Source organism: Ascaphus truei, chromosome 1 (assembly GCF_040206685.1).
Source record: "Ascaphus truei isolate aAscTru1 chromosome 1, aAscTru1.hap1, whole genome shotgun sequence".
Lineage (NCBI taxonomy): Eukaryota > Metazoa > Chordata > Amphibia > Anura > Ascaphidae > Ascaphus > Ascaphus truei.
This window is the reverse complement of record NC_134483.1, coordinates 423,111,530-423,183,618: the sequence shown is the minus strand read 5'-3', so window position 1 is coordinate 423,183,618 and position 72,089 is coordinate 423,111,530.

Below are 72,089 nucleotides of genomic sequence, written 5' to 3'. Positions count from 1 at the left end.
CTTTTGGTGCTTTGCTTGCGGCTGCAGGTTTAACTGTTCACCAAGGGGTCGTTTTAGCTCCCTGGTGCTTCTCGGTCCCCTGCTCTGGGAACTGCTGGCTCGTCCAGTGCAATCCTGCTGGCCACATACTCGTCGGAAATCCGGGCAGCGTCCTCCCAGGTTTTGGGCTTATGGTCAAAGATCCAAGCCTGTATGTTGGCGGGAAAGCATTGCATCAGCTGCTCTTGGAATATTAAGTCCAAGTATGGTACTTGGTAGCCTCATACTCTGCGACCCACTGGGTCCCGTGCCTGACCATTCTGTTGGCATAGTCCGCAAATGATTCCCTGGGGTTCACATTCCCCGTCCAGAACTTGCTCCTATACCCCTCAGGAGTCAAGGCATACTGGACCATCAGCTTATGCTTCACATGCCCGTAATCATCAGCATCCACATCGGGAAGCTCCTACAAGGTTCTTTTGGCTTTACTGGATAATAGTGGTCATAGTTTGACCACCCAGTCCCTCTTTGGTATTCGAAACCGGCCACACTGATTCTCAAAATCGTTCAGAAATGAGTCCAGATCATCCGTGCCATCAATGAACTTGCTAAAACTGTGGTGATACGACTGGGAAAGCTCTTGTTCCCCATTTACAAGGTGGGATTGGGAACCCTTTCCAACTGCGATCGAGAGGAGCATTAACCTCTGTTCGTAGCTGATCCCCTCTCCCCAGGTGGTGAGCAGTGCGCCAAGTGCAGTGGCTGGCAGTCCGGCGGCCGCAGTTGCGAACCCCTCCGCACCCCCTGGCACCAAGCCACCCACGACCGGGCGGTCAGCAACATCCTCCCCCTGTTATTGCAGCCCCGGAGTTGGAGGGACCTCACATACTTCTATATCCTCCTCCATTTGACTCTTGGAATGACCGTCTGCCGGTAAGCCATATCCCATACATTTCTCCACAGCGTAGACTCATGGTGTCAAGAAACCAGTGAATTGTCTCGTGCTTCTTTAGAAGTGTGTGTAAGTTGCCACTTGTCTGTGGAACTCGCAATCTACTAGGTCATCACTATATTACAGAGAACCACAGCAAACTGCAATATAGGCTCAATCAGTATCCCACACGCTGCCCCCAGTAATTTCAAAGCCTGTCATGGGGACTGACCTGTAGAACAATTTTATATTTTGGAAAAGTAGATTGAGCATACAAGTTGAGCAAAATAAATTGTCATTTATTTCCTTACTGGATAGACACACGGCAACCTCAGAATATACTTAACAAAAACACTTACTGAAGAGAGAAATGGGATAGAATGTCAAGAAAGGTGAAAAGCACCAGAATATTGTCCTTTAAATTGCTGTCCTTTTGCAAGGGCACAAATTGCCAGCCCAATCCTTCGGTGAATAGTGCAAACTTCTTTCTGGTCCATTGGGGTCAGACAGATACCCCCAGCAATAATGGAGTCCTGGAGAAGAGTTATGTCCTTGGTTCCGATGTGATAATCTTTGTGATCCAGGGTCATTGCTGCTCTTATCCGCTGTTAGAAGCATGATGGAAGTCCGCTCACACTGTAGAATGAAAAACGAAAGACAACGGGGATAGCTTGGGCAGCATGTATAAAGGGTTTGAGAGCCTATCTCCAAAATACCCACTCAATCCCCCTCGTGGGAATTTTCTCATTCCCCAATCCCCAACTTGCCCACAGTTTGGAGAGTGGGCACTCTAGGGATTTCTTGCTAACACAGCGCCTGTGTGACATTGCTACCTGGCTTGCTTAGCATATGTGTACTCCCCTTTCTACCTGGCATCTCTCAGGCTGGGAGGGAAACTCAGGGTGTGAGGTAGCCCAGATAGCTAACAGGATCTCCTATTTAGCAACCATCTTGGCTAATTCACACATCCTGACTCTGGGGCTTTCATATGCAACACTTCCCTAGGCTCACAGGCATTGCCCCAGCATGTGGTCTATGAAGCTTGCATAGGAAAGTGTCCCAGCTCATAGGTGTCAAAACATTTGGTCCCTGTGTGCATTTCAATGACAGTAGAAAAAAGTCTCATCCTGCCTGCTCTTTTAAAACTGCAGCGTACACACACTTTATTAAAAATACCTGTTTCCCTTATCCTTCAAATATATATTTAATATGTGGGTGCTTAATGTGTTACACTGTGGCTGCAGACCAAATTTCAGTTTGCTGGCCCTTTTCCTTCCCGAGTTATGGCTTCTTCTTGAACTGGCAATGCTGGGCGATGGGATTCTCACATCAATTGACTTGCGGTTACGGGGTTCTCACATCAATTGACCGAGTTCCCACGCCAATTGCGAGTTGCCTTTCAAGACGCGCCATTAACCGGAACGTATATACATTGTATCCGAGTACCACTTCAGAAAGAAAACCGCAGCCCTTTGATTCAATTGACTCTGCGGTTACGGCTTCCAGTCTCAGTAATGGATACCTATACTTGGCAATGGAACAGAGACCGCACCACGCTTATCCACTTAACTTGTGTTTTAGTGTTCACAGCGGAATCTTGTGTCCAAAGCTATTAACATCAGTGTAATAGGTTATACACTATTGCAGGCATATACACTCCTGCAAAATGGGGACAATAAAGGTCAGAGGGAAAAGTAACACATGTACAGTCCTCATAAAATTAACCCCTTCATTCCCAAAATGAAATAGGGGTAACCAGCCGAGCATACTGCCTTTATTAATGCGCTGATTACCCACAATATCGTTACACCCGCCCAATCCCCTTCGTGGGAACTTCCAACCCACTAATCTCCAACTGGCCCACAGTTTGCAGAGTGGGCACTACAGGGATTTCCGCTTGGTACAGCGCCTGTGTCAACCTGACACTTTGGCTACTTACCATATGGATACTCCCCTTTTTCATGGCGTCTCCCAGGCTAGGAGTTGGACTCAAGGTGTGAACTAGTCCAGATCACTAACAGGATCTCCCATTCAGCGAGCATCCCTGCTAATTCACACTTGCGGCTCTGGGGCTTTCATCCGCACCACTTCTCTAGACCCATAGGCACTGCCACAACAGGGGGTCTCTGAAGTTTGCAGAAGAAAGTGCCCCCAGATCATGTGTGTAAAACATTTTGTCACTGGATGCATTACAAAGGCAAGTAGAAAAAATGTATCCTGCCTGTACATTTAAAACTGCAGCCAGAAAGGCACTTTATTAAAAATATGTGTTCTACTTATCCCAAACTTATATTTTTAATATGTGTGTGCTTGGGGTCTCCCTCTTGGGCTGCATGTCAAAAATCAAGGTGCTAGCCCATTCCGTTCCTGAGTTAGGGGCTTCTCTTGGAACCGGCAATGCTGGGCTATGGGCTTCACACGTCAATTGACCTGCGGTGAGCCGATTTCGCACGGCAATTGCCTGCCGCCTTTCAAGTTACGCTCCTAACCGGGACTGGATAAATTGTATCCGGTAACCACTTGAGTCTGAAACTGCAACCCTTTGATTCAATTGACCTAGCGGTTGCGAGTTCAAGCCTCAGTAATGGATACCTATGTTACTCAATGGAACAAAGAGACCGCGCCTCGCTTCTCCAATTAACTTGCGGCTCGGCTCTTGCAGTGCCATCTTGTGCCTAAAAACCAGTACGGCAGATATACAATGGAATACAGTACTGCAGACACAGGCAATCCTGCAAAACGGGGACAATAAGTGTGAAAACTGTGAATAAAAGAGACACAATCTGAGTATTATTACAGAATAACAAATAAGTTTATTTCAGTGTACGTGTGCACACATAGAAGGACGTTTCAAACTAAAACTCCCCCAACGACATACTGGCATACAGGCCCTATTTATACCCAAAATACTAAGCCCACGCCCCCTAAACGGAGTGGCGTGTGCGTCATTACGTAAGCATATAAGATAAACAAAATATGAATATGAACACATTGAGTAAATAGCATAACTATGAGATTCATATTAAAAATGAAATGACTCAGCTATAACTCCTTATACAGGCTGGTGACCTTTTCTCTATATACGAGATTTCTGAGAAAGGGTGAACATAACCATGGGAACCTCCCTCGGAATGCGAGATGTGCTTGTTATCTATATTTTATTTTCATAACATTGGCGCATTTCTCCCATCTCCAAGGTCTTGTGGTTAGCTGAAAGTCTTATTATCACTTAAATCTTTAGGAGCAGAAAAAAGAAAAAAATGTGTCTTTTAAACCTAACTTTTCATACCAACATTCATGCAGACAATAGAGAAAATGGATTAAAATATCAGGCACCTAAGATGGATGCTGACTTAAAATGGCTGCTCAGATCCCAGTGCTGTTTATGTCAGACCTCCCCCATAATGTACATTTTTCTCAACTTTGTCATAAGGTACAGAGGGAAAAATTATACATGTGTAGTGCATATAAAATAAACCCCTTCATCCTCAATGCGAAGTAGGTTTAACCAGCCGAGCATACTGCCTTTATTAATGTGCTGATTAACCCTATTTTTGCTACAGTCACCCAGTCAGTTAGTCACCCAACCATTCACCCAGTCAGTCACCAACCCAGTCACCCAGTAAGTAAAGTCAGTCAGTCAACCGAGTCAGTCACCCATTCAGTCAGTCACCCACCCAGTCAGTAACCCACACAGTCAGCCACCCACCCAGTCAGTCACACACCCAGTCAGTCACCCACCCAGTCAGTCACCCACCCAGTCAGTCACCCACCCAGTCAATCAGTCACACACCCAGTCAGTCACCCACACAGTCAGTCAGTCACTGTCAGGACTCGCGGACCCACGCATGTCCCCACGCAGGTCCCGCACGTCCGCACTTACCTGCGGCCCGTTCCGACACCTGCTGCAAACCCTCCGTGCTGTCGCCCTCCCTCACGCCCCCACGGGAGCGCCGGTCCCCGCTGACACGCTGCACAGGCACAGACCCTGCATCGCGGGATTGGAGGGCAGAAGCAAGGCACGTCATCAGTGTGTGACGCACGTGCACGCGACGCTCCCGAGCGATGGGTCAAGAAGAGCTCATTAGCTCCATCACTGCCATCTGTCTTTCCTCTTCCAGCCTATCCCTTGTCTCTGCGAGGGTTGCGCCTCCGCTCCACCCCCTGGGGGGATTGGTCAGTGCCTGCTACTTATGCTCAGCTGTGCCACTGGCCCTTCGGCTGAGCATAGTCTCATGTTACTCTGTGTTTGCCTCTGCTTAACCTGCCTCGTTACCTTGTTTAAGTTCTGCTTTCCCGTGTACCGACTCTGCCTGTTTTTGGAACCCTCGCTCTCTGGAACCCCGACCTTGGCTTGAACTTTGACGATCCGCATCTCTCCTGCCCTGACCCTTGCTCTGAACTCCGACGATCCACCGTTCTACTGTTCCGACTTTGGCAATAGTACCTCACACACTCTGGACCTCCCCTGCATCGGACCCGGCAAGTATACGTTTATTCTGAATCCTCCTGTCCTAGACTCGGCCAGCAAGACCATTCTACATTACGGACGGGTCCCCGTGTCTGTGGCTAGTGGCTGCCTATTCCCATCTCAGCACAGGGGTCTCGTCTAGTTTGTGGTGAGCACAGCGTAACAGACTCCTCATCGATCAGCGGTGTTGATATAGTTTTGAACTACAAACTTCAGGAAACTGGCTTCACCAAGGAGTCTTACAAACAGTCACCCACAAAGTCTGTCAGTCACCAACCCACCAGTCAGTCACCCACCGAGTCAGTCAGTCACCCACCTAGTCAGTAAGTCAACCCAGTCAGTTAGTCACCACGTCAGTCAGTCACCCAGTCAGTCAGTAAAATTACAGTGGCGGCTAAACTAATTCTCAGGCGGCCTGCACCGCGGGTAATTTAAAACCCCGTGCAGACGTGGCCGTTTTTTTTTCCTGGCGCCGCAGGCGCTTCCCATTGTTCAGCGCATTAGCGCTGAATGGGGAAACGGGCCGCGCGCAGCCGCAAGATGTGGCTGGCGCGTGGCCAAGTTCGGCGCCAGCCGAAAAAAGCCCTGAAAAATTACGGGTAACTGTAAGAATGAAGCTGGCCGCAGCAGTAGTCATTCACCCACTCACCCAGTTAGTCAGACAGTGAAACCAGTCAGTTAGTCACCAAGTCAGTCAATCACCCAGTCAGTTAATCACCAAAACATTCACCCAATCAGCCAGTCACCAACCCAGTCAGTCAGTCACCCAGTCAGTCACCCAGGCAGGCATTCACCCAGCAAGTCAGTCACCCAGTCAGTAAGTCACCCAGTCAGTAAGTCACCCAGTCAGTAAGTCACCCAGCCAGTCTCACACCCAGACAGTCACCAACACAGACAGTCACCCACCCAGTCAGTCTTCCACCCACCCAGTCAGTCAGTCAACTAGTCAGTCAGTCACCCAGTCACCCAGTCAGTCAGTCGCCCACTCAGTCAGTCACCCACTCAGTCAGTCGCCCACTCAGTCAGTCACCCACCCAGTTAGTCAGTGAGTCGCCTAGTAAGTCACTCACATAGTCAGTCAGTCACCCACTCAGTCAGTCACCCAGTCAGTCACCCATCCAGTCAGTTATTCAGTCACCCAGTCAGTCAGTCAGTAAAGTCAGTCATTCACCCACCCACCCAGTTAGTCAGACAGTGAAACCAGTCAGTTAGTCACCAAGTCAGTCAATCACCCAGTCAGTTAATCACCAAAACATTCACCCAATCAGCCAGTCACCAACCCAGTCAGTCAGTCACCCAGTCAGTCACCCAGGCAGGCATTCACCCAGCAAGTCAGTCACCCAGTCAGTAAGTCACCCAGTCAGTAAGTCACCCAGCCAGTCTCACACCCAGACAGTCACCAACACAGACAGTCACCCACCCAGTCAGTCTTCCACCCACCCAGTCAGTCAGTCAACTAGTCAGTCAGTCACCCAGTCACCCAGTCAGTCAGTCGCCCACTCAGTCAGTCACCCACTCAGTCAGTCGCCCACTCAGTCAGTCACCCACCCAGTTAGTCAGTGAGTCGCCTAGTAAGTCACTCACATAGTCAGTCAGTCACCCACTCAGTCAGTCACCCAGTCAGTCACCCATCCAGTCAGTTATTCAGTCACCCAGTCAGTCAGTCAGTAAAGTCAGTCATTCACCCACCCACCCAGTTAGTCAGACAGTGAAACCAGTCAGTTAGTCACCAAGTCAGTCAATCACCCAGTCAGTTAGTCACCCAACCATTCATCCAATCAGCCAGTCACAAACCCAGTCAGTCAGTCACCCAGTCAGTCAGTCACCCAGTGAGGTATTCACCCAGCAAGTCAGTCACCCAGCCAGTAAGTCACCCAGCCAGTCAGTCACCCAGCCAATCAGTCACCCAGACAGACACAAACACAGACAGTCACCCACCCAGTCAGTCTTCCACCCAGTCAGTCAGTCACCGACCCACCCAGTCAGTCAGACACCCAGTCAGTCAGTCACCCAGTGAGGTATTCACCCAGCAAGTCAGTCACACAGCCAGTAAGTCACCCAGCCAGTCAGTCACCCAGCCAATCAGTCACCCAGACAGACACAAACACAGACAGTCACCCACCCAGTCAGTCTTCCACCCAGTCAGTCAGTCACCGACCCACCCAGTCAGTCAGTCAACCAGTCAGTCAGTTACCCAGTCAGTCAGTCACCCAGTCAATAAGTCACCCAGTCAATCAGTCACCCAGTCAGTCGCCCACTCAGTCAGTCAGTGAGTCGCCTAGTCAGTCAGTCGCCTAGTCAGTCAGTCGCCTAGTCAGTCAGTCACCCAGTCAGTCAGTCACCCAGTCAGTCATTCACCCAGTCAGGCATTCACCCAGCCAGTCAATCACCCACCCAGTCAATCACCCACCCAGTCAGTCAGTGAGTCGTCTAGTCAGTCAGTCACCTAGTAAGTCAGTCAACAAGTCAGTCAGTCACACAGTCAGGCATTCACCCAGCAAGTCAGTAACCCGGTCAGAAAGTCACCCAGCCAGTCAGTCACCCAGCCAGTCACACACACAGACAGTCACGCACACAGACAATCACCCACCCAGTCAGTCTCCCACCCAGTCAGTCACCCACACACCCAGTCAGTAACCCACACACCAAGTCAGTCACCCACCCAGTCAGTCACCACCCAGTCAGTCACCACCCAGTCAGCCACCTACCAACCCAGTAAGTCACCCACACAGTCAGTCTGTCATCCACGCAGACAGTCACCCACCAAGTCAGTCAGTCAACCAGTCAGTCACCCACCCAGTCACCCACCCACCCAGTCAGCCAGTCACCCACCCAAGCAGTAAGTCAGTCACCCATCCAGTCTGTTAGTTAGTCACCCAGTCAGTCAGTCACCCAGTAAATCAGTCAGTAAAGTCAGTCATTCACCCACCCACCCATTTAGTCAGACAGTGAAACCAGTCAGTTAGTCACCAAGTCAGTCAATCACCCAGTCAGTTAGTCACCCAACCATCCACCCAATCAGCCAGTCACCAACCCAGTCAGTCAGTCACCCAGTCAGTCAGTCACCCAGTGAGGCATTCACCCAGCAAGTCAGTCACCCAGTCAGTAACTCACCCAGCCAGTAAGTCATCCAGCCAGTCAGTCACCCAGACAGTCACCAACACAGACAGTCACCCACCCAGTCAGTCTTCCACCCAGTCAGTCAGTCACTGACCCACCCAGTTAGTCAGTCAACCAGTCAGTCAGTTACCCAGTCAGTCAGTCACCCAGTCAATCAGTCACCCAGTCAATCAGTCAACCAGTCAGTTACCCACTCAGTCAGTCAGTGAGTCGCCTAGTCAGTCAGTCACCTAGTCAGTCAGTCACCCAGTCAGTCACCCAGTCAGTCATTCACCCAGTCAGGCATTCACCCAGCCAGTCAATCACCCACCCAGTCAATCACCCACCCAGTCAGTCAGTGAGTCGTCTAGTCAGTCAGTCACCTAGTCAGTCAGTCACCCAGTCAGTCAGTCACCCAGTCAGGCATTGACCCAGCAAGTCAGTAACCCGGTCAGAAAGTCACCCAGCCAGTCAGTCACCCAGCCAGTCACACACACAGACAGTCACGCACACAGACAATCACCCACCCAGTCAGTCTCCCACCCAGTCAGTCACCAACACACCCAGTCAGTCAACCACCCAGTCAGTCACCACCCAGTCAGTCACCACCCAGTCAGCCACCTACCAACCCAGTAAGTCACCCACACAGTCAGTCTGTCATCCACGCAGACATTCACCCACCAAGTCAGTCAGTCAACCAGTCAGTCACCCAACCAGTCTCACACCCAGACAGTCTCCCACACAGACAGTCACCCACCCCGTGAGTCAGTCACCCACACACCCAGTCAATCAGTCAGTCACCCACAAACTCAGTCAGTCACCCACCCAGTCAGCCAGTCACCCACCCAGTCTGTCACCCAACCCAGTCAGTCACCCACCAACCCAGTATGTCACCCAAACAGTCAGTCAGTCATCCACCCAGACAGTCAACCACCAAGTCAGTCAGTCAGTCAATCAACTAGTCAGTCAAGGGTCAGTCACCCACCCAGTCAGTAAGTCAGTCACCCATCCAGTCAGTTATTCAGTCACCCAGTCAGTCAGTCAGTAAAGTCATTCATTCCCCCACCCAGTTAGTCAGACAGTGAAACCAGTCAGTTAGTCACCAAGTCAGTCAATCACCCAGTCAGTTAGTCACCCAACCATTCACCCAATCAGCCAGTCACAAACCCAGTCAGTCAGTCACCCAGTCAGTCAGTCACCCAGTGAGGTATTCAACCAGCAAGTCAGTCACCCAGCCAGTAAGTCACCCAGCCAGTCATTCACCCAGCCAATCAGTCACCCAGACAGACACAAACACAGACAGTCACCCACCCAGTCAGTCTTCCACCCAGTCAGTCAGTCACCGACCCACCCAGTCAGTCAGTCAACCAGTCAGTCAGTTACCCAGTCAGTCAGTCACCCAGTCAATAATTCACCCAGTCAATCAGTCACCCAGTCAGTCGCCCACTCAGTCAGTCAGTGAGTCGCCTAGTCAGTCAGTCACCTAGTCAGTCAGTCACCCAGTCAGTCAGTCACCCAGTCAGTCATTCACCCAGTCAGGCATTCACCCAGCCAGTCAATCACCCACTCAGTCAGTCACCCACCCAGTTAGTCAGTGAGTCGCCTAGTAAGTCACTCACATAGTCAGTCAGTCACCCACTCAGTCAGTCACCCAGTCAGTCACCCATCCAGTCAGTTATTCAGTCACAAAGTCAGTCAGTCAGTAAAGTCAGTCATTCACCCACCCACCCAGTTAGTCAGACAGTGAAACCAGTCAGTTAGTCACCAAGTCAGTCAATCACCCAGTCTGTTAGTCACCCAACCATTCACCCAATCAGCCAGTCACAAACCCAGTCAGTCAGTCACCCAGTCAGTCAGTCACCCAGTGAGGTATTCACCCAGCAAGTCAGTCACCCAGCCAGTAAGTCACCCAGCCAGTCAGTCACCCAGCCAATCAGTCACCCAGACAGACACAAACACAGACAGTCACCCACCCAGTCAGTCTTCCACCCAGTCAGTCAGTCACCGACCCACCCAGTCAGTCAGTCACCCAGTCAGTCAGTCACCCAGTGAGGTATTCACCCAGCAAGTCAGTCACCCAGCCAGTAAGTCACCCAGCCAGTCAGTCACCCAGCCAATCAGTCACCCAGACAGACACAAACACAGACAGTCACCCACCCAGTCAGTCTTCCACCCAGTCAGTCAGTCACCGACCCACCCAGTCAGTCAGTCAACCAGTCAGTCAGTTACCCAGTCAGTCAGTCACCCAGTCAATAAGTCACCCAGTCAATCAGTCACCCAGTCAGTCGCCCACTCAGTCAGTCAGTGAGTCGCCTAGTCAGTCAGTCGCCTAGTCAGTCAGTCACCCAGTCAGTCAGTCACCCAGTCAGTCATTCACCCAGTCAGGCATTCACCCAGCCAGTCAATCACCCACCCAGTCAATCACCCACCCAGTCAGTCAGTGAGTCGTCTAGTCAGTCAGTCACCTAGTCAGTCAGTCACCAAGTCAGTCAGTCACCCAGTCAGGCATTCACCCAGCCAGTCAATCACCCACTCAGTCAGTCACCCACCCAGTTAGTCAGTGAGTCGCCTAGTAAGTCACTCACATAGTCAGTCAGTCACCCACTCAGTCAGTCACCCAGTCAGTCACCCATCCAGTCAGTTATTCAGTCACAAAGTCAGTCAGTCAGTAAAGTCAGTCATTCACCCACCCACCCAGTTAGTCAGACAGTGAAACCAGTCAGTTAGTCACCAAGTCAGTCAATCACCCAGTCTGTTAGTCACCCAACCATTCACCCAATCAGCCAGTCACAAACCCAGTCAGTCAGTCACCCAGTCAGTCAGTCACCCAGTGAGGTATTCACCCAGCAAGTCAGTCACCCAGCCAGTAAGTCACCCAGCCAGTCAGTCACCCAGCCAATCAGTCACCCAGACAGACACAAACACAGACAGTCACCCACCCAGTCAGTCTTCCACCCAGTCAGTCAGTCACCGACCCACCCAGTCAGTCAGTCACCCAGTCAGTCAGTCACCCAGTGAGGTATTCACCCAGCAAGTCAGTCACCCAGCCAGTAAGTCACCCAGCCAGTCAGTCACCCAGCCAATCAGTCACCCAGACAGACACAAACACAGACAGTCACCCACCCAGTCAGTCTTCCACCCAGTCAGTCAGTCACCGACCCACCCAGTCAGTCAGTCAACCAGTCAGTCAGTTACCCAGTCAGTCAGTCACCCAGTCAATAAGTCACCCAGTCAATCAGTCACCCAGTCAGTCGCCCACTCAGTCAGTCAGTGAGTCGCCTAGTCAGTCAGTCGCCTAGTCAGTCAGTCACCCAGTCATTCAGTCACCCAGTCAGTCATTCACCCAGTCAGGCATTCACCCAGCCAGTCAATCACCCACCCAGTCAATCACCCACCCAGTCAGTCAGTGAGTCGTCTAGTCAGTCAGTCACCTAGTCAGTCAGTCACCAAGTCAGTCAGTCACCCAGTCAGGCATTCACCCAGCAAGTCAGTAACCCGGTCAGAAAGTCACCCAGCCAGTCAGTCACCCAGCCAGTCACACACACAGACAGTCACGCACACAGACAATCACCCACCCAGTCAGTCACCCACCCAGTCAGTCACCCACACACCCAGTCAGTAACCCACACACCAAGTCAGTCACCCACCCAGTCAGTCACCACCCAGTCAGTCACCACCCAGTCAGCCACCTACCAACCCAGTAAGTCACCCACACAGTCAGTCAGTCATCCACGCAGACAGTCACCCACCAAGTCAGTCAGTCAACCAGTCAGTCAACCAGTCAGTCACCCACCCACCCAGTCAGCCAGTCACCCACCCAAGCAGTAAGTCAGTCACCCATCCAGTCTGTTAGTTAGTCACCCAGTCAGTCACCCAGTAAATCAGTCAGTAAAGTCAGTCATTCACCCACCCACCCAGTTAGTCAGACAGTGAAACCAGTCAGTTAGTCTCCCAGTCAGTCAATCACCCAGTCAGTTAGTCACCCAACCATCCACCCAATCAGCCAGTCACCAACCCAGTCAGTCAGTCACCCAGTCAGTCAGTCACCCAGTGAGGCATTCACCCAGCAAGTCAGTCACCCAGTCAGTAACTCACCCAGCCAGTAAGTCATCCAGCCAGTCAGTCACCCAGACAGTCACCAACACAGACAGTCACCCACCCAGTCAGTCTTCCACCCAGTCAGTCAGTCACTGACCCACCCAGTTAGTCAGTCAACCAGTCAGTCAGTTACCCAGTCAGTCAGTCACCCAGTCAATCAGTCACCCAGTCAATCAGTCAACCAGTCAGTTACCCACTCAGTCAGTCAGTGAGTCGCCTAGTCAGTCAGTCACCTAGTCAGTCAGTCACCCAGGCAGTCAGTCACCCAGTCTGTCATTCACCCAGTCAGGCATACACCCAGCCAGTCAATCACCCACCCAGTCAATCACCCACCCAGTCAGTCAGTGAGTCGTCTAGTCAGTCAGTCACCTAGTCAGTCAGTCACCCAGTCAGTCAGTCACCCAGTCAGGCATTCACCCAGCAAGTCAGTAACCCGGTCAGAAAGTCACCCAGCCAGTCAGTCACCCAGCCAGTCACACACACAGACAGTCACGCACACAGACAATCACCCACCCAGTCAGTCTCCCACCCAGTCAGTCACCCACACACCCAGTCAGTAACCCACACACCCAGTCAGTCACCCACCCAGTCAGTCACCACCCAGTCAGTCACCACCCAGTCAGCCACCTACCAACCCAGTAAGTCACCCACACAGTCAGTCTGTCATCCACGCAGACAGTCACCCACCAAGTCAGTCAGTCAACCAGTCAGTCACCCAACCAGTCTCACACCCAGACAGTCACCCACACAGACAGTCACCCACCCCGTGAGTCAGTCACCCACACACCCAGTCAATCAGTCAGTCACCCACAAACCCAGTCAGTCACCCACCCAGTCAGCCAGTCACCCACCCAGTCTGTCACCCAACCCAGTCAGTCACCCACCAACCCAGTGTGTCACCCAAACAGTCAGTCAGTCATCCACCCAGACAGTCATCCACCAAGTCAGTCAGTCAGTCAATCAACTAGTCAGTCAAGGGTCAGTCACCCACCCAGTCAGTAAGTCAGTCACCCATCCAGTCAGTTATTCAGTCACCCAGTCAGTCAGTCAGTAAAGTCAGTCATTCACCCACCCACCCAGTTAGTCAGACAGTGAAACCAGTCAGTTAGTCACCAAGTCAGTCAATCACCCAGTCAGTTAGTCACCCAACCATTCACCCAATCAGCCAGTCACAAACCCAGTCAGTCAGTCACCCAGTCAGTCAGTCACCCAGTGAGGTATTCAACCAGCAAGTCAGTCACCCAGCCAGTAAGTCACCCAGCCAGTCATTCACCCAGCCAATCAGTCACCCAGACAGACACAAACACAGACAGTCACCCACCCAGTCAGTCTTCCACCCAGTCAGTCAGTCACCGACCCACCCAGTCAGTCAGTCAGTCAACCAGTCAGTCAGTTACCCAGTCAGTCAGTCACCCAGTCAATAAGTCACCCAGTCAATCAGTCACCCAGTCAGTCGCCCACTCAGTCAGTCAGTGAGTCGCCTAGTCAGTCAGTCACCTAGTCAGTCAGTCACCCAGTCAGTCAGTCACCCAGTCAGTCATTCACCCAGTCAGGCATTCACCCAGCCAGTCAATCACCCACTCAGTCAGTCACCCACCCAGTTAGTCAGTGAGTCGCCTAGTAAGTCACTCACATAGTCAGTCAGTCACCCACTCAGTCAGTCACCCAGTCAGTCACCCATCCAGTCAGTTATTCAGTCACCCAGTCAGTCAGTCAGTAAAGTCAGTCATTAACCCACCCACCCAGTTAGTCAGACAGTGAAACCAGTCAGTTAGTCACCAAGTCAGTCAATCACCCAGTCAGTTAGTCACCCAACCATTCACCCAATCAGCCAGTCACAAACCCAGTCAGTCAGTCACCCAGTCAGTCAGTCACCCAGCCAGTCATTCACCCAGCCAATCAGTCACCCAGACAGACACAAACACAGACAGTCACCCACCCAGTCAGTCTTCCACCCAGTCAGTCAGTCACCGACCCACCCAGTCAGTCAGTCAACCAGTCAGTCAGTTACCCAGTCAGTCAGTCACCCAGTCAATAAGTCACCCAGTCAATCAGTCACCCAGTCAGTCGCCCACTCAGTCAGTCAGTGAGTCGCCTAGTCAGTCAGTCACCTAGTCAGTCAGTCACCCAGTCAGTCAGTCACCCAGTCAGTCATTCACCCAGTCAGGCATTCACCCAGCCAGTCAATCACCCACCCAGTCAGTCAGTGAGTCGTCTAGTCAGTCAGTCACCTAGTCAGTCAGTCACCCACTCAGTCAGTCACCCAGTCAGTCACCCATCCAGTCAGTTATTCAGTCACCCAGTCAGTCAGTAAAGTCAGTCATTCACCCACCCACCCAGTTAGTCAGACAGTGAAACCAGTCAGTTAGTCACCAAGTCAGTCAATCACCCAGTCAGTTAGTCACCCAACCATTCACCCAATCAGCCAGTCACAAACCCAGTCAGTCAGTCACCCAGTCAGTCAGTCACCCAGTGAGGTATTCACCCAGCAAGTCAGTCACCCAGCCAGTAAGTCACCCAGCCAGTCAGTCACCCAGTCAATCAGTCACCCTGTCAATAAGTCACCCAGTCAGTCACCCAGTCAGTCAGTAGACAAGTCATACATTCACCCAGCAAGTCAGTCACCTGGTCAGAAAGTAACCCAGCAAGTCAGTCACCCAGCCAGTCACACACACAGACAGTCACGCACACAGACAATCACCCACCCAGTCAGTCTCCCACCCAGTCAGTCACCCACACACCCAGTCAGTCACCCACCCAGTCAGTCACCACCCAGTCAGCCACCTACTAACCCAGTAAGTCACCCACACAGTCAGTCAGTCATCCACGCAGACAGTCACCCACCAAGTCAGTCAGTCAACCAGTCAGTCACCCACCCATTCACCCACCCACCCAGTCAGCTAGTCACCCACCCAAGCAGTAAGTCAGTCACCCATCCAGTCAGTTAGTTAGTCACCCAGTCAGTCAGTCACCCAGTAAATCAGTCAGTAAAGTCAGTCATTCACCCACCCAGTTAGTCAGACAGTGAAACCAGTCAGTTAGTCACCAAGTCAGTCAATCACCCAGTCAGTTAGTCACCCAACCATTCACCCAATCAGCCAGTCACCAACCCAGTCAATCAGCCACCCAGTCAGTCAGTCACCCAGTGAGGCATTAACCCAGCAAGTCAGTCACCCAGTCAGTAACTCACCCAGGCAGTAAGTCTTCCAGCCAGTCAGTCACCCAGACTGTCACCAACACAGACAGTCACCCACCCAGTCAGTCTTCCACCCAGTCAGTCAGTCACTGACCCACCCAGTCATTCAGTCACCCAGTTAATCAGTCACCCAGTCAATAAGTCATCCAGTCAGTCGCCCACTCAGTCAGTCAGTGAGTCGCCTAGTCAGTCAGTCACCTAGTCAGTCACCCAGTCAGTCAGTCACCCAGTCAGTCAATCACCCAGTCAGGCATTCACTCAGCCAGTCAATCGCCCACCCAGTCAGTCAGTCAGTGAGTCGCCTAGTCATTCAGTCGCCTAGTCAGTCAGTCACCCAGTCAGTCAGTCACCCAGTCAGTCATTCACCCAGTCAGGCATTCACCCAGCCAGTCAATCACCCACCCAGTCAGTCAGTGAGTCGTCTAGTCAGTCAGTCACCTAGTCAGTCAGTCACCAAGTCAGTCAGTCACCCAGTCAGGCATTCACCCAGCGAGTCAATCACCAAGTCAGAATGTCACCCAGCCAGTCAGTCACCCAGCCAGTCACACACACAGACAGTCACCCACACAGACAGTCACCCACCCAGTCAGTCTCCCACCCAGTCAGTCACCCACACACCCATTCAGTCACCCACACACCCATTCAGTCACCCACCCAGTCAGTCACCACCCAGTCAGCCACCTACCAACCCAGTAAGTCACCCACACAGTCAGTCAGTCAGTCATCCACGCAGACAGTCACCCACCAAATCAGTCAGTCACCCACCCACCCAAGCAGTAAGTCAGTCACCCATCCAGTCAGTTAGTTAGTTAGTCACCCAGTCAGTCAGTCACCCAGTAAATCAGTCAGTAAAGTTAGTCATTCACCCACCCACCCACCCAGTTAGTCAGACAGTGAAACCAGTCAGTTAGTCATCAAGTCAGTCAATCACCCAGTCAGTTAGTCACCCAACCATTCACCCAATCAGCCAGTCACCAACCCAATCAGTCAGTCAACCAGTCAGTCAGTCACCCAGTGAGGCATTCACCCAGCAAGTCAGTCACCCAGTCAGTAAGTCACCCAGCCAGTCAGTCACCCAGCCAGTCAATCACCCAGCCAGTCAGTCACCCAGACAGTCACCAACACAGACAGTCACCCACCCAGTCAGTCTTCCACCCAGTCAGTTAGTTACCCAGTCAGTCAGTCACCCAGTCAATCAGTCACCCAGTCAGTCGCCCACTCAGTCAGTCAGTGAGTTGCCTAGTCAGTCAGTCACCTAGTCAGTCACCCAGTGAGTCAGTCACCCAATAAGTCAATTACCCAGTCAGGCATTCACCCAGCCAGTCAGTGACCCACCCAGTCAGTCAGTCAGTCAGTGAGTCGCCTAGTCATTCAGTCGCCTAGTCAGTCAGTCACCAAGTCAGTCAGTCACCCAGTCAGTCAGTCAGCCAGTCAGTCTTTCACCCAGTCAGGCATTCACCCAGCCAGTCAATCACTTACCCAGTCAATCACCCACCCAGTCAGTCAGTCAGTGAGTCACCTAGTCAGTCAGTCACCTAGTCAGTCAGTCACCCAGTCAGTAAGTCACCCAGTCAGGCATTCACCCAGCCAGTCAGTCACCCAGTCAGAAAGTCACCCAGCCAGTCAGTCACCCAGCCAGTCACACACACAGACAGTCACCCACACAGACAGTCACAAACCCAGTCAGTCTCCCACCCAGTCAGTCACCCACACACCGAGTCAGTAACCCACACACCCAGTCAGTCACCCACCCAGTCAGTCACCACCCAGTCAGCCACCTACCAACCCAGTAAGTCACCCACACAGTCAGTCAGTCATCCACGCAGACATTCACCCAACAAATCATTCAGTCAGTCAACCAGTCAGTAACCCACCCAGTCAGTCAGTGACCCACCCACCGTCCCAAGAAGTAAGTCAGTCACCCATCCAGTCAGTTAGTTAGTCACCCAGTCAGTCAGTCACCCAATAAATCAGTCAGTAAAGTCAGTCATTCACCCTTCCACCCAGTTAGTCAGACAGTGAAACCAGTCAGTTAGTCACCAAGTCATTCAATCACCCAGTCAGTTAGTCACCCAACCATTCACCCAATCAGCCAGTCACCCACCCAGTCAGTTTTCCACCCAGTAAGTCAGTTACCGACCCACCCAGTCAGTCAGTCACCCAGTCAGTCAGTCACCCAGTGAGGTATTCACCCAGCAAGTCAGTCACCCAGCCAGTAAGTCACCCAGCCAGTCAGTCACCCAGCCAATCAGTCACCCAGACAGACACAAACACAGACAGTCACCCACCCAGTCAGTCTTCCACCCAGTCAGTCAGTCACCGACCCACCCAGTCAGTCAGTCAACCAGTCAGTCAGTTACCCAGTCAGTCAGTCACCCAGTCAATAAGTCACCCAGTCAATCAGTCACCCAGTCAGTCGCCCACTCAGTCAGTCAGTGAGTCGCCTAATCAGTCAGTCACCTAGTCAGTCAGTCACCCAGTCAGTTAGTCACCAAGTCAGTCAATCACCCAGTCAGTTAGTCACCCAACCATTCACCCAATCAGCCAGTCACAAACCCAGTCAGTCAGTCACCCAGTCAGTCAGTCACCCAGCCAGTCATTCACCCAGCCAATCAGTCACCCAGACAGACACAAACACAGACAGTCACCCACCCAGTCAGTCTTCCACCCAGTCAGTCAGTCACCGACCCACCCAGTCAGTCAGTCAACCAGTCAGTCAGTTACCCAGTCAGTCAGTCACCCAGTCAATAAGTCACCCAGTCAATCAGTCACCCAGTCAGTCGCCCACTCAGTCAGTCAGTGAGTCGCCTAGTCAGTCAGTCACCTAGTCAGTCAGTCACCCAGTCAGTCAGTCACCCAGTCAGTCATTCACCCAGTCAGGCATTCACCCAGCCAGTCAATCACCCACCCAGTCAATCACCCACCCAGTCAGTCAGTGAGTCGTCTAGTCAGTCAGTCACCTAGTCAGTCAGTCACCCACTCAGTCAGTCACCCAGTCAGTCACCCATCCAGTCAGTTATTCAGTCACCCAGTCAGTCAGTAAAGTCAGTCATTCACCCACCCACGCACCCAGTTAGTCAGACAGTGAAACCAGTCAGTTAGTCACCAAGTCAGTCAATCACCCAGTCAGTTAGTCACCCAACCATTCACCCAATCAGCCAGTCACAAACCCAGTCAGTCAGTCACCCAGTCAGTCAGTCACCCAGTGAGGTATTCACCCAGCAAGTCAGTCACCCAGCCAGTAAGTCACCCAGCCAGTCAGTCACCCAGTCAATCAGTCACCCTGTCAATAAGTCACCCAGTCAGTCACCCAGTCAGTCAGTCAACAAGTCATACATTCACCCAGCAAGTCAGTCACCTGGTCAGAAAGTAACCCAGCAAGTCAGTCACCCAGCCAGTCACACACACAGACAGTCACGCACACAGACAATCACCCACCCAGTCAGTCTCCCACCCAGTCAGTCACCCACACACCCAGTCAGTCACCCACCCAGTCAGTCACCACCCAGTCAGCCACCTACTAACCCAGTAAGTCACCCACACAGTCAGTCAGTCATCCACGCAGACAGTCACCCACCAAGTCAGTCAGTCAACCAGTCAGTCACCCACCCATTCACCCACCCACCCAGTCAGCTAGTCACCCACCCAAGCAGTAAGTCAGTCACCCATCCAGTCAGTTAGTTAGTCACCCAGTCAGTCAGTCACCCAGTAAATCAGTCAGTAAAGTCAGTCATTCACCCACCCAGTTAGTCAGACAGTGAAACCAGTCAGTTAGTCACCAAGTCAGTCAATCACCCAGTCAGTTAGTCACCCAACCATTCACCCAATCAGCCAGTCACCAACCCAGTCAATCAGCCACCCAGTCAGTCAGTCACCCAGTGAGGCATTAACCCAGCAAGTCAGTCACCCAGTCAGTAACTCACCCAGGCAGTAAGTCATCCAGCCAGTCAGTCACCCAGACTGTCACCAACACAGACAGTCACCCACCCAGTCAGTCTTCCACCCAGTCAGTCAGTCACTGACCCACCCAGTCATTCAGTCACCCAGTCAATCAGTCACCCAGTCAATAAGTCATCCAGTCAGTCGCCCACTCAGTCAGTCAGTGAGTCGCCTAGTCAGTCAGTCACCTAGTCAGTCACCCAGTCAGTCAGTCACCCAGTCAGTCAATCACCCAGTCAGGCATTCACTCAGCCAGTCAATCGCCCACCCAGTCAGTCAGTCAGTGAGTCGCCTAGTCATTCAGTCGCCTAGTCAGTCAGTCACCCAGTCAGTCAGTCACCCAGTCAGTCATTCACCCAGTCAGGCATTCACCCAGCCAGTCAATCACCCACCCAGTCAATCACCCACCCAGTCAGTCAGTGAGTCGTCTAGTCAGTCAGTCACCTAGTCAGTCAGTCACCAAGTCAGTCAGTCACCCAGTCAGGCATTCACCCAGCGAGTCAGACACACAGACAGTCACACACACAGACAGTCACCCACCCAGTCAGTCTCCCACCCAGTCAGTCACCCACACACCCATTCAGTCACCCACACACCCATTCAGTCACCCACCCAGTCAGTCACCACCCAGTCAGCCACCTACCAACCCAGTAAGTCACCCACACAGTCAGTCAGTCAGTCATCCACGCAGACAGTCACCCACCAAATCAGTCAGTCACCCACCCACCCAAGCAGTAAGTCAGTCACCCATCCAGTCAGTTAGTTAGTTAGTCACCCAGTCAGTCAGTCACCCAGTAAATCAGTCAGTAAAGTTAGTCATTCACCCACCCACCCACCCAGTTAGTCAGACAGTGAAACCAGTCAGTTAGTCATCAAGTCAGTCAATCACCCAGTCAGTTAGTCACCCAACCATTCACCCAATCAGCCAGTCACCAACCCAATCAGTCAGTCAACCAGTCAGTCAGTCACCCAGTGAGGCATTCACCCAGCAAGTCAGTCACCCAGTCAGTAAGTCACCCAGCCAGTAAGTCACCCAGCCAGTCAATCACCCAGCCAGTCAGTCACCCAGACAGTCACCAACACAGACAGTCACCCACCCAGTCAGTCTTCCACCCAGTCAGTTAGTTACCCAGTCAGTCAGTCACCCAGTCAATCAGTCACCCAGTCAGTCGCCCACTCAGTCAGTCAGTGAGTTGCCTAGTCAGTCAGTCACCTAGTCAGTCACCCAGTGAGTCAGTCACCCAGTAAGTCAATTACCCAGTCAGGCATTCACCCAGCCAGTCAGTGACCCACCCAGTCAGTCAGTCAGTCAGTGAGTCGCCTAGTCATTCAGTCGCCTAGTCAGTCAGTCACCAAGTCAGTCAGTCACCCAGTCAGTCAGTCAGCCAGTCAGTCTTTCACCCAGTCAGGCATTCACCCAGCCAGTCAATCACTTACCCAGTCAATCACCCACCCAGTCAGTCAGTCAGTGAGTCACCTAGTCAGTCAGTCACCTAGTCAGTCAGTCACCCAGTCAGTAAGTCACCCAGTCAGGCATTCACCCAGCCAGTCAGTCACCCAGTCAGAAAGTCACCCAGCCAGTCAGTCACCCAGCCAGTCACACACACAGACAGTCACCCACACAGACAGTCACAAACCCAGTCAGTCTCCCACCCAGTCAGTCACCCACACACCCAGTCAGTAACCCACACACCCAGTCAGTCACCCACCCAGTCAGTCACCACCCAGTCAGCCACCTACCAACCCAGTAAGTCACCCACACAGTCAGTCAGTCATCCACGCAGACATTCACCCAACAAATCATTCAGTCAGTCAACCAGTCAGTAACCCACCCAGTCAGTCAGTGACCCACCCACCGTCCCAAGAAGTAAGTCAGTCACCCATCCAGTCAGTTAGTTAGTCACCCAGTCAGTCAGTCACCCAATAAATCAGTCAGTAAAGTCAGTCATTCACCCTTCCACCCAGTTAGTCAGACAGTGAAACCAGTCAGTTAGTCACCAAGTCATTCAATCACCCAGTCAGTTAGTCACCCAACCATTCACCCAATCAGCCAGTCACCCACCCAGTCAGTTTTCCACCCAGTAAGTCAGTTACCGACCCACCCAGTCAGTCAGTCACCCAGTCAGTCAGTCACCCAGTGAGGTATTCACCCAGCAAGTCAGTCACCCAGCCAGTAAGTCACCCAGCCAGTCAGTCACCCAGCCAAGCAGTCACCCAGACAGACACAAACACAGACAGTCACCCACCCAGTCAGTCTTCCACCCAGTCAGTCAGTCACCGACCCACCCAGTCAGTCAGTCAACCAGTCAGTCAGTTACCCAGTCAGTCAGTCACCCAGTCAATAAGTCACCCAGTCAATCAGTCACCCAGTCAGTCGTCCACTCAGTCAGTCAGTGAGTCGCCTAGTCAGTCAGTCGCCTAGTCAGTCAGTCACCCAGTCAGTCAGTCAGTCACCCAGTCAGTCATTCACCCAGTCAGGCATTCACCCAGCCAGTCAATCACCCACCCAGTCAATCACCCACCCAGTCAGTCAGTGAGTCGTCTAGTCAGTCAGTCACCTAGTCAGTCAGTCACCAAGTCAGTCAGTCACCCAGTCAGGCATTCACCCAGCAAGTCAGTAACCCGGTCAGAAAGTCACCCAGCCAGTCAGTCACCCAGCCAGTCACACACACAGACAGTCACGCACACAGACAATCACCCACCCAGTCAGTCTCCCACCCAGTCAGTCACCCACACACTCAGTCAGTAACCCACACACCAAGTCAGTCACCCACCCAGTCAGTCACCACCCAGTCAGTCACCACCCAGTCAGCCACCTACCAACCCAGTAAGTCACCCACACAGTCAGTCAGTCATCCACGCAGACAGTCACCCACCAAGTCAGTCAGTCAACCAGTCAGTCACCCACCCACCCAGTCACCCACCCACCCAGTCAGCCAGTCACCCACCCAAGCAGTAAGTCAGTCACCCATCCAGTCTGTTAGTTAGTCACCCAGTCAGTCAGTCACCCAGTAAATCAGTCAGTAAAGTCAGTCATTCACCCACCCACCCAGTTAGTCAGACAGTGAAACCAGTCAGTTAGTCACCAAGTCAGTCAATCACCCAGTCAGTTAGTCACCCAACCATCCACCCAATCAGCCAGTCACCAACCCAGTTATTCAGTCACCCAGTCAGTCAGTCACCCAGTGAGGCATTCACCCAGCAAGTCAGTCACCCAGTCAGTAACTCACCCAGCCAGTAAGTCATCCAGCCAGTCAGTCACCCAGACAGTCACCAACACAGACAGTCACCCACCCAGTCAGTCTTCCACCCAGTCAGTCAGTCACTGACCCACCCAGTTAGTCAGTCAACCAGTCAGTCAGTTACCCAGTCAGTCAGTCACCCAGTCAATCAGTCACCCAGTCAATCAGTCAACCAGTCAGTTACCCACTCAGTCAGTCAGTGAGTCGCCTAGTTAGTCAGTCACCTAGTCAGTCAGTCACCCAGTCAGTCAGTCACCCAGTCAGTCATTCACCCAGTCAGGCATTCACCCAGCCAGTCAATCACCCACCCAGTCAATCACCCACCCAGTCAGTCAGTGAGTCGTCTAGTCAGTCAGTCACCTAGTCAGTCAGTCACCCAGTCAGTCAGTCACCCAGTCAGGCATTCACCCAGCAAGTCAGTAACCCGGTCAGAAAGTCACCCAGCCAGTCAGTCACCCAGCCAGTCACACACACAGACAGTCACGCACACAGACAATCACCCACCCAGTCAGTCTCCCACCCAGTCAGTCACACACACACCCAGTCAGTAACACACACACCCAGTCAGTCACCCACCCAGTCAGTCACCACCCAGTCAGTCACCACCCAGTCAGCCACCTACCAACCCAGTAAGTCACCCACACAGTCAGTCTGTCATCCACGCAAACAGTCACCCACCAAGTCAGTCAGTCAACCAGTCAGTCACCCAACTAGTCTCACACCCAGACAGTCACCCACACAGACAGTCACCCACCCCGTGAGTCAGTCACCCACACACCCAGTCAATCAGTCAGTCACCCACAAACCCAGTCAGTCACCCACCCAGTCAGCCAGTCACCCACCCAGTCTGTCACCCAACCCAGTCAGTCACCCACCAACCCAGTATGTCACCCAAACAGTCAGTCAGTCATCCACCCAGACAGTCATCCACCAAGTCAGTCAGTCAGTCAATCAACTAGTCAGTCAAGGGTCAGTCACCCACCCAGTCAGTAAGTCAGTCACCCATCCAGTCAGTTATTCAGTCACCCAGTCAGTCAGTCAGTAAAGTCAGTCATTCACCCACCCACCCAGTTAGTCAGACAGTGAAACCAGTCAGTTAGTCACCAAGTCAGTCAATCACCCAGTCAGTTAGTCAACCAACTATTCACCCAATCAGCCAGTCACAAACCCAGTCAGTCAGTCACCCAGTCAGTCAGTCACCCAGCCAGTCATTCACCCAGCCAATCAGTCACCCAGACAGACACAAACACAGACAGTCACCCACCCAGTCAGTCTTCCACCCAGTCAGTCAGTCACCGACCCACCCAGTCAGTCAGTCAACCAGTCAGTCAGTTACCCAGTCAGTCTTCCACCCAGTCAGTCAGTCAACCAGTCAGTCAGTTACCCAGTCAGTCAGTCACCCAGTCAATAAGTCACCCAGTCAATCAGTCACCCAGTCAGTCGCCCACTCAGTCAGTCAGTGAGTCGCCTAGTCAGTCAGTCACCTAATCAGTCAGTCACCCAGTCAGTCAGTCACCCAGTCAGTCATTCACCCAGTCAGGCATTCACCCAGCCAGTCAATCACCCACCCAGTCAATCACCCACCCAGTCAGTCAGTGAGTCGTCTAGTCAGTCAGTCACCTAGTCAGTCAGTCACCCACTCAGTCAGTCACCCAGTCAGTCACCCATCCAGTCAGTTAGTCACCCAACCATTCACCCAATCAGCCAGTCACAAACCCAGTCAGTCAGTCACCCAGTCAGTCAGTCACCCAGTGAGGTATTCACCCAGCAAGTCAGTCACCCAGCCAGTAAGTCACCCAGCCAGTCAGTCACCCAGTCAATCAGTCACCCAGTCAATAAGTCACCCAGTCAGTCACCCAGTCAGTCAGTCAACAAGTCATACATTCACCCAGCAAGTCAGTCACCCGGTCAGAAAGTAACCCAGCAAGTCAGTCACCCAGCCAGTCACACACACAGACAGTCACGCACACAGACAATTACCCACCCAGTCAGTCTCCCACCCAGTCAGTCACCCACACACCCAGTCAGTCACCCACCAAGTCAGTCACCACCCAGTCAGTCACCACCCAGTCAGCCACCTACTAACCCAGTAAGTCACCCACACAGTCAGTCAGTCATCCACGCAGACAGTCACCCACCAAGTCAGTCAGTCAACCAGTCAGTCACCCACCCATTCACCCACCCACCCAGTCAGCTAGTCACCCACCCAAGCAGTAAGTCAGTCACCCATCCAGTCAGTTAGTTAGTCACCCAGTCAGTCAGTCACCCAGTAAATCAGTCAGTAAAGTCAGTCATTCACCCACCCAGTTAGTCAGACAGTGAAACCAGTCAGTTAGTCACCAAGTCAGTCAATCACCCAGTTGAGTCGCCTAGTCATTCAGTCGCCTAGTCAGTCAGTCACCCAGTCAGTCAGTCACCCAGTCAGTCATTCACCCAGTCAGGCATTCACCCAGCCAGTCAATCACCTACCCAGTCAATCACCCACCCAGTCAGTCAGTGAGTCATCTAGTCAGTCAGTCACCTAGTCAGTCAGTCACCAAGTCAGTCAGTCACCCAGTCAGGCATTCACCCAGCGAGTCAATCACCAAGTCAGAATGTCACCCAGCCAGTCAGTCACCCAGCCAGTCACACACACAGACAGTCACCCACACAGATAGTCACCCACCCAGTCAGTCTCCCACCCAGTCAGTCACCCACACACCCATTCAGTCACCCACACACTCAGTCAGTCACTGACCCACCCAGTCAGTCAGTCAACCAGTCAGTCAGTTACCCAGTCAGTCAGTCACCCAGTCAATAAGTCACCCAGTCAATCAGTAACCCAGTCAGTCGCCCACTCAGTCATTCAGTGAGTCGCCTAGTCAGTCAGTCACCTAGTCAGTCAGTCACCCAGTCAGTCAGTCACCCAGTCAGTCATTCACCCAGTCAGGCATTCACCCAGCCAGTCAATCACCCACCCAGTCAATCACCCACCCAGTCAGTCAGTGAGTCGTCTAGTCAGTCAGTCACCTAGTCAGTCAGTCACCCACTCAGTCAGTCACCCAGTCAGTCACCCATCCAGTCAGTTATTCAGTCACCCAGTCAGTCAGTCAGTAAAGTCAGTCATTCACCCACCCACCCAGTTAGTCAGACAGTGAAACCAGTCAGTTAGTCACCAAGTCAGTCAATCACCCAGTCAGTTAGTCACCCAACCATTCACCCAATCAGCCAGTCACAAACCCAGTCAGTCAGTCACCCAGTCAGTCAGTCACCCAGTGAGGTATTCACCCAGCAAGTCAGTCACCCAGCCAGTAAGTCACCCAGCCAGTCAGTCACCCAGTCAGTCAGTCACCCAGTCAGGCATTCACCCAGCAAGTCAGTAACCCGGTCAGAAAGTCACCCAGCCAGTCAGTCACCCAGCCAGTCACACACACAGACAGTCACGCACACAGACAATCACCCACCCAGTCAGTCTCCCACCCAGTCAGTCACACACACACCCAGTCAGTAACACACACACCCAGTCAGTCACCCACCCAGTCAGTCACCACCCAGTCAGTCACCACCCAGTCAGCCACCTACCAACCCAGTAAGTCACCCACACAGTCAGTCTGTCATCCACGCAAACAGTCACCCACCAAGTCAGTCAGTCAACCAGTCAGTCACCCAACTAGTCTCACACCCAGACAGTCACCCACACAGACAGTCACCCACCCCGTGAGTCAGTCACCCACACACCCAGTCAATCAGTCAGTCACCCACAAACCCAGTCAGTCACCCACCCAGTCAGCCAGTCACCCACCCAGTCTGTCACCCAACCCAGTCAGTCACCCACCAACCCAGTATGTCACCCAAACAGTCAGTCAGTCATCCACCCAGACAGTCATCCACCAAGTCAGTCAGTCAGTCAATCAACTAGTCAGTCAAGGGTCAGTCACCCACCCAGTCAGTAAGTCAGTCACCCATCCAGTCAGTTATTCAGTCACCCAGTCAGTCAGTCAGTAAAGTCAGTCATTCACCCACCCACCCAGTTAGTCAGACAGTGAAACCAGTCAGTTAGTCACCAAGTCAGTCAATCACCCAGTCAGTTAGTCAACCAACCATTCACCCAATCAGCCAGTCACAAACCCAGTCAGTCAGTCACCCAGTCAGTCAGTCACCCAGCCAGTCATTCACCCAGCCAATCAGTCACCCAGACAGACACAAACACAGACAGTCACCCACCCAGTCAGTCTTCCACCCAGTCAGTCAGTCACCGACCCACCCAGTCAGTCAGTCAACCAGTCAGTCAGTTACCCAGTCAGTCAGTCACCCAGTCAATAAGTCACCCAGTCAATCAGTCACCCAGTCAGTCGCCCACTCAGTCAGTCAGTGAGTCGCCTAGTCAGTCAGTCACCTAATCAGTCAGTCACCCAGTCAGTCAGTCACCCAGTCAGTCATTCACCCAGTCAGGCATTCACCCAGCCAGTCAATCACCCACCCAGTCAATCACCCACCCAGTCAGTCAGTGAGTCGTCTAGTCAGTCAGTCACCTAGTCAGTCAGTCACCCACTCAGTCAGTCACCCAGTCAGTCACCCATCCAGTCAGTTAGTCACCCAACCATTCACCCAATCAGCCAGTCACAAACCCAGTCAGTCAGTCACCCAGTCAGTCAGTCACCCAGTGAGGTATTCACCCAGCAAGTCAGTCACCCAGCCAGTAAGTCACCCAGCCAGTCAGTCACCCAGTCAATCAGTCACCCAGTCAATAAGTCACCCAGTCAGTCACCCAGTCAGTCATTCAACAAGTCATACATTCACCCAGCAAGTCAGTCACCCGGTCAGAAAGTAACCCAGCAAGTCAGTCACCCAGCCAGTCACACACACAGACAGTCACGCACACAGACAATTACCCACCCAGTCAGTCTCCCACCCAGTAAGTCACCCACACACCCAGTCAGTCACCCACCAAGTCAGTCACCACCCAGTCAGTCACCACCCAGTCAGCCACCTACTAACCCAGTAAGTCACCCACACAGTCAGTCAGTCATCCACGCAGACAGTCACCCACCAAGTCAGTCAGTCAACCAGTCAGTCACCCACCCATTCACCCACCCACCCAGTCAGCTAGTCACCCACCCAAGCAGTAAGTCAGTCACCCATCCAGTCAGTTAGTTAGTCACCCAGTCAGTCAGTCACCCAGTAAATCAGTCAGTAAAGTCAGTCATTCACCCACCCAGTTAGTCAGACAGTGAAACCAGTCAGTTAGTCACCAAGTCAGTCAATCACCCAGTTGAGTCGCCTAGTCATTCAGTCGCCTAGTCAGTCAGTCACCCAGTCAGTCAGTCACCCAGTCAGTCATTCACCCAGTCAGGCATTCACCCAGCCAGTCAATCACCTACCCAGTCAATCACCCACCCAGTCAGTCAGTGAGTCATCTAGTCAGTCAGTCACCTAGTCAGTCAGTCACCAAGTCAGTCAGTCACCCAGTCAGGCATTCACCCAGCGAGTCAATCACCAAGTCAGAATGTCACCCAGCCAGTCAGTCACCCAGCCAGTCACACACACAGACAGTCACCCACACAGATAGTCACCCACCCAGTCAGTCTCCCACCCAGTCAGTCACCCACACACCCATTCAGTCACCCACACACTCAGTCAGTCACTGACCCACCCAGTCAGTCAGTCAACCAGTCAGTCAGTTACCCAGTCAGTCAGTCACCCAGTCAATAAGTCACCCAGTCAATCAGTAACCCAGTCAGTCGCCCACTCAGTCAGTCAGTGAGTCGCCTAGTCAGTCAGTCACCTAGTCAGTCAGTCACCCAGTCAGTCAGTCACCCAGTCAGTCATTCACCCAGTCAGGCATTCACCCAGCCAGTCAATCACCCACCCAGTCAATCACCCACCCAGTCAGTCAGTGAGTCGTCTAGTCAGTCAGTCACCTAGTCAGTCAGTCACCCACTCAGTCAGTCACCCAGTCAGTCACCCATCCAGTCAGTTATTCAGTCACCCAGTCAGTCAGTCAGTAAAGTCAGTCATTCACCCACCCACCCAGTTAGTCAGACAGTGAAACCAGTCAGTTAGTCACCAAGTCAGTCAATCACCCAGTCAGTTAGTCACCCAACCATTCACCCAATCAGCCAGTCACAAACCCAGTCAGTCAGTCACCCAGTCAGTCAGTCACCCAGTGAGGTATTCACCCAGCAAGTCAGTCACCCAGCCAGTAAGTCACCCAGCCAGTCAGTCACCCAGTCAATCAGTCACCCAGTCAATAAGTCACCCAGTCAGTCACCCAGTCAGTCAGTCAACAAGTCATACATTCACCCAGCAAGTCAGTCACCCGGTCAGAAAGTAACCCAGCAAGTCAGTCACCCAGCCAGTCACACACACAGACAGTCACGCACACAGACAATTACCCACCCAGTCAGTCTCCCACCCAGTCAGTCACCCACACACCCAGTCAGTCACCCACCAAGTCAGTCACCACCCAGTCAGTCACCACCCAGTCAGCCACCTACTAACCCAGTAAGTCACCCACACAGTCAGTCAGTCATCCACGCAGACAGTCACCCACCAAGTCAGTCAGTCAACCAGTCAGTCACCCACCCATTCACCCACCCACCCAGTCAGCTAGTCACCCACCCAAGCAGTAAGTCAGTCACCCATCCAGTCAGTTAGTTAGTCACCCAGTCAGTCAGTCACCCAGTAAATCAGTCAGTAAAGTCAGTCATTCACCCACCCAGTTAGTCAGACAGTGAAACCAGTCAGTTAGTCACCAAGTCAGTCAATCACCCAGTTGAGTCGCCTAGTCATTCAGTCGCCTAGTCAGTCAGTCACCCAGTCAGTCAGTCACCCAGTCAGTCATTCACCCAGTCAGGCATTCACCCAGCCAGTCAATCACCTACCCAGTCAATCACCCACCCAGTCAGTCAGTGAGTCATCTAGTCAGTCAGTCACCTAGTCAGTCAGTCACCAAGTCAGTCAGTCACCCAGTCAGGCATTCACCCAGCGAGTCAATCACCAAGTCAGAATGTCACCCAGCCAGTCAGTCACCCAGCCAGTCACACACACAGACAGTCACCCACACAGACAGTCACCCACCCAGTCAGTCTCCCACCCAGTCAGTCACCCACACACCCATTCAGTCACCCACACACCCAGTCAGTCACCCACCCAGTCAGTCACCACCCAGTCAGCCACCTACCAACCCAGTAAGTCACCCACACAGTCATCCACGCAGACAGTCACCCACCAAATCAGTCAGTCACCCACCCACCCAAGCAGTAAGTCAGTCACCCATCCAGTCAGTTAGTTAGTTAGTCACCCAGTCAGTCAGTCACCCAGTAAATCAGTCAGTAAAGTCAGTCATTCACCCACCCACCCACCCAGTTAGTCAGACAGTGAAACCAGTCAGTTAGTCATCAAGTCAGTCAATCACCCAGTCAGTTAGTCACCCAACCATTCACCCAATCAGCCAGTCACCAACCCAATCAGTCAGTCACCCAGTCAGTCAGTCACCCAGTGAGGCATTCACCCAGCAAGTCAGTCACCCAGTCAGTAAGTCACCCAGCCAGTAAGTCACCCAGCCAGTCAATCACCCAGCCAGTCAGTCACCCAGACAGTCACAAACACAGACAGTCACCCACCCAGTCAGTCTTCCACCCAGTCAGTTAGTTACCCAGTCAGTCAGTCACCCAGTCAATCAGTCACCCAGTCAGTCGCCCACTCAGTCAGTCAGTGAGTCGCCTAGTCAGTCAGTCACCTAGTCAGTCACCCAGTGAGTCAGTCACCCAGTCAGTCAATCACCCAGTCAGGCATTCACCCAGCCAGTCAGTGACCCACCCAGTCAGTCAGTCAGTGAGTCGCCTAGTCATTCAGTCGCCTAGTCAGTCAGTCACCAAGTCAGTCAGTCACCCAGTCAGTCAGTCAGCCAGTCAGTCTTTCACCCAGTCAGGCATTCACCCAGCCAGTCAATCACTTACCCACTCAATCACCCACCCAGTCAGTCAGTCAGTGAGTCGCCTAGTCAGTCAGTCACCTAGTCAGTCAGTCACCCAGTCAGTAAGTCACCCAGTCAGGCATTCACCCAGCCAGTCAGTCACCCAGTCAGAAAGTCACCCAGCCAGTCAGTCACCCAGCCAGTTACACACACAGACAGTCACCCACCCAGACAGTCACAAACCCAGTCAGTCTCCCACCCAGTCAGTCACCCACACACCCAGTCAGTAACCCACACACCCAGTCAGTCACCCACCCAGTCAGTCACCACCCAGTCAGCCACCTACCAACCCAGTAAGTCACCCACACAGTCAGTCAGTCATCCACGCAGACATTCACCCAACAAATCAGTCAGTCAGTCAACCAGTCAGTAACCCACCCAGTCAGTCAGTGACCCACCCACCGTCCCAAGAAGTAAGTCAGTCACCCATCCAGTCAGTTAGTTAGTCACCCAGTCAGTCACTCACCCAATAAATCAGTCAGTAAAGTCAGTCATTCACCCTTCCACCCAGTTAGTCAGACAGTGAAACCAGTCAGTTAGTCACCAAGTCAGTCAATCACCCAGTCAGTTAGTCACCCAACCATTCACCCAATCAGCCAGTCACCAACCCAGTCAGTCAGTCACCCAGTCAGTCAGTCACCCAGTGAGGCATTCACCCAGCAAGTCAGTAACCCAGTCAGTAAGTCACCCAGTCAATAAGTCACCCAGCCAGTCAGTCACCCAGACAGTCACCAACAGAGACAGTCACCCACCCAGTCAGTCTTCCACCCAGTCAGTCAGTAACTGACCCACCCAGTCAGTCAGTCAACCAGTCATTCAGTCACCCACCAAGTCAGTCAACCACTCGCCCACACAGTCAGTCAGTCAGTCAGTCAATCATTCATCCATCCAGTCAGTCAGTCAGTCAGTCACCAATTAAGTCAGTCACCCACTCAGTCAGTCACCCAACAAGTTAGTCAGTCACCTAGTCAGTCAGTCAGTCACCTAGTCAGTCAATCACCCAGTCAGTCAATCACCTAGTCTGGCATTCACCTAGCCAGTCAGTCACCCAGTCAGTCACACGCCCAGTCAGTCAGTCATCCAGTGACCCCAACACCCAGTCAGTAACCCACTCAGTCAGTCACCCACCTATTCAGTCAGTAAGTGAACCATCCAACTTTTCTGAGTTCAAAATCTTTGAAGCCGGCTTGCGTCTATTCAGTCCAGAGCATCTTTGAATTTGCCGTGGTTTGTTTGGCGCTTGGAATCCGCGCTCCTGATTGGCTGCAAGCTCTCTTTTTTTTTTTTGCAACACAAATTGTATTAGTTTTTATTTAACTTAACATGGTCTAGCAACACTTTAAGGCTTTCAGGCTTTCATTCACTAACCTGAACAGCCTATCAGAGCGTGGGAATTCTCCTGCCAGCCAATTTTGCCGGGTTGTAAAGCCAGGAGGGCACCTTTTCTCAGGTTGCAAAGGGGCATGCGCAAACCTGGCACATCTGCCTCTTTGCATACCAAGCCCACCCGCTGCACAGGCTCCACAGAGTCTGGGTCCTGGCAAATGGTTGCCAGATCGCCTTGTGTTAGCCCAGGATGTGGGTACTTAAGCAGAACTGCAGTACCTGTCCTCTTCTAACACCTGAGCATCCTTGATGCTTTCAAGTACGGACCCCGGACAGACACAGAGACACCAAGCTTGGTAGCCATCTGGGCTGGCCGGAATCCATGACTTTGAAAATCCCTCAGTTCGTTTACAGGTTATCAATATATATACACTGTTGCAGGGTACATGCAACCACACACGCGGGTTCTCGTGATAAGGCTTCTTTATTGAGCCTTAAAAACATACAGCACACAAAACAAAATAGCTTCTCTTCAGCATACAAAAACAAAATAGCTTATCTTCAGCAGGCAAAAACAAAATAGCTTCTCTTCAGTATAGAAAACAAGGCAGCTTCTCTTCAGCATGCAGGACACAGACAGTTCATCACACATGTACTTTGAAAAACAGACCTTATAGCAGTAATCTCTTCAGTATTTCAGTCCTGTCTCCTGACCAGCTAGCTTGCATGTGTGTACAGCCTGGGGGTTTTAAAACACCTTGATTATGCAGCTAGGGTCAGTCTAATTAAGCAGCCCTTCTCAACTGAAACTTAACCTCATTACTGCTGCACTGCAAACCTAAATATAGGTTTGCCAGGTATATGGTTGGTGACGTTCATTCACCCTGTCACATTCCTCCCCTGTTAGTGTGTGGCTGGGACCATGCACGGCTGAAGCCCGACCATCCACCCCTTTTCTAGAAAAGAATTCAGCATTAGCATTTTCTTTTCCAGGCCTGTGCTGAATCTCAAAGAGAAGAGTTGGAGGGCCATATACAGCCTGGTCAATCTAGCACTGGAGTCCTTCATACTATTTAACCACTTCAATGGAGCATAGTCTGTCACCAGAGTAAAATGGACTCCTGCCAAGTAATGCCTCAAATCCTCGATTGCCCACTTTATGCGAGGAACTCCTTCTCAATCACTGAGTAGTTTTTTTCCCTCAGGAACAATTTCCTACTCAGAAAAAGAATATGATGTTCCACTCCCTCAAACTGTTGTGACAACACTGCCCCTAGCCCTATCTCTGATGCATCGGTTTGCACTACAACAGGCCTTTTGAAGTCTGGGCTTTTAAGGATGGGACCCTATGATAGACACCTTTTTATATCCTCAAAGGCTCTCTGACACTCCCTTGACCATGGTGCAAGAAAAGGTAAGCGCAAACCCTATAATATATCAACAAATAAATCACAAAAATGATATCACCAAGAGGAGATGTTGCTGGTGTGTGAAATTTCACAATCCCTCAATAGACAACAGGAGGAGTACACAGAGCTCAAGAACTCCTCTCGTGGGTAAATTGAAGTTCACAGGAAACAGATAAACATGTATTAAAAGAAAAGAGAAAAGATCATGGTACAATACAGTTTAATTAACAAAAAATCCTTTGAGCAGTGAGCTCCAGTACACTCACATGCTCCAAGATCATTAAAAGCAGTTTAACCAACTCAGGGTTAGGAGCGATGCCCACAATACAGCAAACACAGCTCACATGAATCCCCTGGGTAGGGACAGTCTCCTCTGCATCCAAACAGCGTCTGACGTCACAGGACTTCCTCAGCTTTCCTCCAATGGTAAGGGGGGAGTAGCAGGATACAGAGTCAGCGTCAGCGTTGAGATCTGTTTGGATGGAGAGGAGACTGTCCCTACCCAAAGGATTCGTGTGAGCTGTGTTTGCTGTATTGCCGGCGTCGCTCCTAGTTGGTTAAACTGCTTTTAATGATCGTGGAGCATGTGAGTGTACTGGAGCTCACTGCTCAAAGGATTTTTTTGTTAATTAAATTGTAATGTACCATGATCTTTTCTCTTTTCTTTAAATACATGTTGATCTGTTTCCTGTGAACTTCAAGAGGAGTTCGTGCGCTCTGTGTACTCCTCCTACTCCCTTGACCATACCACTTGTGTAGGGGCACTCTTTTTTGCGAGGTTAATGGGGCTGCAACTTCCGAGTAGTTGGGGATGAACCGCCGATAGTACCCTGCTAAACCCAGCAGAGAGCGTACCTGCATTTTTGTTTGGGGGGTCAGAACTTCTTTCAGGGCAGCTACCTTGTCGGATAGTGGCCTTACTTTTCCACCTCCCACTGCATACCCTAAGTATTTGGTTTCCGCCTTACCTTAGGCACATTTCTTAGGGTTGGCTGTGAGCCCTGCCTCTCTTAGAGATTTGAGGACCACTTTCAGCCTATTTAGATGGGCCCGCCAGTGTTTACTATAAATGACAATGTCATCTAGGCTGCGGCATAAGCCCTATGGGGTCTCTGTACTTTATTCATGTGTCTCTGAAATGTGGCTGGGGCTCCATGCAGTCCAAATGGCATTGTCACAAACTGGTATAAACTCATGGGAGTGGCAAAGGCTGTTTTGCACTTGGACCTTTCTTCTTAAGGTATTTGCCAGTATCCATTTGTTAAGTCCAGCGTGGATATATATTCCGTGTTACCAAGGGCGTCAATTAACTCGTCCACCCTTGGCATCGGATATGCGTCAAACTTGGATACCGCATTGACCTTTTGGAGGTCCACACAAAATCTTACCTTCTCATCGGGTTTAGGGACCATAACTAGTGGACTACACCACTCACTGCATGATTCCTCAATCACTCCTAAGTGTAACATTTCTTGTACCTCCTTCTCTACCAGGGCCCTATGACTTTCAGGCAACCTATAAGGATGGGAACGTACTTTTACCCCAGGTGCTGTCTCGATCACATGTGAAATTAAATCAGTTTGCCTTGGCAAATCAGAAAAAAAACATCATGGAATTGTGTAATTATTTCTAACAAGTCCCCTTTTTGTTCAGAGGAACCCTGTCTACCCATTGGGATTTTATCATCACCCACGATGTTCTCCCATGGAGGCTGAGGACCCAAGTCCGTTTCCTCCTCCACCGAGTGGATGAATAGAGTCCGCTGCATCTTCCAGGGTTTCAGCAAGTTCACATGGAAAATTTGTTTACCCTTCCTAGACCCTGGTTGAGCGATCTCGTAATCCACATCACCCGTGCGGCAGAGTACTTCGAATGGGCCCTGCCATTTGGCTAGGAGTTTGCTCTCACAACTGGGTAACAACAACATCACCTGATCTCCTGGATGAAACACTCTCATACGAGCATTTTGAGTGTAATGTCTCTCCTGACTGTCCTGGGCTGAACTAAGATTCTCCCTAGCAAAATGCCTGACCACATCTAGGCGCTTCCTAAGGTCCAATACATATTGCAGGGTATTCTTAGAAGGGGACCGCTGTTCCTCCCAGGACTCCTTTAGCAGGTCTAGGGTACTCCGAGGTTGGCGGCCATACAGCAGTTCAAATGGAGAGAATCCCATGGAGGACTGGGGAACTTCCTGCACTGCAAACAGCAGAAAGAGAGCAGTTCATTCCAGGCTCTCTTCTCTGAATCTACAAATTTCCTCAGCATTCCTTTAAGAGTTCGGTTAAATCTTTCCACCAATCCGTCAGTCTGTGGATGGTAGACAGATGTCCGAAACAGACTTGACCTCTAGTAATTTTAAGACATCCTGCATCAGTTTAGCCATAAAATTTGAGCCTTGGTCTGTCAACAACTTGTTGGCTTCTTGCTTTGCCGTTGCTGTGCTCAGGGGGAACGCCTCAGGATATCTTGTTGCATTGTCAACTATTACAAGAATAAACCTGTGTCCTTTCGCAGAAGGTTCTAGAGGTCCTACCAAATCTACTCCAATCCTCTCAAAGGGAACTGACACCAAGGGTAGAGGAACCAAAGGGGCTGGTTTTTGTCCCTTCGGTCTAGTTAGCTGGCACTCCGGACATGCCGCACATAACTTAACAATATCACTATGCATCCCTGGCCAATAGAATCGGGACGAAATATGGTCCAATGTTTTATCTCTGCCAAGGTGACCACCCCAAGGGACAGCATGGGCTAGAGTGAACACATATTTAACAAACGCCTTGGGAACCAATATCTGTCTGGTGACCACCCCTGTTTGTGTCTGCCTATTCACCCTATACAGGATATCATTTGACAATTCAAAATGGGGGAATACTATCACCCCCTGTGCATTCAATATCTGCTCATCAATTTTTACCACCTTATCATACTGTCTAGCAAGGACTGGGTCTTCCCTTTGCCTCTGGCGAAAATCAGGGAGGTATGGGTCTGGTAAATCTCCAGGGCCCATATCCCCCTCCCTCTGGCCATCCCGAGCCATCACTTGTGATTTCTGGCTACTAGAATGGTCACCTTGAGACCCAGATTTCTGCAACCAGTCCTGTTTGTCAGAGCGTCTTTGCTTCCAAGTCTTTGGAACCCGGTGTCTACAGGGGAAAAAGGTCTGCCGAGAAGGGGAACATTTTGCCAGGGTTCTCCTGAGCCATAGAATAAGGCTCCTCATGAGAGACTCGAGCCATTAGGTCCGAAAAGAAAGGCCAGTCCCTTCCTAGCACAATGGGGGCAGGGAGCCAAGGAGCGACTCCTACTTCGAGGTAGGCCTCCTGACCTTTTACCTGTAGCCTGATTTTGGCCGTTGGATACCATTTTACATCGCCGTGTATACATTCTATACTCCATGGATAGTCAAAAGGACACACATTAGGCAGTAACAGTTCCTGGTCCCAGTTAGTTTTCCCAGATCCCTAATCTTCAAGGGCCTGGATGGTTTTTCCCCCAACCTGGGCTGGAAGTAGCCAGGGCTTGTAATTTTCTCCAGTGAAGGCCGAGGCGACATTCCTGCTGAAGGAACAATCCATCTGTGGACAGTCCACATGCCGTGGCCTTGTTCTCCGTAGGTGGAACATTCCCTTGCAGGAGGGGGCCGTGGATAGCGCTCCGCTTGACCGGATAATGGAGACCAGGCATCTGGTGGGTCCTGTGGGCGATGTCCTCAGAAGTTCCACTCATTTGGCGACAAGTCGACATCAGGAAGGGGATGAGGGTGGTGCCCGGCGTTTTGACTTCTTCCTTGTTGGAATCACTGCTCCTTTCGTGGCACTTGGCGGTTGCGCATGGAGGGGCCATAGTTTCCCCATTGTTCCAATCTCCCTCTTTGGGTCTCCGCAAGTGCTATAGAAGTTGGATCCGTCGGGTCCAGGGCAGTTCTCATCGAGTCGGACCGCAAAAGCTAGGGTTTCAGCAGCATGGCGTTTTACCCACGAGCGTGCGGAAGGGGGTATTATCTGTAGGAATTGTTCCAAAACCACTTGCTCAAGATGTGCCTCCTTAGTGCGCTCCTTGGGTTGTATCCAGCGAGTACACAAGTCCCATAACCGCTGAGCGAGGACCCAGGGTCTCATCTTAGCTGTGTACTTCAGGTTCCGGAACTGCTGCCGGTAGGTCTCTGGGGTCAGACCTAAGTGTTCCAGTATGGCGGCTTTTACTTGTTGGTAGTCCATTGAGTCCTATGAGGAGTGGGGCCAAAGCAGTTGCCCAGTGATCTGCAGCCAAGCCCTGAGCTTCGGCAACCCTTTCAAATGTCAGTAGAAAAGCTTCTGGATCCTCGTTCGGAGCCATTTTCCTCAGGAGGACCGGGGGTTTGTTCGCAAGTTCTGGACTGGCAGACCTCTGGAATTGGGTCAGCAGCTTGGCCATCTGCTCATCCTGTGCTGCCTGCTGCTGGGTTAGGATCTGGGTTTTCTGCTGCAATAGTAGTTGGGCCTGCTCCTGCATTAACAGTCCCTGCTGTTTGGTCTGCTCCTGCATTAACAGTCCCTGCTGTCTGGTCTGCTCGCACAGAAACTCTTTTAAAAATTCTTCAATTTTTCTCATTTTAGTGTGTGTGTGTTGCCCTTCAACTGCAGGGCCTCTCAAAATCCCAGCACTTTTGACACCATATGTTGCAGGGTACATGCAACCATACACGCAGGTTCTCTTGATAAGGCTTCTTTATTGAGCCTTAAAAACATACAGCACACAAAACAAAATAGCTTCTCTTCAGCATACAAAAACAAAATAGCTTCTCTTCAGCATAGAAACATGGCAGCTTCTCTTCAGCATGCAGGATACAGACAGTTCATCACACATGTACTTTGAAAAACAGACCTTATAGCAGTAATCTCTTCAGTATTTCAGTACTGTCTCCTGACAGCTAGCTTGCATGTGTGAACTGCCTGGGGGTTTTAAACACCTTGATTATGCTGCTGGGGTAAATAAGCAGCCCTTCTCAACTGAAACTTAACCTCGTCACTGCTGCACTGCAAGCCTAAACATAGGTTGGTGACGTTCATTCACCCTATCACATACACATTAAACTATAACCATTTAATAAAATATATTGTGTCTGGTTTTCTGTGTTCCTATTCTGGTGTGCGAGGGATGGAGTGAGTGTATATATTCCCTACATTCACTAGCCTCATTCTTGGCACACATTAGAAAAATGACTTTTAAACCTTTTAGACACCTTAGTCATGCTCAGCTTTATAACTTAGCGCGAGCATCCCCCTGAACCCCTACACTAGTTTTAGTGTGAAGAGTTGAAGATCATCGGGAAGCGCAAGCCATGTAAAACAGAATAAATATTCTGATGGTGCAATAACTGTGGTAAACGTGTGAATAAATATTCAAGGTGCAGTGTGCTAAATACTCACAAGTGTAGAGTGAGTGTTAGTCCCATAAAGGTATCTTTGAATGGCAGCCAATCAAATAGGTAGGTCTCAGTGGAGAGATAGATGCTGGAGACCTTAAGTGAATAACATAAGAACTGACATAGTGCAGACTGTATGGAGAATTTTATAAAAATTCTGTACCTTGCAGAAATGTGTTTTAAAATAATCTATGCAAGGTATAACAATAAAAACAAAATGTACAGAGGACCTCTAAAGGTATTTGCATATTGTTACTGAAGTATATAGGTTATAAAATCTTCATATGATGAGTATACCTTGGGCCAAACAAATGGACATTATTAGAGAAATATCAATACATAATATAGGATCCGGACATATTATGCATACAGTACATGAAGAGATATATCACACCCAGATACAATTTCATGTCGAATTAGAATATATAAGGGTGTTGGAGGAACAAAATCACCATGACTACATGGGTGGTTTGTAAACATCTCACCACCTGGCATACATTGCGACACGTCACTTCCGGTTTCTTGACTGAACCCGCGTCACTTCCGGTTTCCGGTTATGGCGGCTGAAGGCTGTTACAGGCAATCAGTGTGGTATAAGAGGGGGAACACAGCACATCTACACTCACTCTCTGACAAAGCGCCTAACACAGGCGTGAAACGCGTAAGAGGAGGAGATCTTGCACCCATACCTGTCTGCACCTGTCTGCACCATGATGTGCCAATAAAGAAAACGTTTTATCTTCATCACTGCTGTCCTGTGGAGTCCTGTTGTTCGCTGTGCTCTGTACTACCGCATCCTGTGGCTACCAGAATAATCATGAATATATGTCCCCGGCCCACCATCCCCCCCCCCCCCCACCCACTGTCAGCACACCTCCCCGGGCCACTCCCCTCCCCCCCACCGCTGGATGTAGTGTGGGGTGAGACTTGTCTCTGTGTGTGTGTCTGTGTGTGTGTGTCTGTCTGTGTGTGTATATTTGTGTATATGTGTGTGTCTGTCTGTGTATGTGTCCCCCCCGTTGCCGGAAAATTTGACTGTCCATAATTTGGAGGGTGAGTCGCATTGGAAACTCAAAATAGCTGCGTTGACCTACAAATCCGCAGCAGAATGTACAGTGAAAGTTTTGTTGTGCTACGTGGTGCTGTTTCTGAGATTTCGCTGCTTCGGACATACAAACAAACGGAAATCGGAATACATTAATTTTCCTACAGAGGCGACAGAGTGGCTGGAAGTCAGGAATGCCTTTTATAATATAGCAGGGATACCATGTGTGCTGGGTGCAATCGATTGCACACATGTTGCTTTGATTGCACCTAGTCAGAGTGAGCATGTTTACCGTAATCGTAAGCACTACCATTCACTGAATGTACAGGTGGTATGTGATGCCACGATGAGGATAATGCATGTGGTACCCAAATTCCCTGGTTCCAGTCACGATTCTTCTATCCTGAGGAACTCTTCCATCTTCCATGCGTTCGAAGAGGGATATTTTGAACATGGTTGGCTGCTGGGTGAGTACACATTTGGATGTTGTAACACAAAACACATTTTTCTTTAGGAATGTTTTCATTGTAGAATCTTATCACTAATGTAAGCTTATGTGTGCTCCATTCATTATAGGTGACTCAGGATACGGAATTAGGCCGTGGCTCTTGACTCCGGTGCTAAACCCTCAAACTGAAGCAGAGGAGAGGTACAATGCAGCCCATATCTCTAAAAGATCTGTTATAGAGAGGACATTTGGCCTACTGAAGACCAGATTTAGGTGTCTCGACAGAACTGGTGGGGCTCTTCTATACAAGCCTCAAAAAGTGTCTGATATTATTATTGCCTGTTGCATTTTGCACAATGTGGCACTCAGACACAATGTACAATCAGACATAGCTGAGCCTTCGGTAGACGAGCATCCCCCCCTTGTAGCTGCTGAAAATGAACAAACAGCCAGTGGTAGCCAGACACGCCAGAATCTCATAAATTCATTTTTTTCTTGTAAGTAAAAACATATATGTTCCTAGTACTACTTTTATAGATTAATTATGTTATATTAACAATAATGTTTCTTTATATAACCTTCTGTTAGGACACAGATGAATATGGGTTGCACACCTTTCTTTTCTCTGCTGTGTGCACAAAGGGATGTGGCACCGGTATGTTATTGTTGCACAGGTTATATTATCCCTCTTCCATTGTACATTAGTTGTGTGTATGTGAATACAACTGGTGTAACAACGCAGTAATATTTTACCTTTGTGTTGTTCCTTATGCAAACACAATACACATAGTATGGCCATAGTCATTCATTCTTGCAGTATGGTTACATACAATGTTATTGTTGCAGTGTAACATGTACATCCATATGATGTGTACACCAGGCTGGTTTACATTTTGAATGTCATAAAATATACATGGTGTTGCACATTTTACACCAAATGCACAGTTTGCTGTGCTGCTTACGGTTCTGAAGATGGCATGTCAATGTTTGCAATTTATATATTGTTCCATTGCATTATAGGAATATCTCCAGTATGCCTGATCATGGTATGTATATTTGCTGACATCTGTCATAAGATGTGCCTACCTCAATATTCGTATAATTATTTTAAGTACAAATCCAACATATTGTTAAACGATAAATGTTACATACATGTACTTTCTGTATCATGTACTTACATTTAGCTACTAATGAGGTTTAATGTGCATTGTATTATAAAATGATTACTCCCATTTCATCACATTTAATGTATGTTCCCTTATAATTTCCATTAATGTAATATAGAGGTGTTTGGAGAGAAGGGGATAACTTGAGAATTTTTTTTAATTATGGGAGCTCATTAATCACGGATGCAATTGATTGAGCATAACACTCCATGCATGAATGCCTGTAATCACAACAATGCGTTGTACATCTTATATTTAGCAATGTAGGTGATTATTAATGCTATACATTATTTGTCAACATTAATTAAACATTGTCACATGTGTATGTATAAGTCACACATGTGTGTTGATGTGACCTACATGTAACAAGTGTCAAACTGTAATCAAAACCACAATTATGTCAGAAATGTTACTGTAATTTTGCATGAATAATTAGCCACAATCACAATGTTCTTAATATATTTGGAATGTCATTGACGTCACTTCATCATTATCATGATGATAATAAACAAGTATTCTCAAAATATAAACGTCAATCACATGCACATCAGCATAGGCACACTTTTTAAGACAACTGTTTGTGTCTGTATCAATTTGTTTATGATCCATGTATAACACTGACAAATGATAACAGCAGGTTTATTATGGTAGCTTATATCATCATATTGACTGTACTATTTATGTTTTGAAAGTTTAATGAACACAGTAAACTATAATTAGCTTGTTACATGAAATATACACATAAACGTACTTCATTATATGATGTTGATGTAATATTCATAACATCCTGCATTGTAGGGGACCACAACATCTTGCCAATAACATTCTTTGCTACAGTCCCAAACCATTTCATCAACATACCCATGTAACTAGAATTTTTTAACTATAAATGGCTAGTTGGTTGTAAGTGTCCTTTACATTGGGAGAAGGAGTGGCTCAGTGAGTAAAGACACAGCCTGGCACAGAGAGTTTGAAGCAGGGGAGACTGGTTCAATTCCTGATGTCGGCTCCTTGTGACCTTGGCCAAGTCACTTTATCTCCCTGTGCCTCAGGCACCAAAATATAGATTGTAAGCTCCACGGGGCAGGGACCTCAGCCTGCAAAATGTATCTGTAAAGCGCTGCGTACAACTAGTACCGCTATACAAGAACATACTATTATTATTATTATTATGATAACATCGTTTTGACAGTCATACTTTCCATTACACAATAGAATACACAAATGTGTTAGCAGAGTGGGAATGGTTGTTATATATAAAACACACCATGTCATAAAATGTTAGTAGTAATTAAAGAACACTCTAGAAAAATTCTAGCTGCACTCTTTTGCAACATCATTATGTTAATTAAGTGCTTATGCAATATTGGCATAAGGGTATCACATTTTTAATTGGTTGTTAATAAGCGCAGCAAGCAATATAAAATTAGTTCCATATGTAGTATAGTAGTCGGTGGCTCCTCCTCACAATCATCTCATATAAAGTTAGATTCTTCTGAAATCATACATTGATCCGATTGTATCTTGGCCGACATCTCTGAAATACAACAAACACATGATGGTAAAATATGGCACCTTACTACACTACCGACACACTTTATTAAAGTGTGGCCGGTACCGCAAGCCGGGAGATTTCCCGGCTTGCTAGTGGCCGCCCCTCGGCGTGCCGCGCGTCACCGACGCGCGGTCACGCGTCATCGGGAGCCTGCGCCCCCTGCACGCGCGTCCAGGGCTCCCTGAGGGAGCCCTGGTGTCCCGCGATCGCGGGACGGCGGCAGGGGGTTCCGGGGGACCCGGCGGACCCGGCAGCGGTAGGGAGAGCGCCCCGATCGGAGGGCGCTCTTCCGCTGCTTCGGCGCGCGCCCGTCACCCTCCGGCGCGCGCCAGGATACTGCTGCGGCCAAGAACGGGCAAATGCTCGAATAAACTTGGCCGCAGCAGTATATATGTATCCGTGACAACGCGTTACACATCTCTATATGATTGTGTAGATACACACGTCACTCAGTTATATTTTAGAAGTACAACTATACATCATTATGTATTCGTTTGTAAAATTAGTAGCACGCATAACTATGTATATGAAATTCACGTTGGGTGTATACTTAAAAATGTGCGCGCACATCTTACTGTGCACACGCACTTCACGCTTGAGTTGATTAAGTGTTAGCGCATGCGCAAAACAATGCGTACGTTGTGCGTTCAATACATGTTGTAAATACCATTAAGCATAAAATATTTCTTTCTAATACAATGAAGGAGAAACTACATTCGTTCTAAACGACTACATCTGTATTATTTTTAAACAGACGTGTGTGGACAGAAATCACGGCCGATAACACAATGCGCAAATGCAATACGTTTGACGTAATGTTAAGCCAGCGTGAAGCGCACGCAAACACTCCTCCCACTCAATTAACATTCGGCTAAAGCTCAGTGCACGACCACAAACACAGATGCGCACGCATGACACAGTGCAGTTACCGTAACTATAACAAAACAACACAGCCAATAGGCTTTGACGCGCGCATGTCGCTTGGGGGCGGGACTTACATCCGTAATCCTTTTTAAGGACGCCTTGGCACATGACAAGGGTCCCACGTCATACGTGGTCGACCCGGTTTTTTTTTAGATGTTGCATGAAAAAAAAAAACAGGTGTGTTACAGTTATGGTAACATGTTGCTAATATGTTTAAAGGGATAGGAAATTACGTATATTTATTCCGTGAGCAATGTGTACTAATCTTTCTGGTTCTACTATATTGTAATAGGAAACAATGTGTTTGTGATCGCTACATGTTATGCAGTCTGCAATGTTACGCTGTATCCACGCATTTAAAGTAAAAATGGTGGTTACAAAAAAAAAAAAAGTTTTACCGCTGAGTCAAGGCATAACGATTTTTATATTTACCATTCTTGTAGAAGTAACACTTCGTCTGCCTGCAACTCTTTGGTCCAGAAAACCAATGCATTTGCATCCATGGTTGACCCAAACGCTGAATCCTGTATGACACACATCTCCTCCATGAGGCGCTCATAGGAATCGGCACTGCCTTCTTCAAGCAATTGGTCCGGAGGTAGGTTCATTTCTTCGGTTACCCATTCGAATGCGTTTGCAGCAGAAAGGCTTGCTACAAAATCATAGTAGTTATGTTCTTGTAGAATGTGTGTTTCAGGAATGGAGGGTGCAGATATTGCAGCAGGTATCGATTCACACGGAACAGTAGTAGCGGATCCATTGCTATTGTTATTAGGAATAAATATGCTATTTAGCAGAATATATGTGCCGTGTTCCACGGTGATTTTATTTTCCTTAGCAATCTGCCAAAAACCATACCTTTCTTGTAGGTTATCCTGCACACATTCAAAACATTCATTAGTTGATAAAGTGAATCTTACAGAGGATTTAAAATTTCGCGCCCGCCCAGTTTCTTGGTAATAAGGATACTTTGTTCTAATCAAATCATAGATTTGACCCACGTTGGCTTTCTGTTCCGCAGTTGATACGATCGCCTCAGCGATCATCCTTTTATATCCTTTGTGTGGATGGCTGTTTTGAATCATATCGTTAGCCATTGCAGCTTCACACAAAATGTGACTGAACTTGAATCTTGTCTGCTCAGAATGGTCAAACTTGTATAATGTTATCTATTTAGTGTCTTAGCATTCAAGGTCACAACATGTTTCTTCTTTTACTCCTGTTCTCTAACCACCAATTGGAGTTCTACAAATAATTGGTTCACATTTGTGGTTTCTGATAGGCATTTCAGTGTGAATGCCACATTAAGCAACTTGTATCTACTTTCTCAAAACAACTGTAACATTTTAATTAAAAAACACTGTGAGTTGAGGAAAGAAACATTGAACGCTGTATGAAAATAGTGCTTACACAGCCATATAATGAAATACACAGACACCTGCAAATGTTGCAATCTTTTTATTTTTAATACATTTCAGTGTCTATTTTTCAGTCTGGTTAACTCCCTGACTGCATCAGAGTTTACGTAAGTGTGTATATATATATATATATATATATATATATATATATATATATATCTGACTCATAAATATATAATATATATATAAATATATATTATATTATATATATATATATATATATATATATATATAAAATATAATATACATATGTATATGTGTGTAAAAACAAACTTTAAATGTGTGTGTATATTACAATATTTAATGGCTTATATGTAAAGCGGGATTTTAATATTGGTGTGATTTATTTAAAGGTTTAAATAATAGAGGCTTACAATGTTGTATGGGCTTTGACATTGGCTTGTGAGCAATTGTGATTTACCATCAAACAACGCCTTTTTGTAATTCAGAAGGCCTGTAGTTTTACAACCAATAATATATCTATGTAATCCAGTTCTACAAAGATCATATTGATGGCAGTAAGTAGGCCTTGTATGAAACCTAATTAAATGGTGGTAAACATGAGTGAATTAAGTGATTAATAATTGTTTAACGCCCATACTGTTATAGGCTCACAGTAAGTATCTTTCACAAACAGTAGGCCTGTATTATTACAATTACTGTGTTTTGAGAAGGAAGCATTAAGTGTATGTTTTTGGAAAATACATGTATACCAGTTTAGATAGTACAAATAATATATATATATATATATATATATATATATATATATATATATATGTATATACACACACACACTGTGTGTGTGTGTACATATATCCATACATACTACATATATATTACTAAACATTCACAGATATGTTATTGAAAACAGAACTCATAAATGATTAAAGAACAAAATTAGAATGTTCAAGCAAGGTGAAGGTAAGTAATATTTAACACTTAATCATGCTATACACTGACAAGAAAGATGTTAGCAGTTGAATAGATGTGTGTTTTTAATTGCATGTGAATAATATTTACATGCAATGATTACATCAAGTAACACACCCAAATCCAATGTTTTGCAGGTAAGTAAATGGCAGCTTCTCTAAACATAGCAAGTGGGTCCTGGTGGACCATTACTGAGCAGATGATTAATACATAAATATTAATAACACCATTCATTAGGACTGTTAACATTTCCAAAAATTCACGTGTACAATGACATACTTGAATGTTTGGAAACAACAGGTCTTCACCATACATACAATATTCATTAGATAATCTGAAGTCAACAAAACAAGGCCAAAGACATATTTACTTAATTATAACATTTATTATTTTTTTTCCTTTTGAGAGCGAGTCACAGGCCTGCTTGTTGTCTCTTGGATTTTTCTTTTCCGTTTGGGTACAACTTGAGTAACAACAGAGCCACTTTGAGTGGCCTGTGGCACTTCACGGCCAGGGCTTGTGGCCAGTGACTGGTCACGGGCAGGGCTTGTGGGCAGTGACTGTTCAAGGGCAGGGCTTGTGGCCAGTGACTGTTCACGGGCAGGGCTTGTGGCCAGTGACTGGTCACGGGCAGGGTTTGTGGGCAGTGACTGTTCAAGGGCAGGGCTTGTGGCCAGTGACTGTTCACGGGCAGGGCTTGTGGCCAGTGACTGTTCACGGGCAGGGCTTGTGTCCAGTGAATGTTCACGGGCAGGGCTTATGGGCAGTGACTCATCACGGAAAGGGTTTGTGCCCACTGACACATGTGAGCAAGTTGGTATACAGTGCACAACTGATGGTTGGTCCGTTTCATGTTTGGCTTTTTTTGTTTGTGTCCAAAAACTGGTCAGTAGTAACTGATTGTGCTTCTTTGTTTTTGCCGCCTCCTTTGTAGGTGTCAGGTCCAGAATTTCTACAGATGGCAGCGGTAAGATGTTGTCAGGAACATGCACAGAACTTTCTGCTACTTGACCGGTAACATCCCGACCTGGGGAATGAACATCAGATGCATGGGGTGAAAAATGAGCACCATGTAAAGATCCTTCCTGTGATGTGTTGAAGTTGAAATTTGGTACTGTAGTCATTCTCAAGTAATTAGCTTGGGTTTGCTGAACAACTAATGCTTCGAATGAGGTGTTTTTTTTTTGCAATTGTTTAGGCACTTCAATGAAGACTCTGTGGAGATGTGACAATTGTGATATCGTTTCTTCCTGCAGTGATATCATCCTTTCGTACACTGTCATCAGATCAGAATGGCGACGATTTTCAGCTTCAACAATTTTTCCCTCAGAAGCTACTATTGCATCGTATGTGTTAGTTGATGGACGATTTGGCTGTGTGACTGTTTCAATGGGAACCTCTTCATGGTCACTTGATTGTATTTCTGTGTCTATGGCGGCATCATCATCATCTTCATCATCATGTTCTAAAAATAAATGTACACATTATTAAATGGCATGTTAATCTCTGCTGTTTTACTATGTAATTATACTGTGTCATAAGTAACACCTAACATGTTTCCATACGTTTTATAACCTCACATTAAAAACTACCTTGACTTACGAATAATGTTTGGACTCAGTATGAAATATGAATGAATGAAAACTTGCTCTAAACTCACAACTCCTACATGATAGTTAACATCACTAACACAATACATGTTGTCTTACACTTCATTTTCACTGACACTAAGTAATCCTATTTAAAGAACATGTGCAAAACAAATAATGAACATGACAACATAACATATAGAAGTGCACATATTATATGGCCACCAACTCATACACTCACCTTCTAGGTGTGTTGAGCTGCATGACCCAGGTGAAGACACTTGTTCTGTCTCAGGTGACACGTGTCCTCCAGGGGCAACTATATATAACAATAACATTAGTTGTACATTTACATGTGTAAATATTGAACAAACAGTTATTGTATGTTCTGTATTTATGAATAACTAACAGCATCAGTTCCTTAACCGAAAATGTGTGTGTGAAAGTGAACATAAATAGTTGTAATAACAATGTACATGCCTGTGTACTTAGAACTTTTGAGTTCCCTAACATACAACATACTATGTTTCTGCAGTAATGCGTTAGGATAAATTGATTAAATTTGTACATACAAATCATATGTTGTGTAGTCATATCAGTATCATAATATACATAACTATCATGAAATGAACATTCACAATGGTTATCATGAAGGTGGTCATATTTCAAAAAAAATTTGTTTTTGGTACAGGATATGTGTGGTACATTAATAGAAGATGTGGCACACCTGAATGTGGCTGTCACTCAACAAGACAACACATGCAGTGTGTGATAATGTGTTGTTGATAGCAGTTCAACTATAGATATGAGTGAACTAATGTGTGACGTACGGTTTGATAACTAATGACTTGTTGGGGCATTTAGTACCTAGAGTTAAGCTTTCAAATGAGTGTGATTAACTTCAGTTTTGCTAGTCAGGTTGTAAGAACGGTATTCCCTTCCCCAAAACCCTAATCAGCCAGACCTTTCAATTACTTCAAACAGGTGAAAATGGTGTGAACTAAGTTGACCCTAAGATGACCCTGTAATTTGGGTGTGTGCTGAACCCCACCCCCTCTGTTGACGTGTATGCTGTGATGACATATTCATTGCAGCTGCTTTAACACAATGGTAGAGGAGCTAAATAGTCGTTTGCAGTGTGCAAGTTATGAACACAATGACATAACATATGCTACGTGTGCCTCATTATGCTGTCTGTATATGACATAAAGCAAAAATGGACCTTTTCATAAACAACTATACAGCAGCGGCAGCTCTTATTCGAGCAAATGCCGCTGGCTGTATGAGGCTGGGAAGCGGGTAGCCGCGGCGCGTGGCGGCGCACTGTGACGTCACAGTCACAGGCGCGCCCGGCTTCCCCGTCTTCCCCGGCTTCCCCAGGCTTCCCCGACACCCCTGGACATCAAATTAAGGTAAGCGGGGGTGCGGGGAAGCAGAAGGGCAGAGCAGAAGCCGGGCTCGGGGTCCGGAAGGATAGTAAATTGCGCGCGAGGTGGAGGGGGGGTGCGTGTGGGAAACGCGGCGGCGTGCGGATATTACTGGCGGCAGCTGGGGTAGATCCCGGCATGCCGCCGGCATTTAGTGCGATAAAGTATGTCGCTACTGTACATTTGTTAGTGCAAGTGATGTTTGTAGGCCGTTGCATGCAATATATTCGATGCATGATTAGAATAGGCAGTAATGTCGTGTTTGTAGAAGTAAAATAAATAAAATACACATTAATATTATACATATTTATGTTCTGTACCTGTAGCTAGTAATAATTTCTCATTAGCATGTGTTACACATGTGTACTACCCTGTTGTTCCCCATCTTCGCCCACCATCAATTGCTTCCACTGCAGCAATGCATTTTGGGAATTCACATGTAAATGACCACGCAATGGCACGTGCTATATTAGTTACTGCTTTTAGTAGGACTACAACATATATGTCTATTTTGAGAGATATATATATACAGAATCAGACATATACATATATAGATGCAGGTATGCTTATATTGTGAAGACAGTATAAAAAGCAGCGGAAATATGCAAAATAACTGTAAGCAATGACACGCCTAGTACAGTAATATTTCTCACCTGGTGGAAATTGTGAGGGATAAATTCCAATGTCCCGGTCACCGGCCAAGCCCTCCACGACGACGGGAAGTAATTTTCCCCGAAGCAGCTCCTCCAATGGAGTTAATATCAGACGTTGTGGTGGCGGGCCACCTCCAGTGCCAGAAGCATGCACGCGTTGGTCTTGTATTTTCTTTTTCAATTTTGACCTAATGTCGTCAAATCTTTTGCGACAATTCAGCTTGTCCCTGACACGATTCCCACACGCATTGACACCAATTATTATTGTGTCCCACATTTCATTTTTGCTTGATGAACTTGTCCGCGCTTGAATTAGAAACAAAATATATGACGTTAATTCATAATAATAGAAGCACCAGTTTCCTACACTGCTAGCTGTTCCAAGAGATAGCAAACATGCTTTTTAGGTGTAATATGTGAAGCACATGAGCATTCACTACTAAACCTAGACATGTAAGCAAGCTTGCATTAATATTGTATGCAGTTATGGCAAATTGAACGCCTGTGTTTAGTTGTCCTTGTAACGCATGATAAAAAGCTGTGTTTCCACAATAATTAACATAGCCAGATATTCTGTACCCATATTTGCATATGAACAAAACTCACATGACCTAGGATCACATGTATTTGAAGAATAAATGGAAAGGTACACTTACCTACTAAATGTCCATAGAGACTGTCATAGTGCTCCAGAATCCCAGTGACAAGAGCCCTATTTTCCTGCTCATTGAAGCGAGGATTACGTGGCTTCTCCACACGTTTCTTCCGAGCAGGTTTAGGCTCAGTGCTTGGCTGCTGCTGACTGGACTCTCCTTGTTCCAATGGAAGAGACTCCAAAAGCAGGCCAGCAGCAAGCACGCCACCACCAGACACCCCATCAGCAACTGAGCCACCAGCAGCACTCCACTCCCACCAACAGCACTCGCACTCCTAGCACCAGCACTCCCACTCCCAGCAACAGCACTTCCACTCCCAGCAACAGCACTGCCACTCCCAGCAACAACACTCACACTCCCAGCAACAGCACTCCCACTCCCAGCAACAGCACTCACACTCCCAGCAACAGCACTCGCAGCAACAGCACTCCCACTCCCAGCAAAGGCACTCACACTCCCAGCAACAGCACTCGCACTCCTAGCAACATCACTCCCCAGAACAGTATGTTCACTCTGACACGTACTCGCACGAGTAGCACTACCACTCACACCAGCATCACTCTTCCCACGCTTTGCGGGCATACTTACAGCACTCACAAAAAACAGAAAAAAAATGTACAGCCAATCACACGAAACACTTCCACATAGAAAACAAGACAAAGATGTAAACAAAACAACAAAGGACAAAGCTTTCACAATACACAACAAGTCTCTCAGTCAATATGCAAATATTAAATCGCCCAGCTCTGTGCGTCTCTCTCTCTCTCACTCCCAACAACACAGAGAATGGTTAACAGTACACGTTGCCTTTAAATATGGCGCGCTATCCAATACATGCTGCCTTCGCCTGATTCAGCAAGATTTTTGATTGGCGAACGTAACAGCACCCCGCCACGCACGCCGATACACCTGTGTGTGATCGGCAAATCATCGTGAGAGTGGGCGGATTTGTTTTCGTCTTGATTTTGAAGGGATTCGGCACTTACTGCATACGGAGAGGGAAAATCACCAATAACATGCCTAATCGGTAAGCTTGCCGATTTCACATATTCGTCGCTTACTGCATGAGGCCCTATATCTCTATTTTCTGTTAAATCTTTAAGAGCTTCTCTTTCATTTTTATTTAGATTATGGCAATATTGTTGCTCTTTTTTTGTTAATTCTTCAAAGTCTTTCATACTCAGCTGTGAAAAAACATCTACATTTTTTCCTTTTACATGTTTAGGATAAAATGTTGATGGAAGTTTAAGGCCTGAATGTTTTAGATAAAGCTGTGTATCTGCTTCTTCCATATTGTTTTCTTTAGTCTTTTTATTTAAGTTATCTTGTGTTTTAATCTCTACTTCTTTATTTTGAAAAAATATCTTAATAGTAAGTTTTCTTAAGAATTTTTGAGCGTCAATAAAAAGTCCAAAGTTAATAAAAGGTATCTATACCAATAACTGTATAAACTATACTTAACCACATTAAATAATTACATTGATTGGGCTACTCTCCCTTTTATTAAATGCTCTGTATTTTCAGATTTATGCTATGGAGCTTGCACTTCTTTTTGTGTTTTTTCTCTGTAGGTATTTTGTGGTTTGCTAAACAACATAACAAGCTGCAGTTTGGCTCCAAGTGATCATTTTGTTTGAAAATTACACTGGACTTTCGTCTCTGTTTACAATTTTGAGGTAATTGGTTGTGATTGTTGGAATTTAAGTAATTATATATCATTTATTAAATTATTTAGGTCACAAAGTGTGACTTATTTGATTCCTTTTCTCTCTCTTTCAGGGTGGGTGACAGGGTGAGACAGGGTGGGTGACAGGGTGAGGCAGGGAGATGACAGGGTGAGGCAGGAGGGTGCCAGGGTGAGGCAGCGGGGTGCCAGGGTGATTGCCAGGGTGAGGCAGGAGGGTGCCAGGGTGAGACAGGAAAGTACCAGTGTCAGACAGGGGGGTGCCAGGGTGAGTGACAGAGAGAGGCAGGGGGTGCAGAGAGAGACATGGGGGTAGGTTACTGACTGGAGACAAGGGGGGCATGGGATGAGACTGGGTGGGTGACAGGGTGAGGCAGGGGGGTGCCAGGGTGAGAGACAGGGAGGTGACAGAGAGAAACAGTGGGGTAGATTACTGACTGGAGATAAGGGGGGCATGGGAGACCAGGAGGGGGCCATGGGAGACATGGGGGTGTGCCGTCGTCGGAAACAAGGGGTGGCATCGGACACAAGGAGGGGCCATCGGACACAAGGGGGATTGGATGTTGGACACAAGGGGGTAGGTTTACTCCTTAGACTCCTCTCCCAACCATGCCAGTTCAACTTAATAGCCCTCAATACCTTGATTTTGCTTGGGGACCCTCTGCAGATTTTCTCCTCTCCCTTTGGTCATCATGGGACAGGCAGAGCTCAATTCAGCTCCCCTGCCCCCTTGCATGGCATTGCACAAATTCCCAGAATAAACACACACCCAGCATGTCACACACACCCAACATCCGTTTGACACGAGAGGGGGTGGGGGCGTCTGACACAAGGGGCGGGCTTTGTGGATGTAATGCAGGAGACAAGGGGGAAGGCATTGGAGGGTACTTACGTTCTCTGCAAATGATATTAGATGTGACAGACCACTAGAGCCTGCGCGCCAAAAAAAGAATACAAGTCTTGGCAGCGCGACAACTCGGGACTGGCCAATCAGGTAGAGGGATTTTTTTTTCTCGGCACGAGCAGGGGAATTGGAAAAGAACCACGTACGCTGCTTGGGCGGCCATGAGGAGGTCGCCACGGGGTCAAATCCAGTCGCCCTGTGCCTGTGGGTGACTGGATTTGTCGAACACTGTGTGTATATGTATATGTATATGTATATATATATATATATATATATATATATACACTGTATATATATATATATATATATATATATATATATATATATATATATATATATATATATATATATATATATATAATGAGACCCATTAAGGTCGAAACAGCTGTCTGTGGGTGGTTTTCTGGGTATGCACCTTAACCCTGGCTGTGCTCAAAGCTGTGACCATGCAGCAAGTTTAAGCCTATAGGGAACCATGTTAAAAATGGTTTTTGAAGCAAAAAGTGGCACTGTGTGCTCATTTGCATGTCATTTCCCAGAATCCCTTGCTGCAGTGGAAGTGCTGTGTGCTGGGTGATAATGGGGAAAGGCGGGGTTGCAGACCTGCCTAAGACATGCAGATGAGCATACAGTTGTATTTAAATTTATATATATATTTATATATATGAGTGAAAAGAGAAAAAAGTAACCCGTATGGGAGCACTTAGGTATGCAGATTAACATATAGTATTTTATATATTTGACACAGTGCAAAAAAGGATTAGTAAACAGTACATGATTAAAAACACTTAAAAAAGGCTAGGACCCCTGTCACGGGTACTACCCATAGACACAAATGGGCAAAACTAGGGAATTACTCAAATTGTCAACCCTTAACATGAAAATGGATAGTGACTCAAGAAACACTTGGATAGATCAGAATAAATCACAACAGGTTAATGGGTTCACAGGCACCTATACAAGGCTAAAGATAATACGTACTACACACCAATGAAGTGACTAGTCAAAATATAAATGACAATCTTAAACCATCATAAATCTGCTTGAGCATACAATTATGTAACCAATACCAACAGCACAAATTAATCACTTGAAGGAAAAAGGTGGCATGATGGGATGAAGTCACTAGATGTGTAGAGCAATGAAGTGTGTGAATAGCATGTATGGAAAATTGCCTGATGAACACCTATTAGATAACCTTGTGTGTGTTGTCAGTATCCATAATGAAAAAATAGAGTGTCACAGTCCAGAGATTAGTTGCACCAGTGCTGGGTAGCATAGTTACGTGAACATCTGTCAGGGGTCCTGCCTAGCACCCCCACTCCAAGTGGGGGTGCTAGGCAGGACCCCTGACAGATGTTCACAGGTCCCTGCTTCACCCCGGTCCCCGTATCAGCCAGTGGGGCCCCACAGGTCCCTGATTCACCCCGGTCCCCGTATCAGCCGGTGGGGCGGGAGATTGGAGCGGGAATGTCCCTCAGGTCCCCGCTTCCCTCTGATCCCCCCACGTCCCCGGTGCCCCCTCTGTCTGCCGTGCGGTTGTTTCTTCCCCCCACGTCGCCGGCGCTCCCTCTGCCTGCCGTGCGGTGGTAGTGGGGGGGTTTCTTCCCCCCACGTGCCCGGCGCTCCCGTTGCCTGCCGTGCAGTGGTAGCAGTGGTTTATTTCCCCCATGTGCCCGGCGCTCCCACTGCCTGCCATGCGGTGGTAGCAGGGGAGTTTCTTCCCCCCACATGCACGGTGCTCCCGCTGCCTGCCGTGCGGTGGAAGCGGGGGGGTTTCTTCCCCACACGTCCCCGGCGGTCCCGCTGCCTGCACGGAGGTGGTAGCGGGGAGTTTCTTCCCCCCACGTCCCCGGCGTTCCCGCTGCCAGCGTGGGGTGGAAGATTGGCGCGGCAGGGGGGGGGGGAGTGGGGTGGTAGTGCTGGTCGCGGCCTTTCCTCTCTTCCGACCCCCCCCGTGTGTGTAGAGTGAGAGAGAGTGTGTGTGTGTGTGTGTGTGTTTGTATGTATATGTGTGTGTATATATATATACATGGTTTATATGTCACATTAAATACCATTTTTTTGACTATCTTCTGGAGTGCTGCCTCTGGTATCGTATAGCCTATATATATATATATATATATATATATATATATATATATATATATATATATATATATATATATATATATAGGCTATACGATACCAGAGGCAGCACTCCAGAAGATAGTCAAAAAAATGGTATTTAATGTGACATATAAACCATCGTTGTGGTCCTCCACACGGGACCTTTCTCAAGGTGATGAACAAACAGAGTGAGTCATAACACATATATATATATATACCCTAAACAACCAAAGCAAACAGGTGCAACACATGATGTAATGTATTAATCACTTACATGCTGTATACAGGAGCTGCCCAAAGGCACCAGACTGTCAGATGACAGTGAGAACGCTGTAGCACTCCTGCCACATAGGCAGTGTTAACTGCGCATGTGTGTGTGAGGAGTTGAAGTGTCAGAGTGCTGAGACTCCTGTCACATGGTGCCGAGCCAGTGGAGGGCGCATCTAGGCAATGGGAATAGTTACTGCGCATGTGTGAGCATAGCGCTGTAGCAGGGAAAGCTTGGATCGTGAAGACCCATAGTGCGCACAGTTCCGCATTATTTATTTATTTACAGGCGGTTCGCGCATGCGCAATGGCTAATCTATGGGTCTTCACGATCCAAGCTTTCCCTGCTACAGCGCTATGCTATGTGGCAGGAGTGCTACAGCGTTCTCACTGTCATCTGACAGTCTGGTGCCTTTGGGCAGCTCCTGTATACAGCATGTAAGTGATTAATACATTACATCATGTGTTGCACCTGTTTGCTTTGGTTGTTTAGGGTATATATATGTGTTATGACTCACTCTGTTTGTTCATCACCTTGAGAAAGGTCCCGTGTGGAGGACCGAAACGTTGGTTTATATGTCACATTAAATACCATTTTTTTGACTATCTTCTGGAGTGCTGCCTCTGATATCTGCTCACACGGTATCGTATAGCCTATTTGATTTATATAGGATTAGCACCCACCTATATCTACCTGACGGAGTGCCTTGTTCTCATTTATTCACTATATATATATATATATATATATATATATATATATATATATATATATATATATATATATATATATATATATGGGAGAGAAAGTGTGTGTGTGTGTATGGGAATGTGTGTGTGTGTATGGGAATGTGTGTGTGTGATATGGGATGAGTGTGTGTGTGTGTGTGTGTGTGTGTGTGTGTGTGTGTGTGTGTGTGTGTGTGTGTGTGTGTGTGTGTGTGTGTGTGTGTGTGTGTGTGTGTGTGTGTGTGTGTGTGTGTGTGTGTGTGTGTGATATGGGAGTGTGTGTGTGTGTGTGTGTGTGTGTGTGATATGGGAGTGTGTGTGTGTGTGTGTGTGTGTGTGTGTGTGTGTGTGTGTGTGTGTGTGTGTGTGTGTGTGTGTGTGTGTGTGTGTGTGTGTGTGTGTGTGTGTGTGTGTGTGTGTGTGTATGGGAGTGTGTGTGTGTGTGTGTGTGTGTGTGTGTATATATGGGAGAGTGTATGGGAGAGAATGTGTGTGTGTATGGGAGAGTGTGTGTGTGTGTGTGTGCATGCGTGCGTGCATGCGTGCGTGTGTGTGTGTGTGTGACACCAGAGGTACCCCCCAATCAGTCACCCCCCCACCTAGTCAGTCAAAGTCACCCAGTCAGTCATCATCTCCTCACCCAGTTCCCCCCCATCAGTTAGTCCCCCCCTATCTCCTCTCTGTCTCTCCTCTCTCTCTGTCTCCACTCTCTCTGTCTGTCACACACACTCTCTTTGTCTCTCACCCACACTCTCTCTGTCTCTCACCCACACTCTCCCTGTGTCTCACCCACACTCTCTCTGTCTCTCACTCACACTCTCTCTATCTCACACTCTCTCTGTCTCACACTCTCTCTGTCTCACACTCTGTCTGTCTCAAACTCTCTCTGTCTCACACTCTGGATCTGGATATCTTATTTACCCTGTATATCTTAACTGCCCTATACTACACCGACATAACTTATACTGCTTTGTTCCCGATCTGACTCAAGCTTCACACGGAAGACATCGGAATCCCCCCTAACCCAGAAGACAGGTAAGAAACACCTCCCCTCCAATGTATAAGATTGCGGGAATGAAGGTATCTGGACATTGAGGGACTGCGGATCAGGTAAGATCCCAGGCGGGATTGCTGCTTTAGATATTGTGAAGCGGGGACATCCAGACACTGGTTAAGGGTTTCAGGAAACTAGTCATTCACATCTGGCTTTTTTTCTAGATCCAACATTTACACACACACACGTAACAAGGACTAATTGTAGTATAATGTAATACAATAAATACATTTATGTCAAAAACGAATGTTGTTCTGACTAGGAATTTATTAAATGTATTTTATTTAAATATTTTATTTTGAAGTTGGGTTGGGGGTGGGACTAGGGTTGGGGGCGGGACTAGGGGCGGGGTTGGGGGCGGGACTAGGTGGCGAGTAGATTTTTTGGTTCGGCGAGTAGATTTTTGGGTGATTTGTCGAACACTGTATATATATATATATATATATATATATATATATATATATGTATATATATATATATATATATATATATAGAAGAGTGACCTAGGCGCACATATGCAGGGGAAGAGAAAAGACAAAAAGAGAAATCATAGGGCAGTATATCTGGTTATAATCAGACTATATTATGGTAAGATATGCGCTTACACTGATAAAATGAATAAAAGCCTTTAATCCTCTATGGGACTCACGAACTCAGCTCCTGCAGCTTTTCTCCTTGACCTCTGGCTCTTCTGGATGCTTGTCCTCAGGAATCAGCAACAGCAGCAGCAATCACGGGTGGTTTGTGAAAACCCACTTTCCCTTATGGATGGATCTCGTAATAGAGGGTAGGAAGGGAATAAAAGGAAGAACAATATGTGTAAAACCTTTTAATAAAACATATACGAAAAATAAAAAAACAGGTAATCAACTCACATTCTGTGAGTAGAATAAGGGCAGTAGAGAGTGTTTAGCGAGTCTCTCACACTCGTGTTTGGAAGCGCCGATTACCAGTCCTCCTCACGTCAGCGGCTACTTCCCCATCACGTGGTCTGACGCGGCTCGGCTCTCGCGGGATTTGGTCTCTGTCAGTTCAGAAATTCACTGCCGTAGCTCTGTGAGAGTGTCTCTCTGCTCGATATCTCATCTCGGGATGACAGAGACCAAATCCCGCGAGAGCCGAGCCGCGTCAGACCACGTGATGCGGAAGTAGCCGCTGACGCGAGGAGGACTGGTAATCAGCACTTCCAAACACGAGTGTGAGAGACTCGCTAAACACTCTCTACTGCCCTTATTCTACTCACAGAATGTGAGTTGATTACCTGTTTTTTTATTTTTCGTATATGTTTTATTATCCCTCTCTTGTTTGGCAGTGCTCCACCTATGCCCCCCTTGGGACTACTCTTCTCTATACTTCTATGGACGTGAAGCACCCACTACAAGGAAAGAGCTGTGCTGCAAAAGGGGATTCTCATTGAAACAAAGATTATTTCTGGTATGCACTTTTTGGTTCTGTTGGGGCTTGTTTGGGAACTTTATGGCATATATGGAGACCTGAGCTAGCCACACAGCTTCATTAGTACACATATACCATTTCATGTACCATTACACATGGTTTATCAGAGTTTCCCCAGCACTCATATTTGCTCCTATACCTTGATTACAGAGGTTATCATCATCATTTTACATATACTGCTGCGACACACATTATTCGAGCAAATACCCAGAATGTACCTGGCAGATACCTGGAATGCGCCGCTCCTCACCTCAGACAAGCCCCGTTGTGTTTGCCTTCCCAGCCATGGTTCATGCCTGGCTGACGGGCGGCTGATCTGTTAAATGATAATGATTAGGATTTAATAGGCTGCAATGCTTCGCGTGTCTACCAGATGGCATAAATTCATGAATTGTAATGCAGTATATATATATATATACTGTGCAGTATTGCAGCCAGCGGGAATAAAATGCTTCAATCCCTGCCTGGAAAATAACGCAATGCACTCGGGCAGAAAACAGTCACAAACTTCAATACACCCGAGTATACCCGAATTCGTGGGACTAGCCGAGCTCGAATAAAGTGTGTCGCCAGTGTATTCTACCCTGAGTCAGCTGAGACCCGTTTATAGGGATACCATCCCTCAATCCTGTCTATAAGGGAAAGTGGGTTTTCACAAACCACCCGTGATTTCTGCTGCTGTTGCTGATTCCTGAGGACAAGCATCCAGAAGATCCAGAGGCCAAAGAGAAAATCTGCAGGAGCTGAGTTCGTGAGTCCCATAGAGGATTAAAGGCTTTTATTCATTTTATCAGTGTAAGCGCATATCTTACCATAATATAGTCTGATTATAACCAGATATACTGCCCTATGATTTCTCTTTTTGTCTTTTCTCTTCCCCTGCATATGTGCGCCAAGGTCACTCTTCCATATACATTCCAGGCGGTGATTGTGGAGCCGCAGACCTAGTTTTGCTGCAGTCTGTAGGGTTAGTTGATTACCAGGGTATGTACCTCTTTTATATTGATTGAATTGGCTAGTAGGTTTGTGTATATTTAATCCCTCCGCTACAACATTGTCACGCTGTGCAGCCCATAGACCAGGCCAGTCCCCTGTACTGAGGTGGGATGTTGAATATACACACCGACAGCAGAGGGAGCGGGTCCGGGATGTGGTTGTAGCGTGGCCAGGCCTGGGTTAAGATTTAGAATAGTCGTTGTACTTGCCGAGTTCAGGAGTATAGAGAGTTCCGTAGTTTAAATCCGTTTCCGTGTCCAAGGGTCTGAGAGGTAAGAATCGTGATGGGTAAGCTGAAGTCGGGAGCCAGAGGGGTAAGTCAGACAAGCCGGTTCAAATCTGTAGGAGAAAAGACAAACAGGAGCACGATACAGTATCCAGGCTACACAGGAAGCAAGGAGCTATGCAGAGCAAGGAAGTGAAGTCACAGCCGGATATTTAAAGCGACAGTGACCAATCCGAACGAGGGGCATGGCGGAGGCGTGTCGAGGAGCTGCTCGTGAATGGCTGAGAGACCAGGAAATAGTAGAGCCCAGCTGAGGGTCTGTAACATCAGTGCCAGAATCCAAGATGGCGACGGCAGAGTTCAAGGTATGCACTGGGCGGCGGCATGGGTAGCGACGGGGGGCAGGGGCAGCAGCCGCTGCAGTACTGGTAGTGGGTAAGGAGGGGTCACGCCACAAGGGACATGGCCCCCGATTCCTTACAGTACCCCCCCCTTCAGGATCGACCTCAGGACGATCCATCCAAGGCTTCTGCGGAAATTTCTTGTGGAAGTGGTCCAAGAGAACTGGGGCATGGATGTCCTCCTTGGGTACCCAAGAGCATTCCTCTGGACCATAACCCTTCCAGTGAACAAGGAATTGTATCTTTCCTCTGGATACATGAGAATCCATGATTGTCTGGATTTCAAATTCAGGTTGTCCTTGGACCGTGACTGGTTTGGGTCTATGGGTCTTAGCAGGGAACCGTTTGCTCTGGACGAATGGCTTGAGCAGGGAAACATGGAATACGTTTGGAATCCTCATGGAAGACGGAAGTTGCAGACGAAATGCCACAGGATTAATTTGTTCCTTGATCAGAAAAGGCCCTAAGAATCGAGGTGGTAATTTCGGGGTCGGAGACTTCAACTTGATATTCTTAGACGAAAGCCAAACTCAGTCCCCTGGCTTGTAATTAGGGGCCTGTTGACGACGGTGGTCTGCCTGAGACTTGAATTTCTGAGCGGCGCTAAGAAGCGCGGACTGAATCTTGATCCATGACTATCGGAATGTTTGAGATTGGCAGTCGACTTGGGTGGAAACCATAATTCACGAAGAACGGGGTTTCATGCGTGGATTCATTACGAAGTGAATTGGTTGCAAATTCTGCCCAAGGTAGCAGGTCAACCCAATTATCCTGGGAATCGGAAATAAAAAACCGCAGGTATTGTTCCAGCGTTTGATTTAGTCTTTCTGTTTGCCCATTAGTCTGGGGGTGATAGCCTGACGAGAAGGATAGCGCCCTGCCAAGCCTCTTGGAGAAAGCCTGCCAAAATTTTGATATAAATTGCGTGCCACGGTCCGAGACTATGGATGTAGGTATCCCATGGATGCGAAACACCTCCTTGGTGAAGATATCAGCTAGGGTGGGCGAGGAGGGAAGTCCTTTGAGTGGAACAAAGTGGGCCTGTTTTGAAAAACGGTCAACGATGACCAAAATGGTATTCATCCCTCTGGAAGGGGGTAGAACCACAATGAAATCCATTGAAATATGTGACCATGGACGTTCAGGTACTGGCAAGGGCATGAGCAAGCCTGAGGGTCTTTGATGAAGAGTCTTGTTTTGTGCGCATACTGGACAAGCACTAGTAAATTCATGAACCATCTTTGCCATATTAGGCCACCAAAAAGTACGCTTGATAAGATCCAAAGTTCTTTTGAAGCCGGGATGGCCGGCTGAACGGACAGAGTGACCCCATTCTAATATCTTTTGATGAAACCTGGGTGCGGCATAAAGAGTTCCTTCCGGTACCACTAGACCACTCGGAATTTGTGTTTGAGCTTCAACGATCTTTTCGAGAATGTCAAATGAGTTGGCGGAAATTATAAACTTAGAGGGTACAATAGTTTCAGGGGTCTCTTCGGATATTTCCTCCGGAGAAAATTGTCGGGACAAGGCATCAGCTTTTGTGTTCTTAGAACCAGGAATATAAGACAGAGTATAATTAAATCTTGAGAAGAATAGTGCCCAGCGAGCTTGACGAGACACCAGACGACGTGCATTTTCGATATACAGAAGATTTTTATGGTCGGTCAATATAGAGATAGGTTCGCGGGAACCTTCCAGGAGATGTCTCCATTCCTGTAAGGCCATCTTGATAGCCAAGAGCTCTCTATTGCCAACATCATAGTTCTTTTCAGCGGGCGAAAACTTCTTTGAAAAAAAACCGCATGGCTGAAGCTTATCTTGAGGGAAGAATCTCTGGGACAGGATGGCGCCTGCACCACAATCAGATGCATCAACTTCTAAAGTAAAAGGAAGACTAACATCGGGATGTCGCAGGATGGGTGCCGAGACGAAAGCTGGTTTCAGGGTTTCGAAGGACGAGACGGCCTGCGGAGGCCATACAGACGGGTCAGCTCCCTTCTTGGTAAGGGCCGTAATAGGAGCCACAGTGGTGGAAAAATTTCGGATGAATTTCCTTTAGTAATTGGAGAAGCCCAAAAAACGCTGGATGGCTTTGAGAGAGTTGGGCTGAGGCCAATCCAAAACAGCCTTAAGTTTTTCAGGGTCCATTGAAAATCCTTTATCAGAAATTATATAGCCTAAGAAGGCAGTAGAGGTTTGATGAAAAAGACATTTCTCGAGCTTAGCGTAGAGATTATTGACACGAAGTCGAGCGAGAACGAGCCTGGTATGCAGGACATGATCTTGAAGATTTTTAGAAAAAATTAGGATATCGTCCAGATAGACAATTACGAAAGAGTTGAGAACATCACGGAATACATCATTCATGAAATCCTGAAAAACAGCAGGAGCATTACATAAACCGAAGGGCATTACAAGATATTCGTAGTGGCCGCTTCTGGTATTGAAGGCAGTCTTCCATTCATCGCCTTCTCGGATGCGAACAAGATTGTAAGCTCCTCGGAGGTCTAGCTTGGAATTTTTTTTGCCCCTTGAAGCCTATCAAAAAGTTCGGAGATCAGCGGAAGGGGGTATCGATTCTTGACTGTGATGAGATTGAGCCCTCGGTAATCAATGCATGGTCTCAGGGATCCATCTTTCTTTTTGACAAAAAAGAAACCGGCACCAGCGGGGGACGAAGAATTACGAATTAATCCTTTTTCAAGGTTTTCTTTGATGTATGCTGCCATGGCTTCAGTTTCAGGGAGAGACAAGGAGTAGGACTTACATTTCGGAAGAACAGCACCTGGAACCAGATTAATGGGGCAATCATAAGGTCTGTGAGGAGGTAGAACCTCCGATTGTGTCTTGCTAAACACGTCGATGAAATCCGCATATGCTTCAGGAAGAGCGGAAACATTAGCCGGGGGCGTTTCCACTCCCGCGAGGACTGTGGTAGGAGAAATGACCGGCAATGGTGAGGCATCTGACTCTGGCTCCCACTGAATTGTCTTGCCATCCCTCCAATCAATGCGAGGGTTGTGCTGCTGTAGCCAGGGTAATCCTAGGATAACTGGAACAGCAGGAGAGTGCATCACGTCAAAGGATATGATTTCGGTATGAGTACCGGCAGAAAGGGTGAGAGGAAGAGTCTCTAACGTGATGAAGGCAGGTTGCAAAGGACGACCATCAATAGCCTCGAGGCCAATCGGCGATTTCTTAGCGATGAGTGGAATCTTGTTAAGAGTAGCAAAATCTTGATCCACAAAGTTACCACCGGATCCTGAATCAAGAAAAGCGGCTGTGGTTACGCGAAAATTCGGACCTTTAAGCGAGACTGGAAGCATAATTCTCTTAGGGAGTTCCTCTTCAGAGATAGGGTGAGAAGATATTGACCCCAAAATGAGTCCCTCTTGCCCCATTGGTCGTGTTTGTTCTTTGGGCCTTAAAGGACAAAAACGTACCGTATGTTCAGGAGATCCACAGTAGTAGCAAAGGCCCTCATTCTGGCGACGAGCCCTTTCAGCAGTCCGGTCATGGGTTCTATCGGCAGTCCTGTCGGTATTACGGAACTCTTGACTGGCAATCTGCATGGGTTCCACAGTGTCTAGAACAGGATGAATAGCTGGGAAGGATCTGGGAAGAATAGGGTCAGAAGAGAAAATTCTGGGACGCTGGCGTTCATGACGGCGCTGTTGAAGGCGCTGATCCACTCGTATGCATATTGCAATCAATTCCTCCAAACCCTGGGGCCTGGGATGAACTGCAAGTTCATTCTTTATAGAGTCGGACAAACCTTGCCAAAACACAGCAATAAGGGCTTCTTGGTTCCAATGCGTCTCCGCCGCGACAGTCCGGAATTCCAATGCATATTTGGCTACGGACCTACGACCTTGAGACAATTGAACAAGAGAAGCAGCAGCAGTATCTCTGCGGGCGGGAATATCAAATACCTGCTGGAATTCTTGGCGAAAGAGCTTGTAATCCTGGGTGGTTTCCGCACGCAACTCCAAGATGGGAGAGGCCCATGCCAAGGCGTCCCCTGTTTAAAGAGAGTAAACATAGGCTACCTTGGTGCGTCCGGTGGGGAACAGGCTGGGAGAAATCTCAAACTGTATTTCACATTGATTCAAAAACCCACGACAGGCTGGAGGGTCACCCACATATGCTTTAGGCGTAGGAATCCTGAGTTCTGATGGCCGGTCGCCACCCTGCGCGGCTGGGGCCGGAATAGGCTGTAGTGAAAGCTGGGAAAGCTGCATTACCAGGCTTGTGATCTGATTTCCCAAAATATCAATGCATTGCGCGAGTCCCCTGATTAGTTGGCCCACCTCAGTCAGGTCTGTTTCTGTTGAGCTCTGCATAATGTCACGCTGTGCAGCCCATAGACCAGGACAGTCCCCTGTACTGAGGTGGGATGTTGAATATACACACCGACAGCAGAGGGAGCGGGTCCGGGATGTGGTTGTAGCGTGGCCAGGCCTGGGTTAAGATTTAGAATAGTCGTTGTACTTGCCGAGTTCAGGAGTATAGAGAGTTCCGTAGTTTAAATCCGTTTCCGTGTCCAAGGGTCTGAGAGGTAAGAATCGTGATGGGTAAGCTGAAGTCGGGAGCCAGAGGGGTAAGTCAGACAAGCCGGTTCAAATCTGTAGGAGAAAAGACAAACAGGAGCACGACACAGTATCCAGGCTACACAGGAAGCAAGGAGCTATGCAGAGCAAGGAAGTGAAGTCACAGCTGGATATTTAAAGCGACAGTGACCAATACGAACGAGGGGCATGGCGGAGGCGTGTCGAGGAGCTGCTCGTGAATGGCTGAGAGACCAGGAAATAGTAGAGCCCAGCTGAGGGTCTGTAACACCAGTGCCAGAATCCAAGATGGCGACGGCAGAGTTCAAGGTATGCACTGGGCGGCGGCATGGGTAGCGACGGGGGGCAGGGGCAGCAGCCGCTGCAGTACTGGTAGTGGGTAAGGAGGGATCACGCCACAAGGGACGTGGCCCCCGATTCCTTACAAACATATTGTTGAAATTTGCGCTGTTTGTATCCACAGAACGGTATCAAGTATTTGTTTTTGATTTTATATATATATATATATATTGTATTGTATTTCTTTATTTATATTGCGCCATTAATGTACATAGCGCTTCACAGCAGTAATACACGTGGTAATCAAATAAATAACAGATAATATAAATAACAGATCATGGGAATAAGCACTTTAGACATAAAAGTAACATTAAGGAAGAGGAGTCCCTGCCCCGAGGAGCTTACAGTCTAATTGGTAGGTAGGGAGAACATACAGAGACAGTAGGAGAGAGTTCTGGTATATATACAGTAGCGACATTATTTATTCTTACACTTCCCGCACGGCAGGATGCGTGCGGGAAGCGTGGTGACGCGGTGTGTTGCGGCGCACTGTGACGTCCCAGTCACGTACGTGCCTGGCTTCCCCGGCTTCCCCGGGCTTCCCCGACACCCCTGGAGTTAAAAGTGAGATAAGCGGGGGTGCGGGGAAGCAGAGGGGCAGAGCAGGAGCCGGGTTTGGTGTCGGGAAAGGGGGATAAAATGCGCGTGAAGTGGAGGGGGGGTGCGTGTAGGAATCGCGGCGGCGCGCGGTCTTGACTGGCGGCAGCTGGAGTAGATCCCGGCATGCCGCCGGCATTGGTAAGAATAAAGTATGCCGCTACTGTATATAGAGCCAATAAAGAATATCACTTGTGAGCACATTCACATTTCTTAGACAGGTCTGCAACCGTGCCTTTCAACCATTATCACCTAACATACAGTGCTCCCACTGCAGCAAGGGATTCTGGGAAATGACATGCATTTGCAGACCTGTCTAAGACATGTGAATGTGCTCACAAGTGGTATTCTTTATTCTCATATATATATATATATATATATATATATATATATATATACAGCTAAACCCCATTGTAGCATGACCCGTTATAACGTGAATCCGCATGAAATGCGGTATTCACGTGGCTCCCGTTTTTTTTTTTGGGGGGGTGGTTGGGCAAAATTGGGACAAAACTTTAATAAAAGCTTAAAATAAAATAAAAACACAAACCCACCAAATAGCACAATAGAACAAAAGAATACTGTCTAAGTGAATAGAACATAAGCTGAAGATCTCCTACCTCTCCTCTTTATGGGATTGTGCTGCCTCTGCCACTGCTCTGTGGGTGGCTGTGGGCGCTATTTGCGGGCTCTGGGTTCTGTGCGCTGTGTGCGCTCTGTTGGAACTCTGTGTGCTGTGTGAGTTGTGGGCGCTCAAGGCCATGATCACAAAGCCCCTACCACTTCAAAGGCCAGCATCTTTCATATTAACCAAAAGACCACACAGAATTACCCCCCCGGCTCACACAGTAACCCCCCCACTGCTCACACAGTAACCCCCCCCTGCTCAAAATATCCCCCCCCCCTGCTCACAGTACCCTCCTGCTCAAAATATCCCCTCTGCTCTAACAGTAACCCCCCTCCCTACTCACACAGTAACCCCCTTCTCAAACACGGTGTTCTGTGGGCGCTCTGTGCACTCGCTGCACTCGGTGAGGGGTGAGGGCTGAGGGCCGTGTGTGCGCGTGCCGTGGCCGTCTGTGCGTGCCGTGCGCATGCACCGTGCACGCGTGCCATGTGTGCGGTTTGTGTTAGATGTGGGCTGCCTGTTCCCCCTGCTCCTCTGCGGTTCCGGCGTGTACTGTCCCAGCGGGGTCATGTGACATCACGGCATGGCAACGTGACCCCGCGGGGTCATTTGACACCAGTAACCATGGAGAAGCACTAAATGTTAAACATAAACAGTACATAAAAGTTTATTAAAAGGATTAAAAATTGAATAATAAGCAACACAAATGAAGTGATAACATATATAATACAACATAAAGTATGTAAAATAGAATAAAACATTGTAATAAAGTGACACCTAAACAAACCTCTGACCCCATCTGCTCATGGTTATCTCTGTCATTGTTATCCTACAACACACTGTCCTGTCTGAGAGCTAGTAAAATACTGTACATACTGTACTCAGGTACTGTACTTTAGCCCTCCAGATCAGTTATTAAAAGCCTCAGGTTTTCAACACTAGGAAAAGGCATACTGAAGACCACTGGCAGGTAGAAATGGCGGAAACTTCAAACAAACGTAAGAGGTTTACTGTACAAGAAAAAATTGCTGCGCTTGACAGAGTAAAATCTGGAGTCACGCAAAACCAAAGTGGCTAGAGACATAGGACTGAATGAGTCTACAGTTCGCGGGTGGAAAAAGGAGGAGGAGAAACTTCGTGATGCAGTTAAATCCATAGAAACAAACGATGGACTGAAACGTAATCGTTTGTGTGAACCTAAAGACAGCCAGTTGGATAAAGCTGTTTTTCAGTGGTTTATCCAAGAAAGATCCGAAACACGCCTCTGTCTGGACCCCATCTGCAAACGCAAGCCAAAAAGTTTCACAACCAACTTCACGGCAATGCTTCAACCTCCTTCGCGGCAAGTAGTGGATGGCTAGATCGCTTTAAAAGGCGACATGGAATAAGGAAAACCGCTATATCAGGAGAGATATGGTCAGCTGACGATGAAGCTGCATGCTCGTACCCTGCCCAGCTTCAGAAGAGAATTGAAGATGGTTGCTATACCGCAGAACAGGTTTATAACTGCGATGAGACCGGACTGTGTTTCAAAATGCTACCAAATACCACTCTGGCCTGTAAGAATGACGAACAGCGTAAACAAGGATTTAAACAAATGAAAGACAGAGTGACTGTATTTTTTTGTGTGAACCAAACTGGAAATCACAAACTGAAGCCACTTTGTATTGGCAAGTTTAAATCGTCATGGTACTTCCCCATGTGAATATGGGTACTATGCCTTTTTCGTATGACTTTAGTAAAAATGCCTGGATGACTGCCAGTATTTTTGAAAGGTGGTTTCATCAACAGTTCGTACCAGAGGTCCGTAAACACTTACGGCAACAAAAGTTGGATACAAAAGCTTTGTTGTTACTTGATAACTGCCCTGCACATCCCCCGGCCGATAGCCTAATAAGCCGAGACGGAAAAATAAGTGTCAGCTACTTGCCCAAGAACACGACATCCAAAATACAGCCACTGGATCAAGGCATTATTGCAACCTTTAAGATGAACTTTCGGAAAACGCTGATACAGCGAATAATCACAAGTGATGATTCAGTTACGACATTTTTAAAGAATATGAATCTAAAATATGTTTTTTATATTGGTGGTGAAGCATGGGAAGCGGCCACACAAATGTGCATTTCGAAATGTTGGCGAAACATAACAGGTGCCCGTCCGGTACCGGCTAACGTTGAAGTCGCCAGTGACAGTGAAGACGATGCTGACTTTGAGGGATTTACGGAGGAAGAAGTCATCGCCGCCAATCTGTTATTTGCAAGCTATGTTAATGAAGGCCTCACAGAACAGGAAATGGCCAATGCAGAACGAGAACTGGAACCGTTCCTTGATACGGAAAGTGGGGCTACAATTGACTCTTGGGTCGATGGGGACAGCAGCTGTCCTACTCATGAACATATGACGGACTCAGAAATCATTCAAAGCCTTAGTAGTGAAAATATTGATTTGGATACTACTGAAAACGATGAGGACGAGGAACCAGAGCCGCCACCAAAGATCACAGAGGCACTCGTAGGATTACAAACAGGACATACATTTCTAGAGACAGAAAACATCGATTCAATTACAATCTTGCAATTAAAAAGAATCATTGAAATCATCAAAAAGAAGAAAAGAGATGCACTGAAACAGACAACCCTCGATAGTTTTTTTAACGTGTAATCTCAAGCTGTTTTGATTATGCACAGTACTGTATGTTTTTTGTTGTACAGTTGTTACATGAACACAGAGTGCATTACACTGTTTTCACTTTAATTAGGAATTACAGCCCCATTGTTAATGTTCAAACAGCAATGTACAGTAACTGGAATGTTACATGTATAAAAGCAGTTGCGAGTTCAGTATGTGCTGTATCTACAGTAGATACTGTATGTGTTTTTGTGTGTTGAGCAAAAAGTTATTTAACGTTCAGTACTTTATTTACAGTATTTATGAGAAATGAACAACACGATAATTGGTGTTTTAAATACAGTACTTTATTGTAGAATGCATGAATAAAAGTGTTAATACTGTACAATTGTGCATTTTCTGTATTTTTTAATCTATTGCTGAGGTTTAAAACACACACCGACACACTGTCACACACACACACTGACACACAAACACAATGACACTGACACACCTTTACACTTACACACTTACACACACTTAAACACACACACACTGACACACACACACAATGACACTGACACACACACACACACACACACACACACACACACCCTTACACAAACACACTTACACACACTTAAACACACACACACTGACACACACAATGACACTGACACACACTTACACACACTGACACACACACACAAACACAAACTAACACACACACTGTCCTCCCATACTGTCTGTGTAGTGTTTCGTCATAGCCATGAACAGCGCATGTGTCTGGATGTCGAGAGCATTGCACATGGCTCATGTAAACAAAGCAGGGACGCCACAGTCTCTTCTTTGAAACCCGATCCCATGCACATGCGCAGTGCGATCGTAACACAGCAGTGATATGCTGGGCATTCCGAACACTAACAGACACCGGGAGCAGAGCTGCCAAATGCCAGGTAAGAGATTTGTGCGGTTGCCGCTGCCCCACTGGGTCTGGGAATGCTGGGAGAGTTTTCAGCATTCCCCCTCCGGCGGACGCGGTAGCACTGATGCGGCAGCTATCCAAAAGAGTCTCTGCAGCCCGAATGAAGGGAACACCACTTCCTTGAAGATATCTACAAAAACACAGAAAAAACAGGCGCACTCATAGCGTAAAATTGTATAACAATAAATTTATGGAATAAGGGATAAAAATACATACTCACAAACAGAGCTGAATAAAATGCATTTTTGAGTACAAAATCGGAGGGTGATAGGTTCAAAAAATTGTGTGTTAGGGAGACCTACTGGATATATGTACTTGGTACATTGGTTCCGGGGGGTCTCAATGACACAATAGATATCAGTACAGTAGTCTAGTTACATCATTTTGTCTACTGTGAGGTTTGGTGCGTAGCAGGGAGGTCTGGGTTGAACGATTTATTTCGTTCCCTCCGTGTGGGCACCATTACACCACAGTGGCTCAGTATTTTTACATTTATATACCAAATCATTTGTTCATTCTTAACTTGGCCTAATCTACATCATTTATATGGGTACCATTGACTTTGCTTGCGTGACCACCATTGGTCCAGTATCCTTCATTGTTCACACATTTTTTATTACATTTATATCTTTATTTTTATTTTTATTTTTATTTGCCACTTTTATGTACATTTTTTTTTTCATTTTTATTTATATTTTCACCTTTATTCATACATTTTTATTTCTCATTCATACACCTCTTTTTCTTCCCCTGTCTCCTTTCCCTCTTTACATATATAATTTTTATACATTTTTTTTTTTATATATATATATTTTTATATTATATTTATTATACATTTTCAGCTTTTTTGTTAGCTCCTTTGTCTTATTTTTTGCACCTTGATCCCTCTGAGTCTCTATAATACCTATTTTATCTCCTTCTACATTTAGTGGTTATTCAGCTATCTCTTTATACTTAGGGTATTGTTTACCATGTATTGACATCTGTTTCTTGTATTATATGTATTATATATATGTTACTATGCAAGTTATCTACCAATGACATTCTACTTAATCTTTTTGGTTAACCTTTTTGGCTAACTTGTGTGCTTAATTTTTGTTTTACAATTGTGATATATAATTAATGCACTAGTTGAAGCGCTTAATACTATATGCAATAATATATTTGGTCCTTAGGATTAAAATTGTGAATCCGTATCTATGTGTGCTTTGGCATATATGGGGGTTAATCCAACCCTATTACTCATCATGTGTATCTCATTACTAATCCTCTGTCTTCTATGCTCTGATTGGTCTTATGTACTATATAACTGTGTCTAATGCCTATGCTATTACTCCTGATGAAGTCTCGTTCGAGACGAAACGCGTAGAGATTGCTGTGGAGCCTACTGTCCAGTTTGTATATTTTATACTGACACTCATTTGCACATATTGCACTTTTGCTGCGTTGCTAGCATTTTGCTACCAGCCATTCAGACATTCAAGTTCCTGTTTACATTGTGAACTCTCTCCGGCTGAAACCTCGCTGACGTCATCGAGCTCACGCGAGATTTGATTCAGTGTATGCTCTGTGTAGCGCCGGAGCAAGGGCAAGGCGGCGTCCCTCTTGGCTTTCGGTCCCTGCTGGGACATAGAGGGGCTATTGTGGCAAGACACACCGCGGATATCACACC